Source organism: Conger conger, chromosome 7 (genome assembly GCF_963514075.1).
Source record: "Conger conger chromosome 7, fConCon1.1, whole genome shotgun sequence".
NCBI lineage: Eukaryota > Metazoa > Chordata > Actinopteri > Anguilliformes > Congridae > Conger > Conger conger.
Window position 1 is genome coordinate 6,095,023 of NC_083766.1, and position 71,170 is coordinate 6,166,192.

General features: G+C 43.6%; 3 protein-coding genes across 6 annotated transcripts in view; all 3 read left to right on the plus strand.

Annotated features, from left to right (window-relative positions):
* LOC133132714 (ras-related protein Rab-39A-like) overlaps positions 1-33 on the plus strand; it is a 2,920-nt gene extending 2,887 nt beyond the window's left edge. Inside the window, exon 2 of the mRNA XM_061248374.1 lies at positions 1-33. This exon is cut by the window's left edge and continues 1,892 nt beyond it. The gene's annotated coding sequence lies outside the window, so the exon portion shown is untranslated.
* Positions 34-1,828: 1,795 nt separating this feature from the next.
* Positions 1,829-17,238, plus strand: LOC133132713 (cullin-5). Of its 3 annotated transcripts, none has more exons than XM_061248370.1 (19): positions 1,829-1,928; positions 4,136-4,245; positions 4,904-5,003; positions 5,712-5,888; positions 6,310-6,451; positions 7,130-7,275; positions 7,412-7,492; positions 7,988-8,126; positions 9,191-9,321; positions 10,116-10,223; positions 10,487-10,551; positions 10,992-11,124; positions 11,357-11,488; positions 12,104-12,227; positions 12,377-12,552; positions 14,114-14,275; positions 15,183-15,301; positions 15,565-15,688; positions 16,174-17,238. In XM_061248370.1, exons 1-19 carry the CDS (start codon positions 1,905-1,907, stop codon positions 16,366-16,368), a joined length of 2,388 nt encoding a protein of 795 aa, XP_061104354.1. In that variant the 5' UTR covers positions 1,829-1,904; the 3' UTR covers positions 16,369-17,238. The 3 variants fall into 3 exon arrangements, with proteins under 3 accessions (XP_061104354.1, XP_061104357.1, XP_061104355.1); XM_061248373.1 differs by having other exon boundaries at positions 7,988-8,081; XM_061248371.1 differs by lacking the exon at positions 1,829-1,928 and adding an exon at positions 2,412-2,454.
* A 13,155-nt stretch (positions 17,239-30,393) lies between these two features.
* capn5b (calpain 5b) lies at positions 30,394-59,975 on the plus strand. 2 transcript variants are annotated; one of them, XM_061249313.1, is made up of 12 exons: positions 30,394-30,558; positions 41,429-41,560; positions 49,304-49,512; positions 50,098-50,290; positions 51,863-52,056; positions 53,889-53,966; positions 55,103-55,298; positions 55,815-55,937; positions 57,046-57,242; positions 58,033-58,154; positions 58,976-59,112; positions 59,793-59,975. In XM_061249313.1, the coding sequence occupies exons 1-12, from the start codon at positions 30,394-30,396 to the stop codon at positions 59,973-59,975; spliced, it is 1,929 nt and encodes a 642-aa protein (XP_061105297.1). The 2 variants fall into 2 exon arrangements, with proteins under 2 accessions (XP_061105297.1, XP_061105298.1); XM_061249314.1 differs by lacking the exon at positions 41,429-41,560.
* The last annotated feature ends 11,195 nt before the right edge of the window (positions 59,976-71,170 follow it).

The window sequence follows — 71,170 nt, forward strand, 5'->3', positions numbered from 1 at the left end:
CTTTCCTCAATAAATAATGTATTGAAAAACAAATTCGCTTTTACCTTATTTCAACGATACTGTGAAGCCTTTTGAGCCCCAGTTGATTTGGTTCCATTCGTTTGAAGAAAGACTGCATTTAAGAGCTTGGCCGTCACATACCAGACAAAACAAAACAGCTGTAATGCCAAGGTCATCGGACAAACTGTAACTATTAGATTTTGCAAGGGTACTTTGTTCACGTAGTTCCATGGTTATCACGTTGATTGTGAGGCGCAATATGCCATTTCTGGTTCCCACAAGTGTGCAGGCATAAATAAAGGCTATATTTGTTCAGTTGGCCACTGTATGAAAGGATGCAGCTAATTTTGACTTCTAATATTCACGGTGCCTTCAAGTGACTGTTAAGTGGCTGGAAAATGTAGAAATAACCATAAATTATCACAGAGACTATACACATTCACCAAATGTCGATTAATGTAATACCTATTATGTAAATGACTATAATAACACATTTCAAGCCAGACGAAAATTCTGTGGCTGCCTCACCACCCCACCCCACACCTCCTCCCAAATATTTACCACCTACAAGTAAGAAGCAGAAAGAGGGGTACTGGGAGAGGGATACGGTCAGTAAAGGAATTAGGAACTGAAACAGCAGGATCCCATCCCTTGACGTTTTACAAGGCAACAGTGTTATCCTCTGCACTGCCATGCTGCCACATAGTTATGCTGCAAACCTCTCAATAAAAAAAATCTTTATAAACAAATCTCATTAAACTGGGAAGACTAAAACATTTATTGGCCATGAATTCAAGATGCCATCAAGGTAGTTGACCCAATAGCTCAAAGCCCAGTAATACATTGAACTCCAATTCAAATACCAATTCAATCCTCACATACAGTAGAAATAGATGGAAATGTTTACACTGATATACGTTGATATTGCAATGCATTTGTCTAATTTTGCTGGTTGCAGTCTACGCCGTACTTATTTTAATATGTGGAAACCTACACCCAGTGGCCACTTTATTAGGTGGACCTGTACACTAGCTCATTAATGCAAATATCTAATCAGCCAATCATGTGGTTTCAGCTCAACGCATTAAAAGCATGCAGACATAGTCAAGAGGTTCAGTTGTTGTTCAGACTAGACATCAGAATGGGAAAAATGATCTAAGTGACTTTGACCATAGAATGATTGTTGGTGCCAGACGGAGTGGTCTGTTGATCTCTTGGGATTTTAATGCAAATCAGTCTCTAGAGTTTACATAGAATGGTGCAAAAATAATCCAGTGAGTCGCAGTTCTATGAGCGAAAATTCCTTGTTAATGAGAGAAGACAGAGGATAATGGCCAGACTGGTTCAAGCTGACAGGAAGGTGACACTAACTCAAATATGCACATGTTACAACAGTCGGATGCAGAAGAGCATCTCTGAACACATCAAACCTTTTAGTGGATGGGCTCCAACAGCAGAAGGTCAGTAAGGCTAAAAAAATAATAATCGCCTAAATACCCAATAAAGTGGTCACAGAGTGTATTGTCTAGTGTGGAGTGTAATCATTGTAGGCTTAATCTATTTTCTGTTTGCGGCATACCTTGGCATAAGGATAAAGATATGTAAATAGTCTACACCTCTTTGATCACATTCACAGGCCTACTTGATCTATTGGCTAAACGTGATTCAAGGGGATTAAACTAGCAGGTTGCAAGAATAACTAACCAAATACACATACTAACCAAGCATAACACACAATCACAAAACATGAAAAGTGGCTGACAGCCTTAACCGTACATGCTTTCGGAGATATTGTCGCCGCCCCCACCCTCTGTTCTATGCAAGTCAGGTCTTGCCCTGCTTGCCTGTACAAGTAAAGCCTAGTAAATCTCGCGAGACTCCGCGAGGGGATAAGTTGAGGGAACATGGCGACGTCTAATTTGTTAAAGGTAGGAGGCACTTCATTTATAAATCGGCAGTATTTCGTGTATTATTTTCGTCTGTCATTTTTTAGGCGATCAAGTTACTCTGGTGTATCTCTCACGAAAGCAAAATATTTATGGTTAAGAAGTGATGTCATATTTCGGATATGAAAGACAGTCAAACTGAATCTGTTTGTTGCTGTAGTAGCTACAAAATTACCAGTTTGTATTGGACATCATACAACTTGGCTAGCTAGCAGGCTAGGTAGCTAATAGGAGCTATTAATAATAGCTAGTTAGGTATTATATTGCGCATGGATAAAGCAAATTACATTCCAAGCTCGTTTTTTATTTAGCTGATCATGTGTCGTAGCTGTGTCCCATTTGAAGGGCTGATCTCTTGTTAGTTAGCTTGCAGCTAACTAGCTGATTGGCCAGATAGCTGACTGCATGAACCACATTCTGAGACCAAATTCTGAGTTGAAATTAAGAGTTGATGAGAGATTGTTAGCTAGTTAACTGCACCGAGTCTTAACTTGACTTAGATTGAATGGTAAGGATTGGTTCACTGCCTGGCTATCCAGATCAGATTTCTTTTTTAATTTAATGAGCAGTTAAAATGTTGCATTTTATAACCACGAAGTTCAAATATAAAATGCTTGTGATGGAAACATTGAGTAATTCAAATAACGTCAATAAAATTACTGTTTCTATTCACTTCGGCACCTGTAGTGCAATTTTTTTGCACGTGTCGTGCTTCAGAATTTACTTGGAAATTCTAGTTTTACATACGCATGACACTAGTTCTCGTAGTGCCATTCTGTCTGTATGCTATTGTGGTTTAAAAAAAAAAGTCGAGAGTTAATCATAGTGGCAATCATTTGATGAATGACGTGCAAATGGCAAAACGTGAAATACATTTGGAATTGGAACAACGAGATGGAGGGCACATTTCTGAATATTAATAGGACTGTTCCCTTATTTCAGAATCCCCTGGGTCTGTGTTTCAGCTATCGAGTGAACGATCTGTTGCGCAGATCTTCTTGCCAGTAACCTTAACGTTAATTTATACGATCCATTTTTTTAATTCATACTTTCCTCTGCAATGGTGACTCAGCGATGTCATTGACATGCCTATATAAACAAACATGTGTTTTGCGTTTTCATTTCTTCGTAATCCATGTCAGTTAGGAAACATTCCTCTTGAATTGAAGACACATGAAATTACACATGGCTAACTAAAACCGTAATGCCCATCTCAAGACGAACCATTCAGAGATATATTTATGCCAGTGAATTTGCTAGTAATGATTGTTTTAATGTGTTCCATTTCCCACTTCCTGTTTATTCAGTGACTCGCATCACACAAGAATCGGTGTGTCCGATCACTAGTTTAACAACAGCAGCAAACTATTACTGATTGATGGAATTATGCATGTAGGTGACAAACGTTATATCTTAAGGTTAGGAATGTCACAGATGCGTAGGCCAAAGTGCTTTAAACGGGCACATCTGGTGTATAGAGTTAGATTCTATTAGCTGTGCTCGGTTGTCCTTGGATATTGCTATGCCAGCTTGGTGTAGGTTTGAGTTTTTTTCTCCTTTTCCATCCCTCTACCTGTCCCCAAACATCCTTCAGAAAATAGGCCTAGAGGTGCACTATTCCTTGCCCTACCTTGTTGATTGTCCTTCTGGTGGGGGAAAAAAAGTAGGCTAAATGTTTGGCATTCTGTATTATTGCAGCAGCCAGCTGTAAAGTCGTCTTTTTGTCCAGCTAAAAAAGAAACCCCCAGATTGTGAAACAAGCAAATGATATAGGCTAGTCTTCTTGGTTTGAAACATCTCTTTATTTATTTATTTATTTATTTATTTATTTATTTATTTATTTATTTATTTATTTAGCTAATCAGATGGCCGTTCTAGCTCGAAGTTTAATTGTCCGGGGGATGTTTGTGCACCAATATCCCAGTACTCTTTCATGGACTAGGGTGGCCTGCAGTGTAGTGGTTGACTGGGACATGACTAGGACGTGCAAGGTTGGTGGTTCGATCCCCGGTGTAGCCACCATAAGATCCACACAGCCGTTGGGCCCTTGATCAAGGCCCTTAACCCCACATTGCCCCAGGGGTGGATTGTCCCCTGCTTAGTCTAATCGACTGTACGTCGGATAAGAGCGTCTGCCAAATGCCATTAATGTAATGTAATGTAACGTGTTTTTATGATTTACCCTCTAGAACAAAGGATCCCTCCAGTTTGAGGACAAATGGGATTTGATGCGCCCTATTGTTCTGAAGCTGCTTCGCCAGGAGTCCGTTACCAAACAGCAGTGGTTTGATTTGTTCTCGTGAGTACAGCATCTCTTCCACGCTCTGTTCGGCTTGTGTGTCAGCGGTGCAGCTCTGGATAAACGGGTTTTCAACCCTTAATCCGACTGCTATAATTTTAGCCTAATCCCGGGTTCCAGAGTCACGTTAACTATTTTAGACAGTTAGCTAAAATAAAGCCTGGAACACCGACAGAATGATGAATCATGTTCTATGTCCCATTCCCACTCATTATTTTGTGGGACGTTTGTTCACTGTTATTTTAACAGCTGCTGGGACTGTTTTAGTTTCTCAGTGGGGGGGTCCTGTTTCTCCACACCTGTGAAAAACAGGGTGAGAAACAACAGTGCTGCGAGCTGAAGACACTAGAATTGATGAGACCAAGCATGGTTTTTTTGTGGTAAATAGCCCAATGTTGAAAATTAGTTGGCTGTGTGCTTGTTGGCTTGTCTTGTTTATTGTTTGTCTTTGTGTATTGTTTGTTTGGGATGCATAAAGATTAATTGTTTGAGAAACTGCTTATGAAATCCCTTTTGGTAATGGTTATGTTTTGTTCACCTCTCACAGAGATGTTCATGCAATTTGTTTTGTTCGCCTCTCACAGAGATGTTCATGCAGTTTGTTTTGTTCGCCTCTCACAGAGATGTTCATGCAGTTTGTTTTGTTCGCCTCTCACAGAGATGTTCATGCAGTTTGTCTTTGGGATGATAAAGGTCCTGCAAAGATCCACCAGGCTCTCAAAGAAGATATTCTAGATTTCATCAAGCAAGCACAAGCGGTAAGTCAGGCTCTTACATGGTCATGCTGGAGGTGAGTGCCTGGGGAGATCACCCCTTATTGTGGTATCCCTCTAATACTAAGCATGTTGGCCAGTGCTGAGATCTCTCATTATCCCAAGGAGCCTGTTTGTGTACCCTTGTCGAACCGGGTGTGATCCCCATATTAGCTATTCCACAGGCAATCCAGGGGTCTAAATTAATTAGAGCCCATGTGCATTTTCAAGCAATGTATGTTGCCTGGGATTTAAATGATAAATGTTGTCAAATAAGAGACAAGTACATTTTAGTCCTATAGCCATTGGTGGTGAGGGAAGGGAAGTCGCACTCTGACTTCCTCTGTTTCAGTGACGCATTGCACAAGACAAGATAAACAAGATTGAGTGCAAGTATGTAAAAAATGATATTTTGAAAACTGAATTTATATCCACACAAACTGAATATACTCTCTGCAAATTGTTTTACGGATTAAGGATTGTCTTGTTCCAAACCAGCATCATACTGTAACTGTAGTGAACATGAATTCGCTGGGCCTGAATGTAGCATCGCTGAATCGACTGGACAAGTACTAAATATGAACGTAAATGTTTGTAATTAATTTTGTATATTTACTTGGCTCTGTCTGTGATAAGATATGTTATCTGTTTGGGACTATTAATCCCTGGATTTGGTGTGTGGGTGCTGACTGTTGCTCCATTTCTCCTACGCAGAGGGTGCTGAGTCACCAGGACGACACGGCCCTGCTCAAGGCCTACATCGTCGAGTGGAGGAAGTTCTTCACGCAGTGTGACATCCTCCCCAAGCCCTTCTGCCAGCTGGAGATCACGCTCATGGGAAAGCAAGGCAGCAACAAGAAGTCCAATGTGGAGGACAGCATTGTGAGGAAGGTAGGGAGGCTGAAGCAAAGATGATGCTTGGTACAGTATTACAGGCAAGGGGGTGAAAACTACTACATTACATTACATTACATTACAGGCATTTGGCACACGCTCTTATCCAGAGCGACGTACAGTTGATTAGACTAAGCAGGAGACAATCCTCCCCTGGAGCAATGCAGGGTTAGGGCTGTGCAGATCTTATTGTGGTTACCACTGTGGATTAGAACCACCGACCTTGCGTGTCCCAGTCATGTACCTTAACCACTAGGCTGCAGGCCTAAAGTTTGCATGCAGAATATGGGAGGTATAAATTCTGTAATTTTCCTGTTGAGCCAGTTGCCCACTTCTTAGCTGGTACAGACTGCATCCTCCATAGCACTGTGGAGCTGGAGCTCTTATGGCCAGTATACCCATCCTGTCCCGTCCACAGCTCATGCTGGACACGTGGAATGAGTCGATCTTCTCCAACATCAAGAACCGTCTGCAGGACAGCGCCATGAAGCTGGTTCACGCGGAGCGTCTCGGGGAGGCCTTTGACTCGCAACTGGTCATCGGGGTGCGGGAGTCGTACGGTGAGGGGAATGGAAAAAAAAGAGGTTTTTACAAATGTGATATTTCATGGCGGTGTGTCAGGAGCTTGTGATGTCAGAACACACTCTGGCTGTGGTGATCAAAACCTGTAGGCTTTGTAGAGTGAATCGCCAGTTTTGACCAGTTATACAAGTCAGCCCATTTGGACACGACATTGTATATCATGACAATGGGCTGCATTCAATCCACATCTGTCCTTGACTTGGACTTGCGGGTAAAGTTTAAAACAACCCTTATGCTTTTCCTTCACCGACCCTGTTTGCCAAGTCGGTTTTAGTGATTGCTTAACTCTCCAAACTGTGCTTTGGGAACAAAAAAGATTCTGCATTTAAATGATTACTTTTAATTATTTTAATTGTTTAATTGAGTCCCAGCCATTGTTTGCACCAAAAACCCCACCTGGGTCACATCAGTGTTTTTGTCACCACAGTCACTGTTTCTCTCTCTGGAAGGCGGATTGGGTAAAGTGGTGTTTTTCTTCTCAATCATGACAATTAAAGGATGACTGCCACATGCAGAATATTCTCCCATATCGCCTGATGCTCATAAACCAGGGATAATACCCATCCCAGTTATCCTCCGTACTTACTCACAGGCTGGTTTTCCGCTGTTTGTGGTGGTTGAGGTGTATCTTAATTCTAACCGTTACTTTCCTCCAGTCAATCTGTGCTCCAATCCTGAGGACAAGCTGCAGATATACAGAGATAATTTTGAGAAGGCATATCTGGACTCCACCGAGAGGTTTTACAGAACACAAGCACCTTCGTACCTGCAGCAGAATGGAGTCCAGAACTATATGAAATATGTAAGTAGTCTGCCCCTCCTTGTCTCAGTGGAAATAGAATGGATGCTTTTTCAGGTGGAACGGATAAAGAGCCTGACTGTGTGTATTTGTTGCTAGTCTTCGCATACTGACTCACCGGTGTGTGGTTTTTTTGCAGGCAGATGCTAAGTTAAGGGAAGAAGAGAAACGTGCACTACGTTATTTAGAGACGAGACGTGAATGTAATTCTGTACAAGCAGTGAGTATCTGAGCAACGTGAAATATTAACACAATATTTCAAGGTACAATAGGTAATTTTGGACTCCTAACCGTCAAGAGAGGAATAGCAGCAACAAGCACTTTCAAACCACAACACTGTTTATCCCTCCCCCGTCTCTGTAAACGTGCTGACGTTGAAACGTCATTGACTGTGGCAATTGGAACCAATTATTGTACAGTTATACTATTTTAGTACAGAGTGTCGGGCCATCAACTGAATATTTTGAAACCCGAATGTAAGGACTACAAACACAGGCAGAGGGCGAGTCAACATGTCAGTGAGCCTTTTTAAATGACAGGAAGGGATTTACAATGGTCGTGTAGCAATGCTTTAACACAAAAATCTCACCTATTGTACCTTTTAAGTTATTTTTTTTCAAGCTGAAAATTCACAAATGTCACGCAACGGGGGTGCGAGGACAAGACGTGAGCCCCAGTTGTTCGCAATTCATCTGTGCCTTGTTGTCTCTTCCAGCTTATGGAGTGTTGTGTGAATGCACTCGTAACCTCGTTCAAAGAGACCATCCTGGCGGAGTGCCCAGGCATGATCAGGCAAAACGAGACTGAGAGTGAGTACAGCAGGAGCGGCAGTGCTGCTGACTCAGTGAGCTCAGGTTCGAACAGAAACACTCAAGATCACTATTTATTTTTTGTTTTTGTGTCATTGTGGGTTTCATTGTCAGTTGAGTTCTGAGCCTGGGGGGAAAGCAGTTCCGGTTTCCATTGTCAGGGGGTATGGTTCTGGTTATTGTTCTTGTTCAGTCAATAACTTTCTTTTTTCTTTTTTTTTTTTACCTACCCAGGAAATATCATAACACAAGCTTACGCCACAATTGCATAGCTTAGATTACATAATTTGTTATCAGACATATTTGATATAAAGGGATACCAATTATTATGTTTCAGTAAGCTTGATATTTGTTGAAGTATTTTTAGACCAGATCCCACATTAATATGCCCAAGTTGAATTTGAACGTTTTGTTACAAGAGGAAACGAGCAGTTTCCCCCGGCTGCAATGATCAAGAACTGCTTACCCTCACTCAAAACCTCTGTTACTGTTGTAGCCATGACATTCTGGACCATTCATATTTCGTGTAAGGATACTTTTCTGAAGTGATGCGAGTCGCAGGCTTATCATCATTATTGTGGAATGTGACATATTAGGACACTACATACCAATTTTGAGAATTATAATGGGAGATGAATCCCAAAATGAAAGTGCACTCTGCTTGCATGCAGATAGCTGCCCTAAGCATCGGTGCCCCAACCATAATTTGGATGAATAGTTGAAACATTCCAAGGGCTGAGTCTCTGGGCACTTAATCCAGTTGCTTTTGTCCAGCTGACCTTACTTTGCCCTTAAGTTTATTTTCTTTAGCAGAACACACAAGATCAATTTAATGCTCATTAGGCTAATGGCAAACTCACGGCAAGCTCCTAAGGCCTCTGCTGGAGTCGTCATGCGCCAAAGCCACTGTCCTTTCACTGCAGCAGTGCTCTTGAGCATGAAATGTGAATCGTTACCTGAATGTGGAGTGTGTTACCAGCTGCATGTGTCATTTTTTCTTTTGATATCCTGTGTTTTTTTTTTGTTTTTTTTCTTCTTCTTCTTCTTAGACTCTTGCTGTATCCACGTTTGATGTTAACTGAGTATGGTTGGGTTCCTCTCCTCTACAGAGTTGCACCTTATGTTCTCACTTATGGACAAAGTTCCCAGTGGCATTGAGCCCATGTTAAAGGACCTGGAGGACCACATCATGAACGCAGGCCTGGCAGATATGGTGGCAGCAGCTGAAACCATCACTACTGTAAGTACCATGTGTGGTTAAGGGGAAGTCATGGCGTAGAAACCTGCATACCTAGACTTGGAACACAGATGCCTGCTAGTGGTACATCAATGACTAATTGTTTTTGAACTGAACTGCATTGCCTCCGTGGAAAGATTCACTCATTTGGTTCTTCTCACTCTTATTTGCCTGTGCCTGCTAGCGGCTGGGTTTCCTTTAAACATAGCTGATGAGGGTAAGGGGCAGTGGGGTGTGGAGGGGGAGGGTACAGAGTGCTTGGGCAAAAGCAGGTGGGAATTGTGAGAATCGTGGGTTATGGAGGGCGACATGGCTCAGGCAGTAAGAACAGTCGTCTGGCAGTTGGAGGGTTGCCAGTTTGATTCCCCGCCCGGGCTGTGTCGAAGTGTCCCTGAGCAAGACACCTGGCCCCCATTTGCTCCTGACGAGCTGGTTGGTGCCTTACATGGCAGCCAATCGCCGTTGGTGTGTGAGTGTGTGTATGAATGGGTGAATGAGAAGCATCAATTGTACAGCGCTTTGGATAAAGGCGCTATATAAATGCCAACCGTTCACCGTTTACCATTTCCCATGGAGAGGGGAAAAGCAGCCCGGAACCGGTGAGGGAATGCGGGATCTTTTCCATGAGAGCATAACAATCTGTACGAGATGTACAAGTCACGTGTGTCCCTTAATCGCTGTAAAAATTGGTTTATGAGATGTCTTGAGATGTTTGTGGCGTCGTAGTAACTGTGCGATCGATGATGGCAGTCCAGTGGATTCTGCTCAAGCCGTCTGTGCTTTGTTGGTGTCTACAGGATTCAGAAAAGTATGTCGAGCAACTCCTCACACTCTTCAACCGCTTCAGTAAGCTGGTGAAAGAGGCCTTTCAGGATGACCCACGCTTCCTGACAGCCAGAGACAAGGTGAGTCACTTTTAACAAATGCACAACGTTACTCCCATTATTTCCCTAGGCCTTCATATATTATTTAAGTGAATGTTGGTAGGCCACTTTTTTTTTAAATGTTGTCTATTTGCATAAAATCCAGTCGTACCATTTCAGCTGATCAGTCTCTCGGGAGACAGGGCTAGCTCTTTGTACCGTTGACATAATGACAGTTTGTTTGAACGTGGTCTGCTGTGAAGCAGTGCAGTGAATATTGATGCAGTGAATCTCTGAATTTCCAGGCTTACAAAGCTGTCGTGAATGACGCCACGATATTCAAACTGGAGCTGCCACTGAAACAAAAGGGGTGAGAATGGCTGCTTCAGCCTTGTGCTTTTGTTAAAAAATAAAAAAACACTGCCTTTTTGTCAGAAATGAAGAAAATAATTATATGATATCAGGCTGCTCTTCTGGATTGGATTTAGCCCTACTTGGTAGAGAGAAGGGTTAGGGTTTACTGAATTACTTAATAGGAGTTATTAATTAGATGTGTGTCACCCAACCGAATCTCCTAAACTTCAAGGACGTGTGCAACTCTAGGAGCAGGAGAGTCCATCAGTGGTGCGAGTGTGTGGTGTGTGGTGTGTGTGTAGTGTGTGTAGTGTGTGTAGTGTGTGTAGTGTGTGTAGTGTGTGTAGTGTGTGTAGTGTGTGTAGTGTGTGTAGTGTGTGTAGTGTGTGTAGTGTGTGTGGTGTGTGTGGTGGTGTGCGGTGGTGGTTACTGATCGAGTTTACCCCCTCCACCCAGTGTGGGACTGAAGACTCAGCCTGAGTCCAAGTGTCCAGAACTGCTGGCCAACTATTGCGACATGCTGCTGAGGAAGACTCCGCTGAGTAAGAAACTCACCTCAGAGGAGATCGAGGCAAAGCTGAAAGAAGTGGTACGCGCATGCACTGGTTTCTCTGCTCTCTTTTAGTTTTTTAGAATCACACTTACTAATCATCCGTTTTAAGGGTTAATTATATTCAATTATATGTATAGTTATATTTTTGTGGTTAATGTTATTATAACATAACTTGGTCCAAGACAACCGTTTTTTTTTTTCTAGGTTTTTTTTGTTTAGATGTTTATGTACTTGTACAGCAGTATGAGATGCCTGTTGATCTCCTCAGTTGTTGGTGCTGAAGTACGTGCAGAATAAAGACGTCTTCATGCGATACCACAAAGCACACCTCACCCGCCGCCTGATCCTGGACATCTCGGCAGACAGCGAGATCGAAGAGAACATGGTGGAGTGGCTCAGGGTATGAACTCAGAGTTTACAGTTTGTCGCCTTGAGCTGTTGCTGCTCCATGTATGAAATGCCCCCCAGTTATCCACGGATAAGATCTTTAAGTGACTGCATTGTAGTGTTACATGTTCCAAGTTCTGACTTGTCTCATATATAAAGTTGGATGCAGCCAGCCTCAGTAGTGGTATGACACCTAGGATCTGACCCCCAACTGTAGTATTCTCTTAGTTTAGTCAAACACTCTATTATACCACTTGTGTATCATGGACCAAATGATAATATTGTATAACTACTCATTTTATATTACAATACATTACAAGGCATTTGGCAGACGCTCTTATCCAGAGCGACTTACAACAAAGTGCGTATAGTTTTTCACAAATCACTTTATGAACTCTTTTATCACAAATTTACTCTATTATATTACCATAGATGGACTGTAGTCTTTGTTGAAGTTATGACCCATTTTACTGGAGGGAATGGTATGAAGAACCAGCTGCTCGTGGTATTTTGTAGCGCCCTGCTCCACTGACTCACTTAGAGAGCTGCTTGCTGTCGGGTCCTATTGCCCTTTCAGACGTCTCAAGAGAAAGTGACAGGCATTTAGGGCGCTGCTTTCTCTGTGCAGGAAGTCGGCATGCCAGCAGACTATGTGAACAAGCTGGCCAGGATGTTCCAGGATATCAAAGTGTCTGAGGACCTGAATCAGGTCTTCAAGGAAATGCATAAACACAACAAGCTGGCTTTACCAGGTAACGTTTATTACCTTGCTAGATTAGTTCAGGTTTTAATGAACACCATAGCGATTTTTAACGTTCCAGATTATCCACTATGCACAATGATATTCCCCTTCTCCTGACGTGTGGGGTTTGTGCGTTTGTTTGCCTGTGCCACCCTGCAGCTGATTCGGTCAACATCAAGATCCTGAATGCCGGTGCCTGGTCCCGCAGCTCCGAGAAGGTGTTTGTGTCGTTGCCGACCGAGCTGGAGGACCTCATTCCCGAGGTGGAGGAGTTCTACAAGAAGAACCACAGCGGCAGGAAGCTGCACTGGCACCACCTCATGTCCAATGGCATTGTGAGTGCTGCCCCCTGCTGGCACGGCCCGGAGTAACGCTCAAATATTATACATCATCATCATCATCATCATCATCATCATCATCATCATCATCATCGGCATTTGGCAGACGCTCTTATCCAGAGCGACGTACAGTTGATCAGACTAAGCAGGAGACAATCCTCCCCTGGAGCAATGCGGGGTTAAGGGCCTTGCTCCAGGGCCCGACGGCTGTGCGGATCTTATTGTGGCTACGCCGGGGATGGAACCACCGACCTTGCGTGTTCCAGTCATGTACCTTAACCACTACGCTACAGGTCGCCCCATACAAATTCGGAAATATCAATTGTGCTGCTTCCATGTGGTATTATGTTGTGGTGCCATTATGGCTTCTGAAAAAACGCACACACAAAAATATGCCGATTGCATTAACAGCGTGCGCCAGTAGCGGTGTGCCATACTTGTTCAGTCACATTATTTTGAAATTCTCAACTGCCACCAATATGTATGGCAGGCGTTTTACACCAGAACGCTGACCAACAAAACGGCTGTGGAAGAGAGGGGTGATGTACGTAAAGCTTTCCTCTCAGAAACTCGTGGAACTCTGCTGTGTTCTGGGCCCTGTTTTATATACGTCGCTTGAACAATGTAGGATAATTTGATGCGTCTCGTGTCAAGATTATCTGATGAATTAAATTTGGCCTTTTTGTCCATTTCATAAACGTAATCTGTGATTTTATTATTGAATCTAGCATTGGATGATCTGGGATAACTATGTGCTCCCACTCTGCTATAAAGGGCGTACGAATCGCATGCCAAAACTGGATCATAATCCTTATATCGACAAAGGGATGCAGGCCTCTGCCCACATGAAAAGTTACTCAAGTAGGCTACGACAGAGCCCACAAAATCCCAAAAAGTTTTTTTATCTTTGGCACTCAAGAAAAATATAACTTTGTGGGCTTGTACAATGCAATATATTTATAATTCTCGTATTGTAACCCGTGCTGTTTTTGCTCGCCAAAATGAGAGAGAGGACCTGGCAGGTATTTGCAGATAAATTAGATTCTTAATAAAGACTCTGATAATGACTTCCCATGCACTGGGAAGATGAAAAAATAATATAATTCAATGTCTTCTTATCAGTAAAATACATTCCTTACCAATAACTTGTGCACCGTAATGGACAAGTTGTTAACCTCACAGGACATTTGGGAACGCTATGGAAATATGAAATATTTTCGGCGTGGCAAAGTGCATGTAAGTGTGCCTATGGGAGAGTGCTATACAGTACCTGTAGGGTTCACTTCACTTCTATTAAACCTGGGGCTGTGCAGGTTTGTGCTTAAGACACTGTTGTCCCTGCAACAAACCTGTCTAAATTGTGAAGTCCCTTTTTTAAACCGAATGTCCTGACTTTTTCCCAAAACATCGACAATCTAATTGGGCTAACCAAGTTAGCAACGTATATGAAGTAGGGCCCTGGTACCCTGTAGCAGGCAGTATTGGGCACACAGTTTGGTCCCATGAGTGTCTGTATTGCCGGTTATCCAGCAAAACCTTTTCTCCTTCCTCTCCACAGATTACATTCAAGAACGAAGTGGGGCAGTATGACCTGGAGGTCACAACCTTCCAGCTAGCCGTCCTGTTCGCTTGGAACCAAAGACCCAGAGAAAGGATTAGTTTTGAAAATTTAAAGTTAGCCACAGAGCTCCCAGATGCTGAACTGAGGCGGACACTCTGGGTAAGGATGGATGGTGTCAGGAGGGCAGAGTTCAGAGGTCAGGGGTGGCAGTGTGCTGATGAAGCTTCACTGTAACAAAATTGCATATTTTTTGGTAAAAAATAATTGACATTACATACATACATTACATATTCACTTGGGTCATACCCTTATTCTTACTGGTAGGTGTAAATGTAGCTGGTTCATTGAAATAAAAATGAATCTGGTTTCTCAGATGTGGAATTGACATGCAAGTATATCTACTGCGCTGGAATCCACACCTTCCAATCCTTCATTTCAGGCCCAACTGCTTAAAGAACACTAAGCCACCAAGATAATGTATTTCAGGATGTCCAATACCTTAAAATGTAGGAGTTCTTCAATCAATGACATAACATTGTGTGAAGGACAGAGTGCTCCCATAACTTATTATTCTGATATTTCAAATGTCACAGATTTCAGCCTCCCTCTAATAAGTGTTTTTACTTTTTAAATTTTTGTCAGTATTTCAATCTCAAGGATAAAGCCAATTATTTTCTTCCTTTGACATAGACATAGTGATTTTCTTCGCCTTCTGTCCTGTAATATTGCTCCGAAAAATAAAATAGGAGTGCAATTCCTTGTGGGGTTAGTAAAACACTTTCCTAATTGCTGTGTGAGTAGTTACCAAACCACAGAACTTCTGAACTTTGCGTGGCACATTGCGAACAAAAATGTTTTATAATATTGAAAAAAAAAAAAAAAAGTCAATAATTTTTATCATACAATATTCATTTTGCTGTCCCGAATGCATTTGCAGTCCAGACCCTAATAATGGCGTACAGTCGTGCAGTGTTGTGTACCCAGCGAGTGCCGAACGGTACTTGTCAGCAGTATTCCTTCATGATCTGTCCGTGGATGTTTGATTTTCTCCCGCTCTCTCGCACAGTCTCTCGTAGCCTTCCCTAAACTCAAGCGACAGGTGCTTTCATACGAACCTCAAGTCAGCTCTCCCAAAGACTTCGCCGAGGGCACGCTGTTCTACGTCAATCAGGAGTTTTCTTTGATGTAAGCAACATTGTTTTCTCTGACGTAAAATGCAGTAAAAAAAAAAAAAAAACTGCCATTGAACCAACTTCTATAATTTAGTGTAAATAAGATTTAGTTAATAAAGTTGAGCAGATTATAGGAAGATGAACTGAATTGAAGTGATTTTTTTATTTATTATTGCCCCTATTGAACACATAGTACATTTTCCATCCAGTGTTTGTTTTTCAAGACCCAACCTCCCGTGTCATTTCATGTGAAGAACCTGAAACGCTGTTTTTCAGTAAAAACTCAAAGGTCCAGAAGAGGGGGAAGATCAACCTGATTGGCCGGCTTCAGTTAACCACAGAGCGAATGAGAGAGGAGGAGAACGAGGGCATCGTTCAGCTGAGGATATTGAGAACGCAGGTACGCCCGTGTGTGATCCGCACCAGTCCCTGATTCCTGTACCTCTCTCCATGTTAGGGGGTGCCTGGACGCAATCAGTGGCTGAATATAAAAAGCACATACAATACAAAGATGGCCCCCCAAGGCTTATTAATTCTTGCGTTATTACATTACATTACATTATTGGCATTTGGCAGACACTCTTATCCAGAGTGGCATACAGTTGATTAGGCTAAGCAGGCCACAATCCTCCCCTGGAGCAATGCAGGGCTAAGGGCCTTGCTCAAGGGCCCAACGGCTGTGTGGATCTACACCGGAATTAGAACGACCGACTTTGCGGGTCCCAGTCATGTACCTTAACCACTACGCTACAGGCCGCCGTTATTCACTCTAACCTTTCCATAGCTTGGTCTACCATGCGGCTCATTCGGTGCCCTTGGAAAGGTGATGTCGATGGCTTCTTCCACACAATGTTTAATGCTGTGTATACTCCCATCTCTTTGCAGGAGGCCATTATCCAGATCATGAAGATGCGGAAGAAGATCACAAACGCACAGCTCCAGACCGAGCTGGTGGAGATCCTGAAGAACATGTTTTTACCACAAAAGAAAATGATCAAAGAACAGATCGAATGGCTGATCGAGCACAAATACATCAAGAGGGACGAAACGGACATTAACACCTTCATCTACATGGCGTAGCACAGAAACGGGGCCGGACCGTAGCCGTTGGGAAGACTGTGAGAAGGTGGAGGATGGCTGGTGGACAGTTGTTTACTGCGTTGGCTAGAGCGTGCCTCAACAGCGAATAGACTTGTGTCAGAGGCAAACTTGGATTCATGACGATTCAGTAACGGAAATATTAAAATCCCTGCCTTACCGTACAAGAATAAGAAAAAAAAAAAAGAAAAAAAAAAAATGAATAAAAATTCAAAAAAAGAAAAGGAAGGACTATATTTTGCCAGTTTGTAGGCAGTGTGCATGGTGGCATTGGCTTTGGTGTTTCTGTATCCGAGCAGCATGCTGTTCTCTGGAGCGCACCTAGCGTCCTCAGAACATTGTGTGTTAAAGTGTGTCCAGACGCCGTTCCTTCACCTCACCTCCCTCGCCATTGGTCGGCTGGAGCGCAGAGACTTGCCCGCGGTAGACAGGCCACGCCCCCTCCCGCTGAGACCGCAGAGGGAGTGGGGGGAGGGCTGTGGGGACAGCCTTCTGTTTGAACATAAAGAATTGTGACTGTACAACGAGACCATTTGCACTCTATACATTTTAATCTGTCTGCATAGATCTGCCAGCACTCCTTAGGTTTGAACATACAGAAATATCCTGCCCATGCGCACTTCACGTGAACTCACTTCGGTTATAATGAAAAAAGGAATTAAATCAATGATCTTCGGCATAATCCATTTATATGAATTAGCCTAACTTCTTTGTTTTAATAACCGCAGTTCTTTAATGTAGCAGGTGAACAGGCGATACTACAACATTAGATACACTTTTTTTACTAAATTGTATCTGCTGATGTGTGTTCTTTATTAAAACTTGTTGCAGAGGTTCAGGGCCATTATTACGGTAAGTCTCCTGTCTCCATAGCCATGCAGAACACTTGGGATGCAGTAGTGTGTTCATGATGAATTCACTTTGACTTGAGCCTTAATTATGATAAAATATTGAATTATTATGGTGTGTATATTTTTTAACCTCGGAGTGTGTACTGGGTTACTTTTGTCAGAAGTTACAGTTGCAGTTCAAACTTTACACCAGCAGGCCAATGAATAGATAAAATGCCATTTACTCAGGTAATTAATCACGTTTTAAAGTGTATTTAAAATGGTCTTTTTTCCATACTTATTTTGATAATAAATGTGTTAATTGTACTTCAGTATACATGGTAAAAGTATAGTAGTTCAATACGGAATTTTTGAGTATATTTTGGCATTTGCTTGGTTTACTTTGATTTAGTTTAGGTTTATGCTGATTTAGTTTCATGAGATTTTTCTTTCAAATAGTTTTTTTTTTTCATATGGACCTGAAATGAATGATTGATTAAGCCGGTATATGCTGAAGAGCTCCGATTCACAGCCTCACCCCCCAACCTGCCTTTGCCCCCGTGCGTTACCCTGCTCTTCAAGGCTCAGGAACACTGAAGACTTCTGGCCCTCTGCATTATTGATATTTTTGCCCCGCACTGCTAAATTAGTGCCCTGTGCTAATGCTCATCACTTCCCTTTGTAATGGTGTATATAGGGTGGTCTGTAGTGTAGTGGTTAAGGTACATCCCTGGGACCCGCAGGGTCGGTGGTTCAATCCTCTGTGTAGCCACAATAAGATCCGCACAGCCGTTGGGCTGAGCAAGCTCCAGGGGAGGATTGTTTCCTGCTTAGTCTAATCAACTGTATGTCACTCTGGATGAGAGCGTCTGCCAAATACCAATAATGTAATGTAATGTAATGTAATGTAATGTAGTAAAATCTTATCAGAAGGCCTTCAGGGGAACACTTATGGTATTGATTAGGGCATGCTACCCCAGTGTGGAAATGTATTCTGTCTGCAGCTTTGTGTTAGGGGCTTGTGAACGACTGGGTCTCCTGGTTGAGTTGTGTCAATTTATTTGACAACTGAATAAGCTTTTGCTGTTGTGGGAGAAGAGAATTGAATTTCAACCAGAAAATGCCAATCTGGTGTACTTTAATATGAACAATGAAAGCTGAGGTCAAATAAGATTTTTGTACGGGAAATTAACAAAAGTATAAGAAGTCCAGGCAAGAAGTGTTCTCATTTCACTGCTATTTTTCCTACCTGCAATTTTTAATTCCTCGCATTTATATAGAGCCTTTCTCACCAGCCAGTGCTTTGCAGTGATGAGGGGGAAGTTCACCTCAACCACGACCGACGTGTAGCATGCACTGTGGGGTGACATGGCTCAAGCAGTAAGAGCAGTCGTCTGGCAGTCGGAGGGCTGCTGGTTCGATCCCCCGCCCAGACTGTGTCGAAGTGTCCCTGAGCAAGACGCCAAACCCCCAAATGCTCCTGACGGGCTGGTCGGCGCCTTGCATGGCAGCCACTCGCCATTGGTGTGTGAGTGTGTGTATGAATGGGTGAATGAGAAGCATCAATTGTACAGCGCTTTTGATAAAGGCGCTATATAAATGCCAACCATTTACCTGACTGATGCGCGGCAGCCATTTTGTGCCCGAGGCTCACCACTCATCGGGTGTGTGCCAATAGTTGAAAAATACATCCTCCTTAGCTCCCCTGCCACCTCGTCTTCTATCCAGAAGTATTGGGGGAGATGAGTGGGGCAAAGGAGGATGCTTTTTTTAAAATAGTGTTGGGACACACCCTTAAGCTGAAATGGAGAGGGACAGAACGATCATTAGCCAATCGAGATGATTAAGTGGCAGGTTAAGACCCTTCTGGATGTGATGCTCTGTTCTGTGTGGGGAGGGGGTGGAGAGGGCTTCAGCAGAGTGTTTGTCGTTCACTTGCTCCTGCAGTCGTGGAGGCAGGGAACCACACAGGCAAGCAGTGCTCGCTCAAAAATCAGTCAATTTTGGAAACGCTTTTTGGAGATTATCCAAATAAAAACAGCATAAAAACAGATAAAAAAATATATTAAGATGGAGGTGAGTGGGTGGGGTTAAGGATGGAGGAGGAGACTAATTTGGTTGTAAACACAGGACCACAGCCAGGCTAATAATCCCACATGGTATGTCCTTTATTGATTGGTCACATTTTAATATTTATTTTTTTTAATTCAAAATGTTTTAATTCCCCCTGATAGACAATTGAATTCAACACATTCCCTGAAGGTTTGGTAATAAGTAAAGCCCACTAAAAGTCTGTAACACAGAAGCATATTCGTGCAAGTGACAAAAGTGCAGTGCTGGTGCCCTGTGCACCCTGTGTTTTAATAGAATATTGTTTTCATTTATATGTGAAATAAAAAATAAAGGTCAAATAACCACAGGCAGAATCTGTCTAAAGTTTGCAACAGATGGTATTGCCCTCTGGAATTTTTTTTTTTTTTGTGAGATGGTGTTTAATTTCCAATGTCAGATACTGGGATTTATTTGCCTAGGAGGTTTGGTATGCCCTATAAGTTGTGTAATGTGGCATTGTGAATGTCGCATCGAAATGTGTGAGGAATGCTTTATACCAGGGGTCTCCAATCTTATCCTAAAAGGGCCGGCGTGGGTGCAGGTTTTTGTTTTAACCCAGCAGTAACACACCTGATTATACTAATGAACTAATCGTGGTCTTTAATCAAGACCTAGATGAGTAGAATCAGCTGTCTTAGTCCTGTGCTAAAACAACAACCTGCACACACACCGGCCCTTTCTGGATAAGATTGGAGACCCCTGCTTTATACCAACCGGCTAGAATGAACGTAATAACACAGGTAAATGTGTTATTCTGTAGTCTGTAGACCATGATAACACAGTTGAATGCTCTTATGTGCTGCATATATACCGCGTGCACACTGCTTAAACAGTGCTTGACTGCACTGAGTCTGAATGACCTTTTTTGGACTTTTTAAAAACCAACCACTGAGGAACCAAACATTTACCCAATTGGCAGTTTTGGTCCTAAAATGGAATAATATGCATAGAAAATGTTATTTTTGTAATCCAACAATTCACATATGATTGAACTACAGATTTACAGCATTTAGAGAGTATAATTTTATACATTTTGGTTTTATGTAGAAATAACAGCACTCTGTGTACATAGTGTCCCATTTCATGGTGCCATAATATTTGGAACACAGGTGTTTCTGATGAGTCTGGTGTATCAAATCAATTCATTAGTGCAGGTATAAGAGAGCCTTCAGTATCTAGTCTTCATTCTAGACTTTTGATTGCATTTCACTGCTCACTGTATCCAGCTATAAGGCACCAAAGGTGAAAGTTTAGAAAACTTTCTTATAGACATTGTATGTAATCGAGAGTTAGAGACTTGAAGGTGTGTTAGCGTGCAGTGTGGCTCATTGAACAGCTTTGAGTCTATTTGAGTCTGCAGACACTTACTGATAAATGGGCTGGCAATGTCTTGTGTGGCAGGTGATCATACTGTACTGTATTGTTGTTTAAGGGACTCTTTTATCAGCTCTTGTCTGGACTTCTTATACTATTTGAATTTCAACAAGTAAATGCCAATCTGGTGTACTTCAATATGAACAATGAAAGCTGATTTCATTGTTCATATTGACGTACACCAGATTGGCATTCACTTGTTGAAATTCATTTTTCCCCTTGAGTAGGATGCACCCCAACCCCCCTACAATGTTCTGGGCTTAGCACCCAATATCTTAAAATCCTAGCAAAACCCCTGGCTTTCATATAACGTAACTGGATCTGATTCTGCTGATTCCATATTGTTAATTCATCGTGAGAAATACTGCCACACAGTGAAACAGACGAGATTTAAATGTTGTGATTCTAAACATATGATGCATAGACTTATACTTACGATGCATAGACTTGCACCTGTTAGCCACAAGTGGGAGACATTTTTCTGCAAATCGAGTTGGTGTAGATATTAGCGTTGTATTGTATTTATAGGTCATCGCGACACAATGTACTTTTCTCCATTTTCATAACTAGAATAATAGGAAAGTATTGCAAAATTGCACACAATTCTAAATCATAAGAATATATTTAAGCAGAGAGAGATTGAAGCTGTTCTCCTTCCCCATATCTTCTGTTTGTATTTTTGCACACTACACTCACTACATATAATTACACACTGTGTAAACTACATTTAAGCATGACCTAAACTGTTCCCCTAATATAAGGATGACACAGCTAGTACAACAGGTTCATGCATTATTTTAAAGAGAAAGAAAATGCCCAAAATATGCTAAATTAAAATGTGGTAATGAGCCCTGAGAACTTTTTGAAGGCTCAAAAAGAAAAAGTTAAAAAAGCTATAATGGTTATATTTAGTCCATACTTATAACTAATATATCACTAATATATTCCAAGCTTTTACTCTCTTCTATTCTTGGATATATTTTTAATAAGCAGTGCACCGCACATTTGCTATGTTCACCTTCATTGCATTATTCCCACTGCAAATTTCAGAGACCTTTCAGTTGATCAGTAATTATGAAGGCTTTCTTTTCTATGTATATCAATTTTGAACAAACTTAATATGTAATTGTATTGTGTGGCATTTTTATGGTCTGTCAAATACAACAGTTGTAGGTATGATGACAATTAATTTATATGTAACAATGAAGTCAACATTACAATAATCTTTCTCAGTGAGAAGCACAGCATTTCCAAAAAAATTTGCAGAACTTGTTGAGTTTCTATGCGGATTTTGTTGTATATCTCTGTGTGATTTTCTATGCTGGTTGGCCATCAGTGAAGTTTAGACACATCTAACAAATAATCGATTCTAAAAATGTGCTTGTCTTATGCGTTCAATCTTTCCTGCTGATATGCACATTTTGTACCCATAATTTTGCTGCTATAGTTACACTGCTGCCATCATTCCACTTGAGTGTGGGCCAAATTATGGTGTTGTAAATCTATCATACATATCCCTCCAATCAATAACTTTACAGAATAATGGAGCCTGTTTCTTCTCTTTCGTCCTTTCTGACAGATTCCCCCCTCTGTGAGATGCCTTCATGACTACACACCCACACCCACAACAAAATCTATTTTACTCTTGATCTACCCAAGGACACTGAACCCCTGGTCAGTGCAGAGTGACCTGGTGAACACTGTAAAATTCTCTCATTCCCCTAATGTTGTAATTAGGCTATTGATTTTTTTTTAAAGTATATTATTTGCCAACATTCTCAATAGCTCATTTATATTTAGAATATTAATGTAATATTCGAAATATAGTGACAAACATAATATCTGTGTTTGCCAGTAATGTACCTAGAACACTGCACTAGATACTGCATGGTGTAGGTTACATGTGTAATATATTAACATATGCAAGATGTTAATGTTTGAACAATCGATCGATGTATGGATTGTCTATTAAAGAGAAAATAAGTAAATAGGTTCGTGAATTATTATTTTTTTTTACAAGGGCGCTATGTGCCATCACAACTAGAGTGACCTAATTCGCTTATAGCAGAACTGACCTATGCACATGGACAATCTATATTACATATTCTGCTGTTTCATCAGAAATGTTTAATAATAAAAAGCATTATTGTTCGGCAAACCTAAGTGGCTACAAGTACCCGAACCGCATTGTGTCCTGTTTCAAAAGATTACAGTCTGCATTTAGATCGCCGTAATATGGCTCGAGTGGAGTTTGCGGTTGCACATGCTCAGTTGAAGTTGATGCGCTGCTCCGTAGCTCCTCCCAAGCGTGCGCGAGTAAGAAAATTGCAAACAGAGCAAAAGGATCCGAGCATCACGGAGCAAGAGTCACAGCAGCCCCGGGACTGTAAGACGGCCGCTGGAACCCCGGAGGACCGGAGAAAATACGTCACCGAGGAAGAGGAACTCAGCTCAGGTAAAGGGAAAAAAAACGTTGCAGGTGTTTCTGCATATATGTTTATCAAAAAATGAAAAGGGTGCAAAAGGTGTTGTGGGGTTGCAACATCGGATTGAAAGGGAAACTGGGGACGAATGCAGGCTACTTGCATGGGAAAGCGCGAGCCATGGTACCATAATTTGATTTATGGCTCCAACCCAGCCTTCTTTATGGATGACTCGAGGGGTAGCCCCTGACAACTGACGGTTTGCGTGCTCTCTACCGCGCGGGAGAAGAGAAAGATGTTGATACTATCTGCGCCCTAAGAAAACGCTTGAACATGTTCTCATGTGTTTAGGTTCGAGGAAGATTTTTTTTTTGTCACGCCAGCAATTAAATGCTGTAATTAAATGTCTCAGTGTGGTTTTTTGGTAGCCGTTGTCTAAAAGCAGCTTTACATTTCATTAATTCAGTCACATAATAGTTGCTGCAGTGATACCGCCGTTTACTAGCGACCGTGTTATTTAGACATACTTGTCAGTTTATGTGCCGCAGACAGTATTAATTAGGTTGTGATACCCAGGATTCCCTTCACCTTGTTCCTTGTTTCAGTATTATTACCCATGCCGTCAGCATGACCTGAACATAAATGTCCTACACTAAAAATATTTTGATCAAATGGTGTTTGATCACTGTCATATATTATTCCGTTGCTATTCTACTTGTATGATATCTTCCAGTTTAAGAGGGAAGCTGACTGAATAGTATCTATGTGTACTGTATGGCTGTCTTGTCTCCGCACATATACCCGTGTGTTTATAAAGTGCATTGCAAAGGTGAGGTGATGGGAATATTACAATTTAAAAAAAAATTCCAACTTCAGAAGCTTAGAGAACTAGCTTGTGAATTAAAGAGAGAACCCAGTGATTACAAATATATATCTCGTTCTCCCTCTCTCTGTAGAGGACAGATCGAGCAGCTCTCGCAACTGCAGAGGGGCTGCTGCCTAATGTTAATGTAAACACAATCTGACCCCTTATGATGACCTACGGGGTTGCTGGTCTGAATAAAGTGTTCTTCTTATGGGATGACTTTTTTTTGTCACAATTAGGTGAATTGATGTATTTGTCATGATCTGCGACGGTAACTTACACGGCATGAATCAGATGACACTGATGTAACATTTGCATAATTTTGGTGACAGGACTATCAAATATTGTGACTTTCTAATGGCACCTCCGGCTTGACATGACTGGTGACGGGACAGTGACTCTTGGGCGACACGATTATGGCACAGCGGTGATTTTGGTGACACATTTGCGTTGATATGACTTTGCCGCCATGGCTACCCTAACATAACCTCTGGCATGATCAATGTTATGTCATACGATTATTGTGGTGACCTGTCTTGTCCTGACATGATTCTGGTGACTCAAGCATGGTGTCATTATTGTCGTGTGATAGGCAACTGGTAGCTTTACCGTGGTGGCTCTACTAAGATTCTCCGGTCAGAGTGCCTTGGGTTTCACCATACCTGTCCTTGTGCATTGGTGTCGGACTGTTCTTGAAACGCAGGCATTTTCTACATCTGAAGTATTTGCCCCCTTCCAAGTTTTCTCTCTTCTAGCATATTTGTCACACAGAATGGTTTTAGGTCTTTAAACAAAATGTAGTACTAGACAAAGGGAACTTGAGTAAACAGTAAACAGATTTTTTTTTTTAAATTGCTATTTCATTCATTTAATGAAAGAAGTTATCAAACACGCAAAACGCAATTGCCCTCTTGAACTTAGCTAGTGGCCGGTTGCACCGCTTTTAGCAGCAATAATTGCAACCAAGCACTTCCTTTAATGTCTTTCACATTGCTGTGGAAGAATTGTAGCCCACTCTTATTTGCAGAACTGCTTTATTGCAGTTTAAATGTTGACTTGCCTTTGTGTTTGGGATCATTGTCTTGCAACATAACCCAATTATTCTTCAGCCGGAATTTCTTGGTACCGAGCAGAATTCATGGTTCCTTCAATAATGAGAAGTCGTTTGACTGATGGTATGATGATGGTATGATGTTCTCACTGTGTAATATTATATTTGCTTCCCACCAGGCATAATGGGACCTGTGTCATCTAAAAATGCTCCACTTTTGACACATCTGTCCATAGAACAGTATTTCAAAAGGTGTGCGGATCATCCAGGTGTTTTTGTCCAAAAGTAAGATGAGCATTGATATTTCTCTTGGTTAGCAGTGGGTTTTTTCGTTCCCAATCTCTTTCTTATTGTGGAGTCAATGAACGCTGACCTTTCTGTGTCTTTCTGAGTCTTTTGTGACTTCCTGGTCGAGTACACTTGGCGGAATTCTGGCAGGCTGGCCACTCCTGGGAAGATTCAACACCGTGTTCTCCATTTGGGGATAATGGCTCACGCTGTGGATCTGGCCAGTCATAGAGCCTTTGATGAAGTGGCTTTGATGAAGAGGTGCCCATCCCAATAGAGATCCTGTGGCAGAACATGAAATGAGCAATTGGTAAAAACCTGCCAATTTATCTGAATGAAAGCAGTTCTCCACAGCAACATCAAATTATGCTAAGGATTTTGTTGCAAGTATTGGGGCTAAACCTGGTGCAACCGGTTCTTAAGTTTAACGGGACAGTTACTTTTTCACAGGGCTGATTTGGGTGTTTGATAACTTTTTTTCGTTACTTAATTGAATTAAGCTTTGTAGTTTTGTGTTATGTGTTTACTCAGGTTCTGTTGGTATAATATTATTATTTTGTCTAAAGATAGGAAACCAGTCAGTGTGACAAATACGCAATGATAGAGGAAATCAGGATGGGGGCAAATACTTTTTCAGGGCACTGTATCCAGCCTCATTTCCACACATCCTTTATGGAGGAGGTATTTTGTTAAAATATGACATCATCAACAGATTCCATCTAAGATCCCATTTTCTTGCAGTCAGTTAAGATTGACTTGTTCAATCCTCGATCAATTAAAACGTGTTTAATGTGTACCATAATTTTTTCCTTGAAGGTATTTTAACGCCATGCCAGTTTAACCATACATAGTTTCAGGGCCCAGGTGGCCCCGTTCTGCAGTTACCAAATTGGGACTGTACCAATTTCACCTGTCAGTCTGTCATCAGTTTCAAAGTGTTATCTCTTTCTAAATGAGCCATTTGCCATGAATTCCATTAGAAAAATGAGATGAGTAGTTGAGGGAGAACTGATCAGGCTGTCCTGGGATGTGAATATAGAACGTTTATTCTTCGTGGTATTGCATTGCTATTTCTGACATAATATGGCCTTAAGAGGGAAAATGTAGGGGTTGAAAATCAGCATACGCAGCGGAAGCCGGGACCATGTTTGAGAGCCCCTGCTGTAAAGAATATATTTCTGCATATGAGATACTTTTTAATACTCTTGTGTCTCTGTGCAATGTTGTCGTGATAGTTAAAAAGTGCTGAATGGGCCTTGTATTTCTTGTAATAAACCATTATTTGATTATTATTTACACTGTATCAAGATAATATTAATTTACATACTCACTGTTGTACCCATAATTCAGATTATACACATACAATTTTGTATTTTAGATTTTGTGAATCAGTGGATTTTGCAATGTATGCAATGAATTGCAGTATTTTACACATCTAATATCTGAAACCATTTCATTTTTAACAAAGTCCTCTACTGAGTATCCTGGAAATCCCTAGTTTGCTGAGGTCCTCCTCAATCACAGAGAACATTGTGCAGGCACTGCTGATCCCCTGTTTGTGGCTCATGTGTAACCATACAGTCCTGCTGTGCCAGTCTAGTGCTCATCCCCATATTGATGTCATAGGTACAACGGGTTCCATCTAGACCCCTTAATGGGCTTTCTCACCTTCGTGTGAGATAGTGATTTTACATACAGTGCAGTCTGTAAGTATTTGGCTCTGTAGTCCAGCACATTAGATTTGAAATGAGACAATGAATAACAGAGTAACAGAAATTGTCCTGCTGTCCACATACTTACTGACTGCACTCTCGCCTATGTAGACCATTTGTCAGTTTTGTTCATTTGTCATTTGTTCATTACCATAAAAAAAATGCATGCAAAGTATTTTTAATAGTTTGTTGCAACAGGATACCCCAAGCATCCTGTGTTTGGTCTGTAGTTGAAACTGGCTGTATTTTTTTCTCAGGCTGTAATGATATAGTTTCAGCATTTGATAGAAGAAACATTTGTGAATTGGATGTGTGTAGAGGTCTGTCTGCCTGAAATAGCATGATTCAAGATATCGCTCCATCTCAAACAAGTGTTGTTCTGGTAAGGTACCATTCTTATGTCAATCACCAGAGTTCTACTCCACCTCTGAACGCTAACAAGATTACAGGGCCGTCTGCTTTATCCCACAAATGAATCTCCCTGGCAACCTGGCCCTTTTACTTCCTAACAACCCCCACCCCAGGCCATCCACCTCTGCACATTCTCAGCAAGGACCACTGTCTGGATCAATGCTTACAGAGAAACAACTATTACTTTTCACTCAAATGATCTTAGGGGTGAGATTTAGGCTAAGTCTTGTTGGAAATTAACTAAGCAGGCCATTTTAAAATCAAGGAAATTCTTAAGATGCTCACTCAATCATACTATTATGAATTTTGTCTTTTTTTTTCCCCCACTCAGTTTATCCATTTCTGAAATAACTGGATGTTTTCAAAGCAGTTTCGGAGCAGTCAACCAGGATAATGGGATGTGAAATATATATTTTTTTGGAGATGCTTTTCTGTCCTTTAATTGGCCGGCATAAGTTTTTTTGGCCTCTGGTCTTCCGCAGTACAAAAAATAGAGAATATGCACACTCTTCAATGCTGAATACATAATACAGTGTATTTCCTTTACAGTAAGCCTCATCTGCATGCATCATTATATCCCATGCAGTTATTTATTTATGAAGTGTGCGTTATGGCTGTGCAGCTAATGACTGCATATTAATATACCAACCAAAAACACAAGGCGAATGATCAATGGACTTTACGAGCAGTGTGGACTGTGGCGTCGTTTTAAAGTGTAATCCATCGCTGATGGACTTGCTTGTGTTGCCGAGCGTTTATGACCTGAGGAAATGTACGGCAAGCCTGTGCTTTTGCAAAGTTAGGCAAACTGAGACGGGCGGGCAGAGTGTGGCACCAGTGCTCCCACCCTCGATATTCTTCAGTCTGCTTGAAAGAGAGGTTTCAGTGCTGCTATTATTGATGTTCTACCAAATCTGTCTGGTTGGGGTGTCAGTGCTGCTATTATTGATGTTCTACCAAATCTGTCTGGTTGGGGTGTCAGTGCTGCTATTATTGATGTTCTACCAAATCTGTCTGGTTGGGGTGTCAGTGCTGCTATTATTGATGTTCTACCAAATCTGTCTGGTTGGGGTGTCAGTGCTGCTATGATGGGGAGTGTTGATGTCTCTCTGGTGGGGAGTGTTGATGTCTTTTCCTGGCTCTCCTCCTGAGCCTCTCTGACCGGGGGGGGGGTTTGCTTGAAGGGAAGGCACCAGTTCTCCAGGCATCTGCCTTTAAGAGAGATGTCAAGATGCTGAATCTGCCTTTAAGAGAGATGTCAGGGTACTGAATCTGCCTTTAAGAGAGATGTCAAGATGCTGAATCTGCCTTTAAGAGAGATGTCAAGGTGCTGAATCTGCCTTTAAGAGAGATGTCAGAGTACTGAATCTGCCTTTAATAGAGATGTCAGAGTACTGAATCTGCCTTTAAGAGAGATGTCAAGATGCTGAATCTGCCTTTAAGAGAGATGTCAGCATACTGACAGCGTACAGGGGGTGAGATTCTACAGCTGGGGAGGGGTCCACTGCTGCATATACACTGCACCGGTCACAGGTCTTTAACCTATGTTCTCCGATACTGTTTCCTAGGATACAGCCTACCAGCATGCACACCGTTAAACCCAATGGGGCGAGGTGAGCCGTGTTGTGTCAGTTGCCTTTGTCATTCTGTTGTGCGAATGTGTTTTCCACCAGCGCTTGTCTATTTAACTGCAAATCATTTTTTAAAGAGCATCAGAACATAAAAATGCACGACAATAAGAACTGGCTGTTCCACCCGCCTAGGATCACAGTTTATTATTACAAACCTTTATGACTCAAATTTTCATTTTATCGCGGTGTGCATCTTTATACCTTAAGGAATAATATCATGATCTGAGAGCTGTTATGGGTGCAATCTCAGGATTTTAAATGATATAAAGATATAGCTTGGCTAGGAACAAGGGAGAATGGGCCAAGTGATGCATTATTTTAATAGGTTTTTCCCATGACAGTGTTGTTCTTCATAGAAACATTTTTATTTCCACAGTGCTGTTGCTAGAACTGGAAACACATTCTAAAGCTTCGTCTGTCTAGTCTATTATGTGTATTTCTGTCTTGTGTAATTAATTTATAGTTAAACTGCAAACGGAGAGATTAATGGCTGATGTCAGTGACTCAAGAAGAATACATTAAACAATTAAAGGAAAGCTAAACAGCCCCCACCACCACCACCCCCATAAAAATAAACATGTCTCCGTCTTTCAGAGGGGAGAAAAGGACGCCAGTGCCGTAATTACTCACTGGTTGAAATGGATGCGGTTATTGAGACTTATTCCTGTCATTTATCTGGAATGTATTTTCCACACTTTTCACAGATGATTATGGAAACCTTGCGGTAATTCAATGTGCAATAATGTGTATCGACGTTTCTTGTCTTGGAAATGCATATTGAGGTAATTTGTTGGCACTAATTCGCCATAGGTCTTTTACTTGACCTCCGAGCAGAACCTGGGTGGAGGCAGGGGGGCGGCAGCATTGTTCAGGTAAACAGCGTGAGTTTTCCGTGGCTAATTTTGAAGTGTAGCTCCACGCCGGGTTCAGTCCACTGGGGAGGGACACCTTGTCTCTGCAGCCCGCCAGCCTCATGCCCGCCTCCCCCCCGAAGGGCTGTTATCACGGGCTTACGGTGCGATGTGCTTGAACCTGCGGCGAAATGAGAAACGAGGGAGCAGGTGTCATCTTAAGAGCAAACTGCATGCTGTGCTGCAGCTTGTCCTGAGAGTCCAGCCACTTCCAGCCGGGTAATGGGATGAGGGCGTAAAGCAGGTTTGACCCAGTTGTTGATCTCAGATGCAGCTCAGCTTCCTTGGATGAACCCTCTCTCTCTCTCTCTCTCTCCCTCTCTCTCCCTCTCTCTCCCTCCCTCTCTTGTCTCCCGCAGCGCCCCCTGTGTGTCGTGCACTGTAACCACAGGCTAAAGCATGTTCTCCTCAGTGAAAGCTTATGAGGGCCAGCACTACGCCTCACTGAAGAAACAGTGTCTGCAGAGCGGGCTGCTGTTTGAGGACCCCCGCTTCCCCGCCGTGGATGAGTCCCTCTTCTACCTGGGCAACAGGATCGGACGGGTGGTCTGGAAGAGGCCGAGGGTGAGAGTCCTTTCAACAGCCGGTCGATGAAATCAATAATCAGTCCATCAGTTTGTTTTAGTGATTAGAATCATGTATGTAGTGCCTGTGTCTATTTACATGCATAGTCTATGGCCCATGTAGAAATATGGAGGGAGGACATCTGATCCTGGAGATGCTCTATGAATGTGGGCCTATGAGCAGTTAGCTCATAGTATTCCAGTATTGTACATCATGGTGCTTTGAAGCTTGTTCAGGGTTTAACAGTTAAGATGAATATGTCTGCCACACATGCCCATTATCATTCTGTGCCAGTAACACCATCGACCATGACCTGAGATGTTACATAATGCAGGCAGTTCAAATAGAATTTTGTATTACCCCTGATAATTCATCATTTTCGTGTAACATGACTGAGAGATTGCAGCAACATGACGCAAGCTTCAGAAAAGCTGTGCGGTCATTTTCTTGTGCTCAGAGACATTGGGCTGTTTTTCGGCCAGCGTCTGCAGTGTTGGGTGCTGTTGATTTCGCATTTTCTGGACGATCTGGATGCCTTTTCTGGACGATCTAGCATTCACTGTTTTTGTTCTTCTTTATAATTTTAATTCCCGTATTTATTTCAGTTTTTAATTGTAGATTTATAGCTATTCTCGTTGTAGACTGTGATCGGGTACGGTATTTTGTTGTTTTCCTTACCCCGGTCTGTAATGAGGAGAATTGGTTTACGCAAGTTTTCATTTTGATTAGGCCTAGTTAAAATGAGAGGTACTGTAGCGCTTACTGGGACAAATGAAGGATAGATTAATCCAATATTCTACAACAATTTCTCTCTTGGCATAATAAGTAATATATAATAAATGTAATATGATCATTACACCTACCATGATGTGGTTACTTCCAACATTACTGAGCAGTCGGTCTTGCAGTTAAGAGAACTCAACAGCACTGTGTTCACAATTCAAGTATTTCGGTCAAGTTCTAGTTCAAATAATCAAGGAGAACGTAGCGACTATGGAAATCGCCAATCCAACCTTCTTAAAGGAAATGGTAATGAAAAGAGTTAATGTCAGGCACCAGAACAACAAACCCAATAGCGAGACCACAAAAGTTCAAGTTAAGGTCTTTATTAACTTTATCGTAGATCAGACAGGCAGGGCTCAAGAACCGGAATGGTGCAGAATGGGCAATTCCTAATCAATAGTCCAGGCAAAGGTTTGGTATCCAGCCAAACGGTAACAACACAGGTATTACCTTGTCACTGTATGCTGAAATGGATCGCTTATGTGACTGTGTTTTTATGAAAACAGAGGGAATTATACCTGCACACAAGAACCAAAGCTTGGTTATTAGTCATGAAAGTCGCACTGTTCGGAACACGGTGAGCCGTTCCCAGCACACCGTGCAGCTCGCCCGACTGCGCCAATGAGCCGTGCGAAGTTCCTTCCAGAAAGTATGGCCCATAGTGAGAGTAAGCACTTGCCATGGTGCTATGCCTTAAAAATGTACTTCTTTTTTTTCCAAGTTTAATAAAGAAACCCTTAAGTCTGCTTAAGTCCTAAACTGAATTGATTATTTTAGAATGTTGAATGCCCTTTTAGAATTTAGTGGCCTAAAATAAAAAATTCCCAAAAATTCGACTTTGTTGACACGCATATTAACCGTGTTTCTCTGACAGCTGCTGTCATGGCAACAATAAATCCTGGTTCACATTTAGTGCTGAATGGTCCCCGAATGCCGGGCCCACTGTGACCCCAGGCAGACGGAGCAGCGGGATTACGTGAGCCACTTATCCCGACTTTCCTGGCCTGCTCTCCGCGGTGTGTCTCCCGATCCTGAGGCGGCGCGGACCGCTATTACGGGGCCCCAGACGCGGCGCCATCAATAAAGCGCCAGAGCCGGGCTGAAGCTACGCGCCGCTCTGTGTGTTACGGCGCCTGTGTGATTTATTCTCATAATAACACAGCCAGGCAAGTTCTGTCGGGACGCGGCAATGTCAAAAGACCTGTTATTGTTTGGTTGTCTTTTACTTGTTGTGCTCACTCAGGGAAATGGCATCCCTGTAAGGAGAGCTGTTTGTCAGCGCATTTGAACATGACAGGTGCGTGCATGTGTGTGGATGTGTGAGTGTTTGTGTGTGTGTGTGTCTGTGTGTCCGTGTGTGTGTGTGTGTGTGTGTGTGTGTGTCCGGGTGTGCATGTGTGCGTGTGTGTGTGTTCGTGTGTGTGTGCATGGGTTTTGTGTGTGTGTGTGTGCATGTGTGTGGATGTGTGAGTGTGTGTGTGTGTGTGTGTGTGTGTGTGTGTGTGCATGGGGTTTGTGTGTGTGTGGGTGTGTGTGTGTCCCTGTGTGTGTGTGTGTCCGTGTGTGTGTGTGTGTGTGTGTGTGTGTGTGTGTGTGTGTGTGTGTGTTTTAGTTCATGGTCTCTTGATGACTTGATTGCCTGAAGGGGGCGAGGGGAGACTGCTCATTCAGTCTGCAGGTATGGTCCAGCCTGAGAAACACCTGCACATGGTGTCATTAAGTGCTCTCTAAAATCCATGAACCCTCTTAGTATTTTCACTTTTCTACTTGATTTGTTTACAAGGCAATGGTTTGCCCAACTGTGGGTTGCCAGGTAACAGAGGAATTGATCATGTTGTTTTAATGTGACCATAACTTTACAGGGATGTAAATCGTCTGCGGCATCTCATATGAAGGCACTTTATGACCAGGTCTGCCTCCGAGTTATGAGAATTAATTATAGCTCTTCATGAAATCTCTTGTGAAATCTCTCTATCTTTCTCACTCTCTCTCTTTCTCTCTCTCTCACTTTCTCTTCTGCGCTCTTGCGCCGGCTTGCATTACATTTAGTAATGTACATTTAGTAATTCGTTACATTAGTAATGTTGAGATATGGATCGTTATGCCTCCCTGTGTGTTTCTGGGTTCACGGCACATCTGAACTGGGCCGAGAGATGGCTGAGGAAGTACGGGTCAACATCAGCGATTTACATTCTGCGTGTCAGCCCCTGGAGAGTTACTGCCCGTTTTCTAATCCTCATCGGCTCGGGGTTTGGGCCTAGCCCCTACAGTCCCATTATTATATTACTGTACAAAGCCTACGACGATAACTGTATTACCCCTTTTCATCTTTTTCCTTTGAACCCACTCCAGCGTTGGAAATAACTGTTTCCTTTTGTGATTTGTCTTTTATATTATATCTTCATCGTAGCTGCATTGATGTTGTGACCATGTTCACAAAAGATACAAAGAATATTCAAGTAAGAGTTGTTGGGGCAGCCTGTAGCGGCCTGTAGCGTAGTGGTTAAGGTACATGACTGGGACACGCGACGTCTGTGGTTCTAATCCTGGTGTCGCCACAATAACATCCGCACAGCCGTTGGGCCCTTGAGCAAGGCCCTTAACCCTGCATTGCTCCAGGGGAGGATTGTCTCCTGCTTAGTCTAATCAAATGTATGTCGCTCTGGGTAAGAGCGTCTGCCAAATGCTATTAATGTAATGTAGTGTAAATGATTAACCACTGGGAGCAGTTTGTTTTGGAAATATGTGTTGAACTGAGCCACACCTTTAACTATGAACGCCCTGCCTGTAACTTGCAGCGAGGAATTCATCGGTCCTCAGTAACAGAAACAGAGAGCATTCTGGGAGAATGTCAGACCTTGAGGGGGAGGGGGAGCCACTGTAGCGATCGCACTGCCTCGGGGGCTGTGATTAAAAGTTGCATTCCCGCCGAGAGATTTCAGCTGAGTTTGCACATCGCTGACCTCTCGTGTGGCCAGATCCAATCAAGCCCATTCGCCCACAATGTATGCAGGGCAGGTTGCCGGAAAGTCAGCGGGCACGGAAAATCCCCCCCGGGGGCCACTTACAATCCCACGAAGGTCCCCAATGTCACGGCCTCTCCCTTACAATACACATCAGGGCCCCACCTCCTCACAGCAGACATGAACTGGCCAAAGGTGTAGGATCAATATATTATATTATCACTGAGCACTTTATTAAGAACACCTGCTTATTCATGTGACAATCTGATCAGCCAATTGTGTGGCAGCAGTACGATGCATAAACTCATGCGGGGGTGAGGAGCTTCAGTTAATCCACTAACAGAATGGGGGAAAAAATGTGGACTTTGACCATGGTATGGAATGGTAGTTGGCGCCAGACAGGGTGGTTTGAGTATCTCAGAAACTGCTGATCTCCTGCGATTTTCATGCACAGCAGTCTCTAGAGTTTGCAGAGAATGGTGTGAAAAACAAAAAAACATCCAGTGAGCAGCAGTTTTGAGGGCAAAAACGTCTTGTTAATGAGAGAGGTCAGAGGAGAAGGGCCAAACTGGTCAAAGCTGACAGGGAGGTGAGAGTAACGCAAATAAGCACACATTATAACAGTGGTGTGCAGAAGAGCATCTCTGAACACGCAACGCATCAAACCTCTTAAGTTGATAGGCTACAGCAGCAGAAGACTTAATAAGTCTAATAAAATGGGTCTAATAAATACCTAATAAAGTGCTCACTGAGTGCATATTATCACCAGTATAGTTGAGCAACTGAAGCCACCGAGCTTACTGGAGAAATGTCTTCCCGCTTGCGTCCACCACTGTTTTTATGGTATATTTGTGCTCTATTCCTTCTGCAACAGTAAAGATGATGGGAGTTTCCGGGGCAGTGTCGACTGGGGCAGTGGTTGGGTTCAAAGTTTGGGATTAAATGCTTGCTTTCGTTTTCGGCTGCTGTGCCACTAACGGAGACATTTAACTATAGTTATTAAAAAGGGTCATTTGTAAAAGGTATGTAATCGTTGAAAAGAATACAGGCACCTCTCTTGCCAAAATGTCAATGATTTTAGTTAACAAACAAGTCGTTTATCAGTGCTCCGTGACACTTGACTCCTGCAGTGACTGAACGTTGAAAGCCGTGCGCTTTATTCGACACGAAATTAACAAATTTGTCTTCTCCTTCAACACATTGTCAAATAGATCTTTTGAAGTCAAATAGCGCAAGCACCGTATACTGTAGGCAGGGACATTACACGCATTCTGCGTGAGTAATCCGCTCCAGGGATTGATTTTTGCCCTATGCACAGGGTTGTCAGGAACGTTGTGGAGGTGGACCAAGAATGATGGAGGGAGGTTATGGTCTCGGGGGGTGGGGTGGAACCTGGATTTAATCTCTACACAAATATTCTGCAGTGCAGAGCTGGCCTTCCTATAGCATCTCTCCAGACATGTTGGGCTTTACTTGTTAGTAATTACAGGGCTGGGATACAGTATTCTCGGTTCCCCAGCTCAGCCGACACTCGACAGGAGAGTGCACATTATTTTCATTTGCAGTTGGCACTGTCCTGTGAACATTTGGTGTTAGCTTGGTGGAACAGATTGGAAGCATATGACCTTTCTGTCTGGTTGCCTCAAAAGGCATGCGGAATAGAATAGAATTTACTTTCTAGATCTGCAGTGATGAAATTAATTGTACCACCAGTAGCACGCATAAAAAAAAAAAATCTATTTTTTTTAAATAAAATAAAATGAAATGAAAAGCTAAATTTAATCTGCAGTGAGTATGTACAGCACAAAAATATTTTTCTTTTCATTTCTGTCCATCTTTCCTTGTGTGTGGCTTTACTGATTTTCTTATATGTCAGTCTTCTACACGCAGAATGATCTATTGAAAATATATAAATATTCATGGAAAATATCTGCTAATGCTTTCTCGCCTTTCAGGTCCTTTATCCAATGAAAACAGTATGAGCCAAGTGTCTATTTGAAAAAGGAAAATTGAGTAGACAGCATCAAGAAAAACAAATACATCAGAGATATCACTGTTGAAGGGATTTTTATGATGCTTGGTTCAAATTTTGGAGAATCGATAAAACTGAGCTGAGGCCCTGGATGGCATTTCTCTCATAAAGACTGCCGACGGTACCTTTTATTCACCGCCTGTTCAATCTGAATGTCCTGCTTATGAAGGCAAACACACATAAACACACAAAATATTTTATTTCGATATAACGTTAAAAAAAAAATAACTTGGGGTTGTCAGTCTTTTGCGATAACTTTCCCACTTTGGCTGTCCCCAGGACAGATAATCAACATAAATATATTTATATATAAAACTATCCATTATCCATCCATAATCTTCTCCACTAGGCGGCACGGATGGTGCAATGGGTAGCACTGCCGCCTCACAGCAAGGAGGTCCTGAGTTTGAATCCCCGTCAGCCGGGGCCTCTCTGTGCGGAGTTTGCATGTTCTCCCCGTGTTTGCGTGGGTTTCCTCTGGGAACTCCGGTTTCCTCCCACAGTCCAAAGACATGCAGGTTAGGCATGCAGGAGAGTCTAAATTGCCTGTAGGTATGAGTGTGTGAGTGAATGGTATGTGTGCCCTGTGATTGACTGGCGACCTGTCCAGGGTGTATTCCTGCCTTTTGCCAAATGTATGCTGGGATAGGCTCCAGCCCCCCTGCAACCCTATTCAGGATAAGCGGGTTAGGATAATGAATGAATGAATGAATCTTCTCCACACATGCCCATGAATTTGACGACAGAGTCTGAAGTCTGGAGGCAGCGCATTCATTAGTTATGCGTTCGCTTTGGCAAGATAATGAATTGGTATCACGGACAATAGATTGAATCCAGATTTGGCTGTATTAGGACAGAACTTCTGAAAGGCACCTTGCGTAGAGGGTTAGATGGCTTCCTCTCAGAAAAGAGTGTCCTCTTCAGAAGATCACATCTGAAACAGAATGCCTGTTCTGGAGTGATGGGAAAAAAGATCCATTTGTTCTTTGCTGTTGTTAGAGTTTCTGTGGTAGTGGTGACTGTACTTTCACTCTCCTCTGACCTTCTGTTCCTCTACCCTGGAACATGACTGATCAATGCCTCATAATATCTCCACATCCTCTGCTTAATGACATACAGTACATTACAGTGTTTCAATAGGAAAATGGCATTTCAAATAAGGTTTTCTATTTTCTATTACGAATTCCGGCATAAAGGTCGATACAGTTTTTTTATGGATATGTAAAGGCCTTGGTAATGTATTCATGTAGAAATAAAGGATTTTTTGTTTTCCTTCGGATGGTGCAGTGGGTAGCACTGCCGCCTCACAGCAAGGAGGTCCTGGGTTCGAATCCCCGTCAGCCGGGGCCTCTCTGTGTGGAGTTTGTATGTTCTCCCCATGTTCGCGGGGGTTTCCTCCGGGTACTCCGGTTTCCTCCCTTAGTCCAAAGACATGCAGGTTAGGCTGATTGGAGAGTCTAAATTGCCCGTGGGTATGAGTGTGTGAGTGAATGGTGTGAATGCCCTGTGATGGACTGGCAACCTGTCCAGGGTGTATTCCTGCCTTTCACCCAATGTATGCTGGGATAGGCTCCAGCCCCCCTGCAACCCTGTTCAGGATAAGCGGGTTAAGATAATGGATGGATGAATGTAAAATGATATGTTGCTAATCAGAACTGGTGACAGCATGTGGATGTGATTACATGTGTAGGGTCCTTTTTTTTTGTAGTCATTGTGTGACCACATTTCTGAATTACATTTCTGAAATAGCATTGCGTATTGAAACAGAATTAGGGATTGAAAAATAAATTATTTGACAAAATTAAAAATGTAATTAGTGAAATTTCATGCCACGGTAATGGGAATTCTGCAGGGAACGCCATTAAATAAGTTGAAGGGGATTCGGATGTGTTGATATTTAGCTGCGTACGTATGCTGACCCTGTTCTAGTTTATTTAGTTTTAGACACTTCCCATGATGCCTGTGTTGAACGTCTGATGTACCATGGGAATCACACAAGTAAATACTTCCTGAGCGCCAGGAGTGGATCAGTTTTAAATTATTCAGCAACACTCATCCTTCAGAAAGAAGCACTGATTATATTTGATTGTTTATGATAACCGTAGGAATGATCTTTACTGAAAATACGACAAAATGCCTGACAAGCTAATATAATAAAATGTACTGTCATTGTACATGATTAAAAAAGAATCAGTACCGGCGATATTTGTGTTGCGTTGAATAATAACGTTAGCCTCTGAACTTCTGACGTTCTGTTTTCTGAAGATGAGACCTCCAGCACCTGAAATGTGTGAACAGACAGGGTAATTGCAAGCGGTTTCTGAGACGAGGGGTGATGGAGGAGAAGGCCTGGAGAGAGGGATGGGGGACAAATGGCGGGCAGAGGGAGGAGAATTGTTGCAGGCGGTTGTAACGGTCGTAACAGACATATAACAGAGTAACAGGGTGCTGTGAGATGGAGGGGCTCAGGGAAAGAGGTAATGCAGGGATGGTTGTAACGGTCGTAACAGACATATAGTAGAGTAACAGGGTGCTGTGAGATGGAGGGGCTCAGGGAAAGGTAATGCAGGGATGGTTGTAACGGTCGTAACAGACATATAACAGAGTAACAGGGTGCTGTGAGATGGAGGGGCTCGGGGAAAGAGGTAATGCAGGGATGGTTGTAACGGTCGTAACAGACATATAGCACAGTAACAGGGTGCTGTGAGATGGAGGGGCGCAGGGAAAGAGCTAATGCAGGGATGGTTGTAACGGTCGTAACAGACATATAGCAGAGTAAGAGGGTGCTGTGAGATGGAGGGGCTCAGGGAAAGAGGTAATGCAGGGATGGTTGTAACGGTCGTAACAGACATATAGTAGAGTAACAGGGTGCTGTGAGATGGAGGGGCTCAGGGAAAGGTAATGCAGGGATGGTTGTAACGGTCGTAACAGACATATAACAGAGTAACAGGGTGCTGTGAGATGGAGGGGCTCGGGGAAAGAGGTAATGCAGGGATGGTTGTAACGGTCGTAACAGACATATAGCACAGTAACAGGGTGCTGTGAGATGGAGGGGTGCAGGGAAAGAGGTAATGCAGGGATGGTTGTAACGGTCGTAACAGACATATAGCAGAGTAACAGGGTGCTGTAAGATGGAGGGGGGCAGGGAAAGAGGTAATGCAGGGATGGAGAGTTATGGGGTGATAGGAGACGGGGGAAATGAGAAAGGGAGACAGAGATAGTGATCAGTCGCCATCTGTCTCAGATTAAATGAGAGTAATGATGGTGAATGGCCACTGTGCAGAGGCAGGGCAGCCAGGAGTGCTAGAAAGGGCAGGGTGCTTGTTTGGCAGGCAGACTGTACTCTGTTAGTGGTGTGTGTGTGTGTGCGTGTGTGTGTGTGTGTGTGTGTGTGTGTGTGTACAGTCACTGGGACTGGTTTGATAGTCTTCTCGTTTGGTTTGGCAGGGTGGTTGCGTTTAGCGTTGACAGGACCTACATAGTGGTATGCCAGCGGCTACTGTGCTAACACTGCTAATAGTCACTGTACCAGGAAGTCACTGAGTCCTTGGTGCTATTTTCTCTGTTTTAAGATGTCCATTCTGTTCCGAGTTCGACGGAATTACACTCAGTGACCACTTTATCAGGTATTTATTAGACTTATTTTTTAACTTATTGGGCTTCTGCTGCTGTAACCTATCCATTTAGAGGTTTGACACATTGTATCTTCTGTATGCTACCGTTGTAATGTGTGGTTTGTTTGCGTTACTGTCACTTTCCTGTCAGCCTCGACCAGTCTGGCCATTCTCCTCTGACCTCTCTCATTAACAATACGTTTTTTCTCGCAGAACTGCTGCTCACTAGATGTCTTTTGTTTCTCGCACCATTTTCTGAAAACTGACAACTCTGACTGCTGTGCTTGAAAATCCCGGGTGATCGGCAATTTCTGAGATACCCAAATCACAACCATTCCAGGGTCAAAGTCACTTAGATCACATTTCTTCCCTATTCTGACATTTGGTCTGAAACACAGCTGAACGTCTTGACCACGTCTGCATGCTTTTATGCATTTAGGTGCTGCCACATTATTTGGCTGATTAAATATTTGCATTTACAAGCTGGGGGTGCAGGTCTACCTAATAAAGTGCTCAGTGAGTGTATAATGCAGCGACCCTGACTGAAGCCCTGAGGTCCTCCTATCAGTGTTCATTAATTGCCCCTGTATCAGAGTGTCTGGCTCTTATCTGTTCTGTGGCGAAGTACAAGCTTTTCTTCTCGGAATCTCTCCCTCCTGTGACAGCGCGCCAGGCCAGGTCAGCCACCGCAAGACCTCAGAAGGCTTCCTGATTTACTGTGCGTCCCTGCAGTGGCACACGCTGTACATTTGGGACGAATACTGCTGTAGTTAATGAGTCTTTAAGAGTCTCTGGCAATGACGCTCTCCCATTCATCTTAGTCTTGGGCACATTCCCTCTACGTCCTTTCTCTCCGGAAGAGTCTCTTCTTTTACGTATGTTGCATGTTATTCTCAACTGCTCTCCGTTTACGTCTCTCAATGGTTTCTTACTCCTTTCCACTTCCGTGTGCCTTTTTTGGCATTGTGAACGTGTAATATGAGGGCGACATAGGGGCGAAATAGGGGCGACATAGGGGAGACATAGGGGCGACATTGGCTCAGGTGGTAAGAGCAGTCGTCTGGCAGTCGGAGGGTTGCCGGTTTGATCCCCCGCCCGGGCAGTGTCGAAGTGTCCCTGAGCAAGACACCTAACTCCTAAATGCTCCTGACGAGCTGGTTGGTGCCTTGCATGGCAGACAATTGCCGTTGGTGTGTGAGTGCGTGTATGAATGGGTGAATCAGAAGCATTAATAGTACAGCACTTGGATAAAGGCGCTATATAAATGCCAACCATTTACCATTTAATATCTATATGTCAGGCCATTATTCCAGCGTCATGGCCTGCTCATGTGTGATGTCAGGATCACACTTTGGTCAATCCTCCCCTGAGTGACAAAGTCCTTCTCTGTCAACTAATTTGCCATTTTGCTTATGTACTCCCTCTCTGTATCTGCTCCTTTCTTCCTGTCTTATTCCCCCTGTCTCTGTGTACCACAGGAGCTGTGTGATGACCCTCACCTGTTTGTGGACGGAATCAGTGCCCATGACCTGCACCAGGGACAGCTGGGAAACTGCTGGTTTGTGGCAGCCTGCTCCAGTCTAGCCTCTAGAGAGTCTCTTTGGCAAAAAGTAAGTCACTGCGTTTGTTCCTGTGTGTGTGTGTGTGTGTGTGTGCGTTGGCGCGCGCGCGTGTGTGTGTGCGTGCGTGCATGTGTGAGTGCTCTCAAAGGATGAGATATGGTATTAAAAATGTTTTGAGAGTCCATCCATCCATCCATTATCTGAACCCGCTTATCCTGAACAGGGTCGCAGGGGGGCTGGAGCCTATCCCAGCATACATTGGGCGAAAGGCAGGAATACACCCTGGACAGGTCGCCAGTCCATCGCAGGGCACACACACCATTCACTCACACACTCATACATACGGGCAATTTAGACTCTCCAATCAGCCTAACCTGCATGTATTTGGACTGTGGGAGGAAACCAGAGTACCCGGAGGAAACCCACGCAGACACGGGGAGAACATGCAAACTCCGCACAGAGAGGCCCCGGCCGACGGGGATTCGAACCCAGGACCTCCTTGCTGTGAGGCGGCAGTGCAGAAGGAGTGAAGAGTGAAGAAGGAAAGCTTTTTGGCTGGCATATGTGTATCATTGTAGAGTGTGCTTATAGTGTATGGGGTATGTGTGTTCATTTCCATTTGAGGCAGTTCTTTCCGTATTCATCAAAGAATCCTGCCAGTGAAAACAGACGCCACGCAGAAGTCTGCTTACCCAGGCTGAGCTCGGTCGTACTCAGCAGATCCATTTGTTTAGATGTGTTTGTTCACTACTCCCACACTCAATGCCAAATCATAAAAAGCTTTGCCAGTTGGCAGCCCTCAGCCGGATTCATCATTGGGATACTCCATCTTAGGCTAACAAGGAATAGCGGTGTGAGATTTTCATCATCCAGAGGTACACGAGGAAGTCGGCTTGGGCATCATCCACAGCCCCACTTAATTCACATTCAGTTTAAAACAAATCTCCAGTCTACAGTAGCAGCAATCAATACAACTTAACCACGCCTGCCTCTCGAAAGAGAAGAGGCATATGTCATAATTGTCTATAATATAATGAGTGCGTACAAGGAAGGCTTTTCCCTTGGTTGTGTGTGTGTGTGTGTGTGTGTGTGTGTGTGTTTATGTTTGAGCTCTTTTTTCAGTTATTTTTTGTATGAGAGGGAGTATTTTTGTATTTTGTTGAAGAGTTTCATTCTTGATTTTTTTTTCCACTACAGAGTGTGTGTTCCTGTTACTCTCAAGTAACAATGATGGTTTTGTTATGGAAAATCCTATTATCGCTGCACAGAGACATATCATTGTCTCTGTAGACTAGTTAAAACATTGTCTGTGATTCCAATAAAGATTATTCTCAAGAAGGGTGACTTTGAAGCAGTGATGCACTTTCTAGAGATTCCGATGAGCTTTTGAGGCAGAAGTTAGTTTCTCCTCCTCCTCTGTTCCTCTGTGCAGGGGAATCACCATGACAACCGGAGTCAGATAGCAGACACAGCCACGTAAGGGCTGTAAGTCGTCACATAAGGGCTTGAGGTCTCTAGCTTTGTTCTCTGAAACAATTTTTCATGATAGGATTTCGATTTAAACGTATTCAGTGTGTTAACACATCAACTTTGTCCTGGAGAATAGCCCCGAATGGCATACTATCTTGTGTTGACCGCTGTTGGTCTTATATTTTTGAAGAGGTGGGCCTGCCATTTTCACCCTCTCTAGATTTGAGTGTTAACAATTTTGCCAGCTGCCCAGGCGAAGAAGAGGACATTGGCTGTTACAGTTAGCGCAGGTGGAAACTGTGATGGTGTGAATAAGTCAAGTATTGAAAAGAACATGGTGTACAGGTAGTTGTGAACATGTACATGCACCTTGTTCATACGTAGTCAGTCTGGCTGATGTGTTCATTATGCTAATGTCTGCTACTGTAAAGAAATTTTTTCGAGGCCTGCTGTTAGGCATGGATGAAAGAGCTCATTGTTTACAGTATCTTTACCGTCAGCATATACAGTGGCTTCAGAAAGTATTCAGACCCCTTCACGTTTTCCACCCTTTATTGTGTTGTAGATTTCATTTTAAATGGATAAAATTGCCATTTTGGACCCATACCCATAAGTGAAAGCATGCTTTTAGAAATTTTTGCAAATGTATTAAAAATCTAAATCTCTCATTTACATAAGTATTCAGACCCTTTGCTGTGGCACTCCAAATTGTGGTCAGGTGCATCCTGTTTGGTTTAGTTATCCTTGACATGTGTCTAGATCCACCTGTGACAAATTGAATCGATTGGACATCGGATAGAAAGGCACATGTCTGTGTATGCAAGGCCTCAGAATTCATGCTGCACGTCAGGACAAAAACAACGTCCACGGAAATTCTCTGTAGACCGCTGTGATAAAATTATGGAGATACATAGATTAGGGCAAGGGACCACAAGGACTCTTCCTAGAGTGGTAGGGAAGCCTCTCTTGAGTAGAAGGCATGTGAAAGCCTGCTTGGAGTTTGCTGAAGGGCATTTAAAAGACTCTGAGAGCATGAGGAAAAAGATTCTCTGGTCTGATCAGACAAAAATGTCTATTTTTGGCAGAACACAAAGCACTATGTCTGGTGAACACCAGGCACTGCTCATCACCTGGCTAATGCCATCCCTACGGTGAAGCATGGTGGTGGCAGCATCATGCTGTGGGGGTGCTTCTCAGCAGCAGGGACAGGGAGACTGGTCAGAATTGAGGGAAGGATGAATGCAGCCAAATACAGTGTGGTCCTTAAAGAAAACCTGCTCCAGAGTAAACGCAACCTCAGACTGGGGCGACAGTTCACCTTTCATCGCGACAATGACTCAAGGCATATATCGAACACAACATGTGACTTCGGAACATCTCAGACTGTCCTTGAGTAGCCCCGACAAAGCCCAGTCTTAAACCCCATAGAACATCTGTGGAGACACATGAAGATGTTCCTAGACGCTTCCCAACCAGTCAGATGGAGCTTGAGAGGATCTGCCAGGAAGAATGGGATAAACTGCCCAAATCCAGGTGTGCAAAGTTTATAGAGACTTACCCAAGATGACTCAAAGCTGTAATTGCTGCCAAAGGGGCTTCTACAAAGTACTGAATTGAGGATCTGAAATTAAGGTTGAAGGTTGCAAAGATCAAAATGGTAAATGGCTGTCATTTTTATAGCGCCTTTATCCAAAGCGTTGTACAATCGATGTTTCTCATTCACTCATTCACCCATTCACACACCGACGGCGATTGGCTTCCATGCAAGGTGCCGACCAGCTCGTCAGGAGCATTTGGGGGTTAGGTGTCTTGCTCAGGGACACTTCAACACAGCCTGGGTGGGGGATTGAACCGGCGACCCTCCGACTGCCAGACGACTGCTCTTACTGCCTGAGCCAATGTGGCCCAAAAGTGCTGTAGTTCCCTAGTGGGGGGAAAACATAGTGTCTCTGTCCCAAGAGAGACAATAACTGTAAAAAAACGGCTTAACAACTTGTCAACATTACAGTCTGCACGCACATGGGCTTTAATGGCTATGTCTTACTTCCCATGTACGCATCAGTGGTTGTAAGTGTAGGCCTGTACGGGCAGGTATGTGTTGTGTTTTCTGTTAGTGACACGAACATAGGAAATCCCGCTAAACCGAGATGCAGCAGATTGGTGTGGGTGTGGCACTGTGTCCTCTCTGCATGGACCGTATCCAGTAACTGATATAACAGATGTTATTGTTCCCTAGTGGGCAGGTGCCCAGCCCTTCAATATTACTGGTCAAGAGGTCCCAGTGAACAAATAGGTCACGTGACCAAATGGTGACCAAAAGGCTTCTCTTGCGGGTGGGTTGTATGACTTCTGAAAGGGGACATATTTGACTTTGGCATACTGTGGCAAGCCTGTTCAAAACAGAACATAAATACTATGTCTGGGGGTGTCTATGGCTGCTTTGTTTAAACTGTGATATCGACAATTTATCTTTAGTTATCTGCCCTTGAGTCCCACACTGCTCACCAATGAATCAGCAGGGGGCAGGACTGTATACTATAGGCCGTAACATTTTGGCTCTTGTCAAAGTTACGCAGGTCTTTACGCCCTGCCCATTTCTCCCGCATCCAACACGTTGAGTACAAGAACCAACTGTTCACTTACCATTGAATATATATCAGACTTTGACATGCTCCGTTGTTCTGAGATAATCAACGTTATTTTCTTCAACTGTGAGTGGTCATAGTGCATTCGGGTAAGCCAGGTTAAACAAATTTGTAGCAATATATTTACTGATTTTGAATTTCTAAAACTATGTTGTAATTAGGTTTACTTTCTGTGTATACTGTAAGAAGTCTTCCTGTATACTTTTTCAGGTTGTTGCATGTTATTTCAGCGGAAGTTCATCAGGCATCTGAAAGTCCATTATTAGCCATTGTTTTTGGACCTAGAAATCTGAATATTTTGACTTTGTTTCTACATTTTTCTACTTATACCCAGACCTGCCAGTTTCATTGGGGTCCTTTGTGAAAACCCGCCCTGTTAAACAAAGAGCTCACTTTAAATGTAATGACTTATCTTGGTGGCGGCATGGATGGTGCAGTGGGTAGCACTGCCGCCTCACAGCAAGGATATCCTGGGTTTGAGTCCCTGTCGGCCGGGGCCTCTCTGTGTGGAGTTTGTATGTTCTCCCCGTGTCTGCGTGGGTTTCCTCCCACAGTCCAAAGACATGCAGGTTAGGCTGACTGGAGAGTCTAAATTGCCCATAGGTATGAGTGTATGGTGTGTGTGCCCTGCGATGGACTGGCAACCTGTCTAGGGTGTATTCCTGCCTTTCACCCAATGTATGCTGGGAGAGGCTCCAGCCCCCCTGCGACCCTGATCAGGATAAGCGAGTTAGGCTAATGAATGAATGAATGAATGAACTTATCATGGTATCCCGAAGGTAGCCCCAGAACTAGTTTATCATTTTATCATGAAAAACAAAATCAAAGCTATTCCTTGTTATGTTGTTTTGTATTCTTTGTATTCTTACAGAGGATGAGCTTTTAATAGCAATATAATATAGAAATATGGAATATTTTGCAGTTAGATATCCGTAATAGGTAATTCAGTATTTTGCCACTAATTCCACAAATTATGGCAAATTACATATATGTAATATAATTTGCTCCTTATTATTTACTAAGTGTATATGATTACTGTAATTGCTATGTATCTTCCGGAAATTTGGGAATACAATTTCTTAAGTGTTGGACTTGCAGCTTTACTGCAGTAACTATGCGGTTATTTTATCCTTTATATTACTTAGTCTATTGCACAGCGGCCAGTCTGTGTTCTTGGGAATTTAATGCAGGTTTGCGTTCTATTGTTTCACTAATTACACACAGGCTGAGTGACACTATCTATGTATTACTGGAATGAACAATGAAAGGTTTACCACTTTGGACAGCCAGTCCTTCTATGGCAGAGGCTAGGATTGCATCTTGTCATTTAGATATATGTCTTGGGCTTAATGGTCCTCTAAAAATTATAATTACAAGTCAAAGGTAAAATGAGTAAGCAGTAAGGAATGATTTCAAGCCTACAGTGAGCTAAGGTGAAGGGCCATGCTTTTTATATCACAGTTCCACCCTTGTCCGCTTGGCATGTTCTTCACTGCATTAATCCTCCCTTATATGGATTTTAAACCAGCCTGGGTATGTAGAGAAATAAATAAATAAACATATGTGAAGGATTGGTTCCGTGGCATTTTAAATTATGATTTTCACTTATTCTTATTCTTGCTTAGTTCAGTTATTGTTGTATCCTATGTATTTGTGTGTGTTTGTATGGATCATGCTCCTGTCATATGGCTGAAACTAAGCACGTGCAGGCTTGTTTAGTATGTGAATGGGAGGCCTCCTGGGAAAAGCAAGTTGTTGCTGGAAGTGGTGTTTGTGAGCCAGTAGGGGGCAATCGTCCCTTTGGTGAAATAAACCTCAATGCCCCAGTGCACTGATGGGGACGCTGTGTTTTAAGAGATGCTGTTATTCGGATGAGATATTAAACCAAGATCATTAAAGATCCCATGACATTTACGGCAAAGAGCAGGACGTTCTCTTGTGTCCTGGCTTTCACAACTTGTCACCTAATCTCCCCGGTTAATTGGCAAAGTAATCGTTCTCTAATGCTCGGTGAGCAATTTGGTGCAAAATGGCTGCCGTGCATCAGGGAAAATCAGGGAATCTGTTGAATGGAATTTTAACAGCTGTATCCTATTAGTGGTGGTTGAAGCCGGTGAGACTGCCTCGTGGTATGGGCACAGATAGGGCGGTTGATGATGGACGGGGTTTGTCGATCCAGAACAGGGCAAGTGCTGTCCCTGCAGTGGTGTGACAGGCAGCTGGTTCTCCTCGGAGACCTCATTAGCACCGCTGCGAACATCCTATTCCCGGTCCTCTGACCTAGACACGGAGCACCCCCCGGTGGCCCCGTTCCCACGGAAACAACTACGGCCTTCCCCGCAGGTGCATCTTGGGATCTCGGCTGTGTCGGGCCTCGGAACCTGATGTAACCGGTTCTCAGGCAAGTGGAGCGAATCAGAGGATGTGCCATTGGGCAACGTGTTCAGGAGCATTATATTTGCCCCCAATGGGGAAACCCAGCACCCCTCTAACACACATTCATTCATTCATTCATTCATTATCTTAACCCGCTTATCCTGAACAGGGTCACAGGGGGGCTGGAGCCTATCCCAGCATACATTGGGCGAAAGGCAGGAATACACCCTGGACACACACTCATACCTACAGGCAATTTAGACTCTCCAATCAGCCTAACCTGCATGTCTTTGGACTGAGGGAGGAAACCGGGTTACCTGGAGGAAACCCACACAGACACGGGGAGGACATGCAAACTCCGCACAGAGAGGCCCCAGCCGACAGGGATTCGAACCCAGGACCTCCTTACTGTGAGGCGGCAGTGCTACCCACTGCACCATCCATGCTGCCTCCTCTAACACACAGTCCGTTCCAATTCTGTGTGTTGCGTAGGCTCGGCCTGTTCACATGAAAGGGAAGTCACCAAACCCTGATCACTTCCATTTTTCTTCGGACCTTGGCTGAAGCTCAAAAAGCAGCTAATGATCTTAATGATCTCCGTCATAAAAGTGATTCACGTTTCACAGTCGGAGCAAACGGCTAATAGAGATATGGAAAAAATATACACTTTGATGAACTCAGTACGGCCTGACTGTGGAACTTGCTTGCAGTAAATGACCAGCACGTTTCGGCATGCTTACTGTGGCAAGTGTAGCACCGGATTTGATAAAAAAAAAAAGAAAAGAAAGGATTGGCAAAATGGGCCAATGGCCCTCTTTTATGCACCCCTGTGGGAGCAGAGATTAAATCAAGGAACCTGAAAAAGTTCCAGACTGAAAATATACTTTAACTCAGTTCAAATTGTAAAAATAACCACAAAGGCTGTGGAGAGATGGACCATTTCACATCCACGTAGGCGGTTCTGTTATAGCAGGCTTCAAGAAAGGGACAAACAACAGCTTTTTTTATTGGCTTTGTGTGCCTCCGTCCGTGGTCCCGAAGGCCTCCCAAGCTTCTTATGGTAGCCCCACCTCTCTGGCCTTGAGACTGACATATTAAGCTCTCTTCTAGTCTCTGACGTTTTGGAAGATAAACGCATCCCCTAATTCAGAATTCACCCCCCAGAATTATTGCGTGGGCGTGGGAGAAGATTATGGGCCTTCATTGAAACCGTTTAGCCTTTAGCCGTGTGCTGACGGAGAGACCCACAGCGGAGGTGTTGACATGCGTGTGCGTGTCTGTGCGTTCGTGTACTCTGCAGGTCATTCCGGACTGGAGGGAGCAGGAGTGGGATGTCGAGAAGCCGGATTCCTACGCCGGGATCTTTCACTTCCGGTTCTGGCGCTTCGGGGACTGGGTGGACGTCGTCATCGACGACCGGCTGCCTACGGTGGACAGCCAGCTGGTGTACTGCCATTCCAACGACAGCAACGAGTTCTGGAGCGCTCTGGTGGAGAAGGCCTATGCCAAGCAAGTACAGCCAATAGCAGCTTGTGGAGCCAGTGGCAGCCAATAGCAGCCTGCGGAGCCAGTGGCAGCCAATAGCAGCCTGTGGAGCCAGTGGCAGCCAATAGCAGCCTGCGGAGCTAATGGCAGCCAATAGCAGCCAATAGCAGCAAGGCTTTTGAAATCCTATTGTAGCGCAGAGAAACTGATTAGACAATAAACACAGCTTTGAGGAGATTATGGTTGTCTTTTTGGACAAGGATAAAAAATGCTTAGTTTTTCTGGGACTTTTTTATTTTATTTCAACCTTAATGAATCTTATTTTGCCAAAACAATTTTTGTTAAACCCCTTTAACTGTGTAACTATAGCACACATTTCTATAGATAGTAAATACAGTTTGACAAGTTAACTTTGTTCTGTTTTAACTGTTAACTGTTTTCATTGACGTTCACGGTAATCACACGGTAATTTTTTCCAATTAGCATTATTTATTCGGACTCCCATTATATAGTTTTTGATAATATGAGTTAATCTGTAACCTCTGCTAAGGGCCAGTGAGGGTGGAGGTGAGGAGGGCTGGGTGATAACGGCCCTCGTGTCACCCGCAGGGTGTACGGTTGCTATGAGGCCCTGGACGGGGGAAACACCGCAGACGCGCTGGTAGATTTCACCGGGGGCGTGTCGGAGCCCATGGACCTGCTGGAGGGCCAGTTCGCCCAGGACGAGGCCGCCCGGAACCAGCTGTTCGAGAGGGTTCTGAAGGTCCACAATCGGGACGGGCTGATCAGCTGCTCCATTAGGGTACCCAACAACAAGCCCAGCAGTCCCCACTTATCGTTCTGCCTTTTCCCCTCTGCACAGACATCCACTGTCCTTTCTCCTCTAGATGGGCTTCCACTTAAGTGGGCAGTTATTGTCAAATAATGCAGGACCTCTATTTCCTTTCTTAAGGTGTTTACTTTATTAGGAGCATCCTTTTCATGTTGTAGTGTGGACGGGCACTAAAGGGGTGAGGGTGATTCAGCCACAGAGCTTAACAGTCCTTACCCATACTTATTTTATATAACTTAAACCCATTAAACACTTCAGAGATTGTGCAGAAATTTCTGATTCCTCCTCTGCGATGACCTGGCGTCACCCTGATAGCTGGGTGGGTTGGTCTCATGTCCTCCCACAGCTTGCATGTCACGTTCTCACCAGGCTTCTGACGGTTTTTCTGGGCGGGCTGGCAATGCTCCAAGGCTGACTGTCTTCTGGAGGAGTGTATTTCCATTAGCCTGTGTGCTCCTCGTATGAAAGAACGTGTCAGCTTATACAATCCAATTACCGTCAAGCGAATTTCTCTGCATTCACATCCACTTCAGGCTCTCTGTACTGTACTTAATGCAACCCAACAGCACACTGAAGGGCTTTATGAGGGTAAAAGCAGTTTCATGCCCATGCACATCTTTTTAAATCAGAAACTGAATACACAAATATTGTATGTATTCCAAAAAAATTTCTTAAAATTGTTATTAATTTAATGGAATGGTAAAAAAAAATTGTACCTTTGCTACATCTGAAGGTTTGAGTTTGAATAGGCATTCAATCATTCAGTCAATGATTCTCAGATTAAATTAAGACATTATTAACAATATTTATATTACAATTCCTAAATATGTGCAATATAAATAAGACCAAGGGCCTATAAGACCTAGAATTGTCATAACAGCCTTTGTGAAGATATAATTTTTTCCTTTATTTTATGATAATTTCACATTTCATCTGAATCAATCCATAATGACAGACAGACAAAACAAAAACAAAGGTTACATAATCTCTTCACCGCCTAGTCATAGTGGACGTAATTCATTTGAATAATGAAAGGTCCACCAAACCTGGAATCCGGGCAACTCTCCAGCACTGGGGAACTCATTGTTTTCCCAGAGCATGTGTTTGTACATCACAGCACAGCCGAACTTAGGCAAATTGAGAAAACTGTTTTATATTCATGAATTTTCAAGGATCCATTTAAACAGAGGAGCAGCCAGACAAAGCGAAACGAAATATCCTAAAGAGAAGTGAAACTCTGGCACCTCCATGGTCTGTTTCAGACCCCGTATTCTCAATGTATTATTGCAGTGGACTTGTTTCTTCATTCAGGGAAGAAGTCTGGCTTAGAACCGCAATGCAGTCTCTTTAAAACGGCACCCATTCCACTCCCTGGATTCAAACTATAATTCGATTTTTTCTTCTTCGCACCTGCAGTACAAATCAAAATCTACTTCCATTTTTAAAAAGAACCTGTTTTGTACCAAAATGGCGGAACTCTGCTGTGTTTGTAGTACGTCGCTGGTTGTGAACTCGGGTCGCGGTTGCTGTTTTGCTGCCTAGGCGACCACCGTGGAGGACATAGAGGCACGGCTCGACTGCGGCCTGGTGAAAGGCCACGCCTACGCGGTGACTGATGTCAGGAAGGTTCGGCTGGGCCACGGGCTGCTGGCCTTCTTCAAGTCCGAGAAGCTCACCATGATCCGCATGCGCAACCCCTGGGGGGAGAAGGAGTGGAGCGGACCCTGGAGTGACAGGTAACGCCGCCCTCTACTGGTGTGGAGGTCTGAAAAATTATTTTGTACAACAATGAAGAATTATTTTGTACGTCAAGGCCACAGCTGTAAATGGTAAATGGTAAATGGCTGGAATTTATATCGCGCCTTTATCCAAAGCGCTGTACAATTGATGCTTCTCATTCACCCATTCATACACTCACTCGCACACCGACGGCGATTGGCTGCCATGCAAGGCATCGACCAGCTCGCCGGGGGCTCACTTAGACACACCCCGGGCGGGATTCGACTGCCAGACGACTGTGAGAATGTTGGTCACCGGTTTGAATCTCTGTTGGGAGATTGTACTTCATTGTACTATTTCAGCGGTATAAATGGGTAGGTGAATGTTCAACAGTTTAAAGCTGCAGGAACAGCTGCAGGATGTGATGTCTAAGCTGCTTGAAATGTCTGCCCACCGTGAAGCTCTAAAAACAGCCAGGATGCATAGCCAAGAGTATTGAGTATGAATCTAGAAGTTATGGTCACCGTTTACAATGCCCTTGTCAGACCACAAGTAGAGTATTGTGTGCATTTCTGGGGACCGTACTAAAAGAAAGATGTAGTGGCATTGGAAAAGGTTCAAAGAAGGGCAACCCGGTATAAAAGATAAAAGTTACAAAGAAAGACTTAAGATGCTTAATCTCTTCAAATTTAGTAAAAGGAGACATCGGGGAGATTTGATTGAGGCTTTTGAATTCATTAAAGGGATTAACAAGGTGAACTACAAGAGATTCTTCAAGTTGAGTTGAGTTTGTTTATTTTTAGAATTGCTCTCGCTCTCCCTCCCTTCCCTGATCTGCATGCTGTAATAAAATCTGGACTTTCCATGTCTTCTATCCCCCCCCCCGGGGTCTTTTTACAATTAATGAATATCAGTGAATGATTTCAATTCATTTCCTGAATTGGCTAAGTTGAAATGCAGTTCACCCCAGTACTACTTCTGCAAAAAATCCACAATTCAGTCTCCTGTTATACTCCACAGATGGAGATCGATCACGCATTCTGCTGGGCCGTACTCTGCCCTGAATTATTCAAAAGATAGGAAGCCTGATTAAGCAAAGGAATTTTCTGATAACTCCTGAAATGAATTAAATATTGGGAGTTTAATAAAAAATAAATATGGTGCTTGGATTCTATTTCGATACATTATCTGTCAGCAAGTGCCCTTTTTCTTTGAAATGGAAGGTTGTATATCCTATTAACAGAAACCAGATAGCTCCGGGATTTTCTGCAGTTTCTGTGTTTTCCTTATTTTAGAGTTATAAAGCTCCTCTGTATGGTGTAGTATTCTGCACACTCCCATTTCAGCTGTTGGGGTTCATGTCTGTGGCAGCTGAAAGCCAAGCACATACCTACCCATGCAACTTATGTTGTTCTCATACATGTAATGCTGCTGCAGTGTTGTAGCAACCTTTCGGAAACCTTTAGGATGTCCTGTAGCGTACTGGGACCCATAAGGTCGGTGGTTCGATCCCCAGTGTAGCCACAATAAGATCCGCACAGCCATTGGGCCCTTGAGCAAGGCCCTTAACCCTGCATTGCTGCAGGAGCAGATTGTCTCCTGCTGAGTCTAATCAACTGTAAGTCGCTTTGGATTAAAGCGTCAGCCAAATTACATGTCATGTAATGTAAAAAGGAAACATGAGCATTATGTGGCCTGAATCAGACTCAGTTCACCCTTGCTTTCCAGGAGTGTTGAACTCAAAGTGCTTGACAAGGATTTCAGAGGTTAAAGTTTAGGTTTAAACCTGTTTATTTTTGTGCAGACCCGCGTTTGAAACGTCTCCCTCCTTTGTGTGTTTCTGCCGCAGCTCCGAGGAGTGGAAGAAGGTCAGCAAGAGCGAGAGAGAGAAGCTGGGGGTCACGGTCCAGGACGATGGAGAGTTCTGGTGAGAAAATCCTTCACCCGTTATAACCCCCAACCCCACCCCTGTTCCAATGCGGAGACCTGATTATCTGGGAGACACCTTTACTTTCCACACACACGGCTACAGGTACAGACCTATACAGGCTTGCAGTGTTCACCCCTGTCCTCTTAAGTCCAGTAAAGCAGGGTGTATGCTTGAAACAAAGGTGAACTCGGCCAAAATCGGTACAGGTCGGCCTGCAGCGCCCTGTAGCGGCCTGTAGTGGTTAAGATAAATGACTGGGACACACAAGGTCGGTGGTTCAATCCCCGGTGTAGCCACAATAAGATCCGCACAGCCATTGGGCCCTTGACCAAGGCCCTTAACCCTGCATTGCTCCAGGGGAGGGCTGTCTCCTGAGCGTCTGGAAAATGCCATTAATGTAATGTAATGTAATGTAATGTAATGCAATGCAATGTAATGTAATGTAATGTGATGTAATGTAATGTAATGTAGTGTAATGTAATGTAATGTAATGTAGTGTAGTGACACTGCAGCAAACACAGAACACTACACTAGAAGGCTGCGGTGAAGGAGCAGTAACCTCAGCAGATGGAAGTGGATGATTTAGAAGTCGGTTTAGTGTTTTTGGTGGAGAGAAAATGGTACAGGATGTTCGTCCTCTTGATCAGATGAGAAGATGAGAGGAGAGTGTACTATTTCATGAGACAGAGGAGATGTGTTTTCCCACACGGCAATGAGGCCACCCGTGTGATATTCTCGACAAATTGCAGGTGATCTCCGTGTTTACATCTGTCTGCAAACATCTTGGCTAGTTCGGCCAGGAAAAGTGCACAGACTGTGTTGTAGTTGAAGGCAACGCAGAGGTTCACTTTCTCTGCAAAAAAGGCGACATTTAGGTTGTTTGGTTCAAGCAAACTAGCTGAAGTTAATTATCGCAGCAAGTACACGCCCAGCTTCATTGCTTTGTGACCAGTTGTGAGAATATTTTGTATCAGGTGGAAGCCTCCTACTGTTCTTCCCTCTGTTTGAGGTCTTCACCCGACCCCCCTGTTCCCCCCATCCCCCTGTTCTTCACCCATCCCTCTGTTCCTCACTCCTCCATCTGGTTCTGTCCCTCTCCCTCTGTTCCTGGGGGGCGTGACCTTTGGCACCAGGATGACCTTCGAAGATTTTTGCCAGTACTTCACGGACCTGATCCTGTGCCGGCTGATCAACACCTCCTACCTGAGCATCCACAAGACCTGGGAGGAGGCGGTGATGCGGGGGTCCTGGGTGCATCGGGACGACCCGCTCAGGAACCGCTCCGGAGGCTGCATCAACCACAAGGCCACCTTCCTCCAGAACCCGCAGGTACGGTCCCCCAGAACAGGTGGGGTGCTCTTGGCTCTGTGGACCCAGAGGTGCACAACATCAGGGAACTCCTCAGTCCTGGTCCTAAGGAGCTACATTCCAATTTGATTTATAGCCGTCATTGCACTGCTTACACTGAGACAGAGAGTGCTAAAGCTTGTTCACTTAAACAGAGTGTAAGAAAAGTAGAAAGGAATTCACTGTAAATGCTTGTGGATATGCTTTGAAAGTTAGGTACAGGTGGTACTGGACACTAATCCAAAAAAAAAGTGTTGCCTGCACACGGCTATAAATATATTTAGCCTAGTTGTGTTGTGAATATGTTGTGAATTTTTTCTTGCAGAAAAACAAATTTGTATTTCTACAAAACTTTGCATTTCTGCAAGAATAAATGAGGACATTTATAGTTTGCTTTTGGCCTGTTTCTTAAGCTGTGTACAGACAGAATGATTTGCTCTTGACTAGAAAGAGAGTGTAATGGTCACCTTTGTTGTGTATGATGCTCTGTGCTTGCAGTACGTGTTTGACGTGCGGAAACCGGAGGACGAGGTTCTGATCTGCCTGCAGCAGAAAGAACAGCGGGCTCGACCCAAAGAGGGCAAAGTGGACAACCTGGCCATTGGGTTCGACATCCACCGTGTGAGTACAGGGACAGGGACAGGCATTAAGGAGTTGAGCAGGGATGGGTTGGAGCAGTTAGGAGTGGGAGAAGCCACTCAGGGAATTAGGGGAAAATAGGATGACAGCCACAAGGCAGTGTCCATGAGTATACAGGAGGGCCAGACAACAGAAGGAGGGGATGGCTATGCTCGAGGATATCTCTCACATCTTCACTAATGAGTCGAGGTCTGCTGTGTTTCTTTCAACAGTTACTTGTCCACCTAATCTATCCTGTCTAGAACTGTATTCTGGTGACATAGCATGAATTGATGGTGCTCAGAACTTTTAATCAGAGTGTTTCTTCATCCAAAGGGGACGGGCATTTCTGAGGATAAACCACTTTTGCTTCTTAAAATTGAGAGTTAAGAATCAAGTTCCGGTTACTTCCGTTCAATGTAGAACGGTTCCAGTGAAAGCAGGTGTTTATGAATATTCATTGATACTCATGCTTGCATCATACTGATTCTAATCACCATTAATATCTATAGTGTATTTTTGACTGCCAATCACTCAAATCAAAATTTGATGGCACACCTACCACCTGCTTGTGAATATTCATGAGTTCAGAGTATCTTCATCAGTGCCCAGCTGCAGAGTGGTTTCCCCAAATGGCTACAGGTTACCAATTGCCATCAGTGAGGGACACAACTCTCCTGTTATGAGTGCCGGCTTTGTCCTGCACACTTAGAAGAAAGGGTTCCAAAATGTTCCTCTGTGTCTCTAGTTCAAGGGTTCTTTATAGTCAGGTCAAATAGTTCAATCTGGGAGCCTTCACTCTTTTCACACCTATCATAGAGGCTTCCAGAAATAAGTTGTCTTCCCCTATGAAGACAAGCCAAAGTCTTTTTTTTAAAGAGTGTAGTCTTAGTTCCCCAGTCTCTCTGTACTCTGTTTGACTTGCATTATGTAAAATAGTAAGTCACACATGGGGAATTTACTGCCGTAGGGTTTTTCCTGAATGCCTGCGTGGCAAAGTGTGACGTGAGACCACAGTGTAAAAAAAAGGAGACAAACGGGAAAGTGAATCTCAGCGTGGACTGGAACGGAAGAGAATGAGGAAATGAAAAGGGTATTCTCTCTTCCCCAGGTGGAGCTGAACAGGAAGTTCCGCATGCACTCGGCTCAGCAGAAGGTGGCAGGTTCGATCTACATCAACTCGCGCTGCGTTTTCCTGAGGAAGGAGCTGAAGGAGGGCCGCTATGTCATCATCCCCACGACCTTCGACCCCAGCCAGCAGGGCGAATTCCTGCTTCGAGTCTTCACTGATGTGCCTTCAGACTGCAAGTAATCCAGCCAGGCCTTCCTCCGCACCCATCCCTCTCGTGTCCTGCGTCTGAGTCCCCCCCCCTCTCGTGTCCTGCGTCTGAGTCCCCCCCCCCTCTCGTGTCCTGCGTCTGAGTCCCCCCCCCCCCCCGCTCTTGTCTGGCTGTAACCCCAGCCTACTGATCTGGGGTCAGCAAACCCCAGCCTACATCCTAGCTACAATACATTGAAGGCAGAACAATGGACTCATTCAGATTTAGTGTTACACAATCACATTCTTCACTTTTTTTTTTCTTCTACTTCTGTTTCCACCATCACCTTTTCGATTATAAGAACAGTCTCATTACTGTCCTTTCCCTGACCTCCGTTTGCCTCACAAACTGACAAAGTGTCACAGGGATTGATATTACAAGCAAGACATAACAGTAGTCTTTACATGAAGAATGCCAGCGCTCATCACAGATAAAAACAAGTTTGTTTTGGCTTGCAAAATGGGATTATGTTCAGACAGCATCCCCTTTCCTTTTAAAATGTTTATTGACCCACAAAATGCTAACGTGTTTCGGTGGACGCTCTGAAGAAGATCTCCGAAAGGTGTCAACCTCTTACGGTTCAATAAATATTTGAAAAGGGAATTGCTGTCAGAACCTTCTTTTTGCTACGCAGCGATAGCCTTTCTCACATGATCTTTCTTCCACAACCCCAGGTACCCACTTCCTGTCTCCCACAACCCCCTTTGTCGTGTCACTTCCTGTTTCACCACCTGGCCTTTTCCGCCTCCTTTCTGCATGTTCTCTGTCTGGCTCTGCAGAGAGCTGACCCTGGATGAGCCAGCTCAGACCTGCTGGACCGGGATGTGTGGCTACCCCCAGCTGGTGACGCAGGTGCACGTGCTTGGAGCAGAGGGACTACAGGGGCAGGACACCAACGGAGGTACGCCCCCGTGTGGATGGGAGGGGTGCACCACGGACGCACGCAGGACTTCTGTCTTACACAAAAAGCGGGCACATAACTGACTTGACCTCATAAACTGTTGGAATTTGACAGGTGTTTTAGCCTTGTCTGCGAGGAACCATGGACACACGCAGGACTTCTGTCTTACACAGAAAAAAAAAACTGATGCTGGCACATAACTGACTTGACCTCATAAACTGTTGGAATTTGACAGGTGTTTTAGCCTTGTCTGCGAGGAACGCTGAAAAGCGGAGTGTAAATCCCACGACAGTTGCTGGTCGGCTGCGCATTGAGGCCTGGAGTCAGGGGTTTTGTAGCAACGCGCTGGCTAAAACGAGTCACTTAGGAATCTCTTCTGGTCACATGCAGAACTCCAGTGTCTGAATCCCCAGAAGAAGAGACACAGCATGATGACAGGAGGTACCTGAGCACCACCTAGTGGCCAGTAGCTGTCACCTTAGGATGATGTAGGTGTTAGTTGTCAAAGATACTATTGACAAGATTTGTCCAAGTCCCACTGGCACAAGATAATATGACCTGAAAATCAGATCTGATTCTACTTTGCTTTGCAAACTGATTTTGACACCGTAAAGCATTTTTAATGCATTTGGAATCTTGCCAATAGTTTCTTTGTTTCTTAAGAGCATTGATATCGATTCTTCAAGAATCCCTCTTTCAATTTAAAGAGATGTATACAATTAGGTTTAAAAAAAAAAAAAGACATTTTGAGTGTCTGCTATGTCTATAAATGTTCACGCTGCAGTATGGAGACTGATTGACAGGTGTCGCTCTGGTTTCAGCCTCGGACCCGTACGTGATAATCTCCTGTGAAGGGGAGAAAGTGCGCTCTCCGGTCCACAAAGACACGTGCAGCCCGGACTTCGACATCAAAGGCCTTTTCTACAGGAAGAGACCCAAGGAGGGCGTTCACATCGAGGTGGGTGAGACTAGGACAGAGCCTGAGCGGCTGTGAGGCCTCTGTAATTACACCAACTGACAAAAACAAATCAGTCCGGCTGGAATCTCGCATCCAGCATGAATGGCGTCTTATCTCAACTGTCAGCTTTGAAGCAGGCCTGTGATTGAACCTGCAGTCTTTTATGAGAGACCTGACTGCTTAAGCAACAGCACATGTTCTGCTCTTCAGCTCTCTTCTCCCTTCCTGTCCGTCTCATTATTCTTTTTTCTTTGGCTACCCCCCTCTCTCTCTCTGTCTCTCTCTCTCCCCCTCCCCTCCCTCTCTCTCTCTGTCTCTCTCTCTCCCCCTCCCTCTCTCTCTCTCCCCCCTCTCTCTCTCTGTCTCTCTCTCCCCCTCCCCCTCTCTCTCTCCCCCCCCCTCTCCCCCCCTCTCTCTCTCTTTCTCTCTCTGTCCTTCTCTCTCTCCCCCTCCCCCTCTCTCTCTGTCCCTCTCTCTCCCCCTCTCTCTCTCACTCTGTCCCTCTCTCTCCCCTCCCCCTCTCCCTCTCTCTCACTCTGCCCCTCTCTCTCTCACTCTGCCTCTCTCTCTCCCCCTCCCCTTCTCTCTCTCTGTCCCTCTCTCTCTCTCCCCTCCCCCTCTCCCTCTCTCCCTCTCTCTCTCTCTCTCCCGACCCTGCGAACGGCGTCTGCGACGGGCAGATCTACAATAAGAATGTGATCGTGGACACCTTCCTGGGCCAGGTGACCCTGTTCAGCGAGCCGACTGACCGGCAGGAGCAGCACACGGTCCACCTGCGGGACAAGGGCAACCAGCAGAGCAGCGACCTGCCCGGCACGCTGACCGTGCGGCTGATCACCTGCAGCGTGCTGACCAACATCTGAGCCCCGCGCCGCGCCCCGACGCAGCCTTAAATACCCCCTCCCTCCCGACACAGCGGTTCCCTCCTCCGACACGGACGTGCGTGTAGCCCGTACTCTCTGTATCCAAGGGCTACGATTCGTCCCGGGGGGGGCGGGGGTGGGCGGAGCACCTCCATGTTTATAAACCTACACTCTGCATGTTGACTCCCTTTTGGATGTGTCATTGACCCCCCCCCCCCCTCGGTTATGGTCCGCCCCAGCCTGGTTTTAGACAGGACTCTCCCTCTCTAGTCCTCTCCCCCCGATAACCCGCTCTGCAATGCTGTGCCCCTTTTTTCCCTCAGCCAATTTTCAGAGCTTCGTACATGAAGACACTTCTCTCCTTCAGCCCTGTTTGGGGTTAGGGCAGTCTTACTGTTAGCCTATGAAAGCGCTTTTTTGCAGGGTGCCATTAACTGACAGCGCATCGCATACTGTACTGTGCTCTGCTACACGGTAGGGACTCGGCCTACAGACATCTCATCAGTGCGTTTTTTCCGGATGGGTATCTCATAGCCTGTGGGCGTACCATTTCTTTCGTTTTGCCAAGGTGGCCATGTTGTTCCGTCTGCCTGTCATGCCATCAAGTACCTTTTCTGGGACCAAAGGCAGCCATGCCACGCCCTCGCTTTCTGCCACGTTCCCCTTTCGATTGTGTTCGCCTCCAACCTCCGCTGATCGCCGAGGAGACAACGTGCAACAGCGGTGAGAGGGCTGCGCGTTTGACGCTCACCGTATACCCCAGGGATCGCAGTTTCCGCTGCGAATGTGCAACTACTGTAGTCCTCCATTTACTAAACACTGAAATAAGTTCATATGTTTTTGCTACGTGACGGACGAACAGATCGCTTTTCCTCGTCGGCGGCAGACGTCCGTGGCGATGAAAGGCGGTGGAAATCACAGGCGGGCAGGATATTAGTGCGGTGCCGCGGGAGTGAAGCAGCACATCTCCAAAGATTCTCTACGGTACTGTAAAGATATACATATCAAGTCATGCGTGCTTCACCTTGAACATCTCCAGCCCACGCCGCGAGCGCTCCATCACCGGAACTCCTTAACACCAGACCTCCTTAAGCCCTCAACGGTGTAAACATGGTCCAGGCCCAGCGCTTCGGACTCGAGCCAGGAAGTAGCACAGAGAGAATATTCTCCCCACGTCGTCACCTCGCTCCGATGACTTCCACGTTTGTTTGCGGGCCTCCAGTATTCATCCTGCGCAGTTTACTCCGCCCTCCTGTTGGTCCGCGCCATTGTGTCTGGCGTCTTGTGTTCTTCTCCACTGTTGGCTGGTAGGCCTGTGTATTACAGACTCTTCACCAGATTACGCTTGAGACGACCTCTCATGAACCAGCGCTCAGCAACACCACCACTTAGTGTACCAGCAAACAAATCTAGGCCCGTCAGACGCCTGGACAATGAAGTAAAAGCACTAAAAAGGTGAATGCTTGGTGAACATTTCCACTTCATGCCCTGGCCTATGTTGTTAGAGATACATACACTGAGAGGTATAAATGAGATGAATACCCTGAAAGTGTTTGATTGTTGATACTGTATTGCGTTGTATTATACAAGTATACTATATTATGTATCCTAAGTATATTTACATTGTTTTACTGTAATTTATAGAAGGAAAGTAGTATTTACAGTATTCTATCAGGTTATGATAACCCTCATTTATCATTTAGAATAACAGAAAAGTCTATTTCCATTTAAGAAAAAAAAAAAATGTTGAATGATGTTTTTGACTTTGTGTAAATAGGGTGGTGCATGGCATATACCTCAGCTAGCTGTGACAGGGCAGTCACGTGTGGGGAGTATGTGAGGAGTTTGAGGTAATGTATACTAGCTGCACTGAGAAACAGCGATTCAGCTGCTAGCATCATACTTGAAATCACGCGGTCATACGTGATGCACAGTCTGCTTGTCACCTGGCAGCGTGACCTACCGTTTGGAACATCTGCACGCACTGTGATGAAGTCTGATGAGTTTGTAGCAGTGACGGCACTCATAATAACAGCAGCGATACTGGTCGTTCAGATAACCGTTATTTTACCATTTCATCTCCGGTGTGTATCAGAATGTGGATATCCTGTGATAGATTTTTATCCTCTGACCTACTGTCTCTTTGAATGGACAGGCGATATTTCAAACAATAATAAGTTTTGTCGAGTGCCCCCGCTAATTTATGAAATGATCAGCAGCCATTTTAGTTGGGGTTCTCTTTTGAAGTTTGATGTACAATTTCAGAATATTTCTACCCAGAATCTAGGGATTTTTTAGTTTATTAGGAAGCTATGTCTCTGTCACGGATCAGTCACACAGCAGTATAGTTGATACATCAGCTACGTGCTACAGGCACTGGATCATTCCTGTGAAGACACGTCTTTTGGTTATTGTAGTGAGGATTGACAGAATCATATAAAGGCTATCACACTGATTCTTATCTTCTATTGCTACTGCTTTACTGTACATTTACTGTAAAATATGCCCCTCTGCATATTTTTCTGGGCATGGGATTAATAGAATACGTCATAATTACATGTTATAATCATCCACTGTGTGGGCAGAGATGTGTGGAACTTTTTATTTGTTCATCAGTATTTTTCTGATGAACTTGTTTACAGCTGTGAATAATGGCCAGTTTATTAAGAAGAATACTCCACCTCTTCTGGAGTTAGTTGTATGCGTGGTATCAGAGTGTGTGCTTGAATGTACATGTATGTATGGAATGGGGTTGATAAGTATTTGATTGTTTTTTGGGGTTTATTTTGCTGTCAACTTGAATATACCTTTATTACCTTCATTTTTCATTATGAATCAGCACAAGTATAATGAAAGGGGTTAGATTACGTTGGTAAAAACCCTATGCCAAACAGATTACTGTGGGTTGTTACAACAGTCGAAACACCAGTGCCAAACACATTAGCTGGGCTGGAATCTTTCTTAGCAGGGGAATAACTGTGAGTTTGTTCAGATTTGCTGGGGAGAAACTCTTGTCAGCGAATGCTAGTGTTTCCTTCTTAGATGAAAGGTTTTTGAAAAACTAATTCTCAAAGGACACATTCAGTCACCTGTTATCTTACAGTAGCTAAGACTTGTGTCTTGAAATTTTGTGCAGCTTTATGGTTCCTTGTGCGATTGCAGCAGAAGATTGTTTGCGCACGGTCACATACAGGTTACACAAGCATCACAGCCGCAGTTGAGCAGAGGATATTAACCCCTCGAAGCGGGCCACTCAGCCAATCTCAGAATGACTCAGCCAATCTCAGAATGTGAGTGCCCCACGGAATACTGTGGACGAAGTAACCCGGCTTCACGGAGGTTTTCTCTGAAGCCTCTACAAGGGTTATAATCTACTGAAGCAAATTGTTTGCACTATGTAACATGTTATTTTCAAAACATCTGTGAGTTTTATTTGATGAACTTACTTGAAAGTTCAAACTGAAAAATGCTTGATGGAGGCCCAAGGTTTTTTGTAAATCTGCATTAAGGGAGTTATAATGGCTCTTGGACACCCAAAAGCCATTATAACAACATGACACTGTACCTTTAACTATAATCAAGGCTGTGCACCTGTATGTATATGATTGTGTGCATACAGTATGTTCCTATTTATGCATAAAATACATATGTATACACATATGTCTGTAAGCATTTGGACAGTGACATTTTTTTTTATTGCTTTGGCTCTCCTGCACACTGGATAATTTCATATGAAACCATGAATTGGAGGTTAAAGGGCAAACTCAGCTTTAATTAGAGGGTATTTACAATGAATCCTTATCAGGTGATCCATGTAGGAAATACAGCCTTATATATACATAGTCCCCCCATTTCAGGGGATGATTATGAATGTAAATGGAGTACTGACTGCTCAGCTGTTTCTTGGCCAGCTGTTTGCCATTGCAACTGTAGTTCAATCATTTTTGTCCCAACATGAACACCAGTGAAGTTTTCCATTTGAAATATGGTGGAGTATGGAGCTAAAACTGCTAAAATTGTGCCACTGTCCAAGTACTTACAGACTGCACTGTATGGATCAGAGGTGGTCAATGAGGGCCGTATCTGTTTCTGCTTTTCACGTCAAACTCTGGCCTTAATTACTTAATTGGCTCTAGCATTTACACCATCTGACATGTTTGCTAAATTTCTTGATTAATGCATTAATGACTGTCAAAGACTGTTCTTGTGGTTTAACTGTGATCTAATCTGAGTGCACTAGTGTTGGTGTATACGGCCAATTAGCTCATTTAGCCAGAGTAATTGGTGGAAACAAAAACCTGCACACACCCCGGCCCCCCAGGACTGGAATTGCCCACCCCTGGTCTAGATAATTTAATAATATATAACATTATATTGAATACGATTCTTATTAAACTTTTTTTTTTTTGTTTTGACCACACATGGATGGCACAGGACCGCAGTTCAGAACCTCTATATGATGTGACTGTTCTCTACTGCCTTTAGTTGGAGAGGGATTCCTGCTGCTCTCTCCAGTGCTAGAATACCTCCTACCTGATCACATACTTGCCTGTGCTGAAAGAAGCATAAGGTTCTTAAATATCTGTAGATATTTAAAATATTGAAATACTTAAATATCTGTTAAATATGCCAAGATATGGATTGGAAAAGAATGAAGGTGACTTGTGTAACAGTATGCTGTATACTGTATGTTGAGTTGTTTTTATCTTATAAGTGTCTCTCATGTCAAATCTTTTCATTTGTTTAGTAAATATCTTCTGAATTAATAAGGCACATTTATTCAATTAGATATTGAGCCAAAACAATTATGAATGATGCTATATCCAAGATTATGTTCCCTGACGTCCACTTGACCTGAGTTAGGTTGTCTGTTGAACTATTTGTGTGCACAGATTTCGTAATGTTGCACACCATATGAAGTTCTTCGACTTCTTACTCTGCATAAAGTTTAAGGAAGTTCACAGAAGAATGGTAGTTTACCATTATCCAATAACTTAAGGTGATGTTGGCCAGGTAATGTAATGTATTCATAAGTAGGAAGACCATTAAGACTGGAAAGACTGCAAAAGAAAGTGCTCTCAGAATCTGATAGTATCTCTTCTTCTCTTGTGTCATTTGTGAATTTCTTTTGTGAATAAGATCAGCTATATTCAGAGAGTGAGCCAAAACTCTCATTAGTTTTCTCTTCTGATGTTAGACCTGAACAATATTCTGCATGACAACATTCAATATATTAATGGATATTAATGTCTTTTTAATGCGCCTCTTTTGTCAGTATTTTGTACTTCTTTTGTTGAATCTTCTATATCTGTTGAATTTTGGGTTCAATATACATGTATGTTTTCTGTCAATGACATGACAGTCATTGACAGATGTCTGAAAGCTGTATCTATAATTGCACTTATTTTATTTAAATTATTTGTTCAGTATTTTTTAGGGTCACACTGTGGTTATTTTATATTTATTGATTTCTTTTTTATTTATTATTATTTTTTTGTATTTTGTCAATTGGTGGCATGAATTTGAAATAAAAGTGAAAATCCTAATGCGATTGTTTTTAAAGAATGTTATTTTATGAACATATAAATATGGACCATATTTTCAATTTTTGCAAATTCTTTCAGTAAAATAACCCATGCACAAAGTAGATTTCATGTTTAATTATTACTTTTTTTATACCTCAGACAACCCTATTAGTGTTTCTGACTGTGATACAATAACATTGTTTAGCATAACCCATTGATAGCTCTGTCACAACAGTGACACGTAGTTTGTTGTCAACAATCAACTGTTCAAACTAGGTGGCAATGTTGTGAAATTTAATTAATTGTACACTTTTCACCAAGTTTTGTTTTCTATGGAACCGCACAAACACAGATTAAGTTGAAAGACATGTGCCCTGTGCCTTTATGTTTAACCCAAGTAGGATGCTAGGTTTCCCCATCACACAGAACACTCGCAGGATTCCATTACTGGAATTTTGGCAGACGCTCTTACCCAGAGCGACATACAGTTGATTAGACCAAGCAGGAGACAATCCTCCCCTGGAGCAATGCAGGGTTAAGGGCCTTGCTCAAGGGCCCAACGGCTGTGCGGATTTTATTGTGGCTACACCGGGATTAGAACCACCGACCATGCCTGTCCCAGTCGTTTACCTTAACCACTACACTACATGCCGCCAATAACCAGGTTTCCATAACCTTTTGTTTTTTGCAGAGGTCATGTTGTTTCTTTTGAACACAGTACAGAATTTCTGCTCATTTGTCAGTGTGGGAGAAAACAGCATGGATGTTGATTGGCTAAGCCCGCTCTGATTGAATGTCCTTTTGTGACATGACTGCAGATTGCCATCAAGTGCACCCACTGCCTCTTCTGACCCTTCTGCTGGATCCTGGCTGGAATCCAGTGTTCGCGCTTTGCAGTGCGGCCTTGATCTGGAGGAATCCACCGAGGGAAATGCACCCAAGGTCTTTCATTTATTCATTTATTTCAGCATGAAGTAGAAAAAAAAAAACCTGTAAAAAATGCTGGAGTGAATGAAAGTGTCCTTTCATTTGTGAGTTGTCAAAACGTGCCTGGCGTTATTCACCTTGGAGCTGAGGTGAGTAATACTGTACATAAGAGAACAGTGTCATTCTCTTGTGTTCATACTGGCATACAATCTGGCAAATCATGTGCAACTGTATTGGTAGCTCCCGTAGTGACCCTGCAAGGGTCATATTTATATTCAAATATCAAATTTGGCTTGGTATGTGTGCTTATGAATCTTTTACACACAGGGACAACAAGGAGGAGACTTCAGAACGAGAACATTTTTATTTATGATTCGTATTTTTTCTTTAATGGTATGTTATTTATCACACTGAGTTATATTGTCTGATATTTGCTATATTGTGTCTTGTATGAATCATTTTTAAGGTACCATCTCAATCATCCTCCTGTTCTGGGAACTGCAGGTGCAAATGAGCTCTTACGGTGAACCCTGGCACATTGGTTGCGATATTGATGTTGATTAACGTGCCCTGTCCCTGATTAAAAAGTAAAATAAAAAATACCAAAAATAAAGCCCCGCCATCCCCTCCCCCCCCCCTCGCCCGCTGCCTCCCGCCCGCCCGCCCGTGGCGTAACCCCTCCCACCTTTAAGAGCGATCAGTGAATGAGCGAGCCGCCGTGTCAGTCCAGCTCCTCCACGGGACCAGGCCACCGGGAGCGACAGGTGCTTCGGCTGCCCCCCTCCGCCACAGAGAGACGCGCTGACGCCGAGACCCGCCGGATGAGAGAGGGAGCGGAGAAAGCGAGAGGAAGCCGAGAAGAACACGGAGTGAGAGAAGGATGTACAAGAGACTAGAACGCTCACAGAGACGAAAATAGAAAAGCGCGGGGGGAGCTTTGGCCTGGTTTCTCCCCTGTTCTACAGTCCCCGTGCTCACCTGTCCGTTCCTTCACCTCGGACTGTCCCAGGGGGACCCACGCACACGCACGCGTACACACACACACACACACACACACGCACACACTGATATCCAGCAGGGAAACAGCGAGAGAAGAGAGGCTGCACTGAATTGCTGAGAGGTGAGTGAGTGAACCGCCTGGAGACTTAGTCCCCAGGCACGGTGCTTCCCTAAGCCCTTGGGCTAAAGCTTCTTATAGCTCACATATTTCACCCCAGTGTGGTTCATGCCAAGCTTTAAACTGGGACATTTGTGTAAGTTTAAAGAGACAGCATCTGAGTTTTTGTCCTAGAGTGAGATGGCTTGGGTTTTGCCTTTGTTATGAGAAGCACGAAGAGGTGAAAGCTGTGGGGTTAAGCTCGACGGTCTGCTATCAAATATCATTTGCCCCCTATTCAGAAATTAAATTGACCTGGGCACTTGACAACAATCATTGTTTATAATGTTCGGTTATACCACCTGTTACATGGAATGCAATATGTTGTATGTGTTTTAACAGCGACTTATTGAATAGCTTAGACTGAACTGCTTGCCCAGAGCTGGATTTGTTGTGGTGTAAACAAGCGCCCTGCTCATGGGATACAACGCTGAGGTCACAAGGGCAGCTCCCCTGCTGCCTTATTGATGACTCCACACTGTTTGTCTGACTAGAATGTATTGGTGCTATAAACATTTTCTTGCCCTCCTGATTTACGGGGTCTGAAATCTAACCTTGACCCTGAATCAGAATCGGCCAGTCATGATGCTAGTAATTCTTCCTCACGTGTTTATTACAGTATTTTGCCGTTTGTGTAATTTCAGTAATTATTTCACATACAAATTCATTCCTTGAACGGGTGTGGTGTCTTGCGGATTCTTTCTACTGGGTGTTGAGCATATGTAATATGCCTTAATTAAGAGACTATTTGCAGACAACTGCTGTCAAACAATTGCCCTGCTGTTTCTGAGCGAAAGGAGCATTACTGTATGTAATCACCGCACACATTGGGATTATCTCCTTAGAGTCCTTAGGAGGCCTTTTGGCATTTAAGAGTGGGGTGGAATGGGGGCTAGGGGCTGCAGTAGGTACAGTACAACAGACAGGAAGTGTGATGGGAGGGCTGAGATCAGGGAGAAACGTGTGACAATGACGGTGGCAATGACATGAGAATTCCCAGCCTTTGACCTTTGACCTAAGCTCACATGTTTTCCTTCCACGGGTGAAAGCCCCCCTGAACAGTGTCGTGCATTGGTGGTCAAGGTACTAGGTGAAGCCTGGGTGGCTTACATTAACCTAACATCTTTAACTACAGTAAGCCCCCCAAAATGAATGGAAGCCTTTTGGAATTGTTTGACAAGCCCATAATTCATGGTTTGCATAACTGAAGAGATTATCCAGGGAATCAGAGTAGGTCCATGTCCAATAATCGCATAATTCAACACCAGAGCATGTATTTAACCGCATCTACTGTATTTAAATGCATGGCAGACAAAACAGGAGAGCATCAGAAAAGTCTGTTAGTTTCCATATGGTGCACATATAGAGGAAACCTGTAAGGGAAGGCATGGACATTGAGGCTGTGTGGCGAAACCTGAAAGCTTATTTCTCAGTCTAAGAAAGTAAAGCAGTGCTTTCTATAATAGCCGATTCTACCTGTATGTATTGTCACAGAACAATCTTTACAGTTCCACTAACCCATACTTATAACAAAGCACAGAAAACAGTTATTTTAAACTAATCTTAAATCCAGAACAGGAATCAATTAAAGGCCCTATCAAATCAAATTAAATTAGAGGTTACTGAAATGAGAACCAGCACAGTATCTGCCCTCAGAGACAGTGGTAAATAGTTTAATCTAATCTGTAATTAAATTATACATATTTCACTTCTGAGGTTTCTAGTTCTTCTTAAACGATTGGGCATAAGAACCCTGACTAAATCAGTGATGGCTGCATCAGAGATGGCTTCGTAACACATCTGCCTGGATGTCTCTGTGTCTGTTTCTGGTGTGGACACCACGGTCGGACACATTAAAAACGTGTCTTAAACCCCTGGAGTTTAGTTGTAATGGAGTTACGGTAGACTTATCCTTGTTTGGGTTCCAAGGTCATTATAACAAGAAGCAGGGCATTAACACATTTACGGAGCACCTCACACACCTCAGATATGGGCAGACGTGTGTTGGGGTGTCTCCCACTGCAAGTACAATCCTGTACAAGAGGGCACTGATATGATTGCCAGACTGTTCTCTTGTATTCCTCCTGTTAATGCCCAGGGGGTGTGTTTACAACCGAGAGCCGGGGTGGTGGATGAATGTGAATGAAGAGATGGCCGTATAATCTCAAAGCTTTAAATAAAGACTAACCATGGCTGCCTCTCTGCTGGAGGCTAATTAGATTGAGCTATTGCTGTGGATTACCATGGAGACCTGTCATGTGGCAGAGATCGAAGGAGGGAGGGAGACAGAGAGAGAGAAAGAGAGAGAGAGAAAGAGAACTCTGGATTACAACTGCACTCCTGTCCAGTTTTGCTCTCACAGCTGTATTTATTAGCTGAGTGATTTGTGTACTTATCTGCTGAGCGCAATTCTTTTTTGTGTATGGTTTACATTACCTGCACTTTATTGGGTATTTATTTGACTTTTATTTGACTGTTGCTGTAGCCTATCCGCTTAGAGGCCTTGTGGTTCAGAGATGCTCTTCTGCATACCACTGTTGTAATGTGTCATTATTTGCGTTACTGTCAGCTTTGGCCTGTCTGGTCCTTCTCCTCTGACCTGTCTCATTAACAACGAATTTTTGCGCACAGAACTGCTGCTCACTGGATGTTTTTTGTTTTTTGTACTGTAGAGACTGTTGTGTGTGAAAATCCCAGGAGATCAACGGGTTCAGAGATACTCAAACCACCCTGTCTGGCACCAATAGTCATTCCACAGGCAAAGTCACCAGTCTGACATTTGATCTGAAAAACAGCTGAACCTCTTGACCATGTCTGCATGCTTGTATGCATTTAGTTGTTGCCATGATGGGATGATGTTTTCATGTTGGTATGTGGTGCCCTTTTTACGGTATACAGACTGTAGTGCTGCATGTTCTTCCTGTCATTAGCCATGGGTTCACATACTTTTTCCAACTTATACTGTGAATGTTTGAATGATGGGATTCAATATGGAAACAAACAATCATTTCTGTGCTATTAGTTAAAACAGATTGTGTTTGTTCAGTATTGTAACTTAGTTGAAGATCAGACCATATTTTAAGACAAATGTATACATACAATCCCCTCCAAAAGTATTGGAACAGCGTAAATTCCTTTGTTTTTACTATACACTGAAGACAATTGAGTCTGAGGTCAAAATATTTACATGAGATAACAGATCAGAATTTTTCATTTTATTTCCTGGTATTTTTATCTTGATTTGTTAAACAACACGCATCACCTTTTGTAACAGACTATTGGCTCAGGTGGTAAGGTCAGTTGTCTGGCAGTCGGAGGGTTGCCGGTTCATTGTGTATCAAAGTGTCCCTGAGCAAGACACCTAACACCTAAATGCTCCTGAAAAGCTGGTTGGTGCCTTGCATGGCAGCCAGTTGCTGTTGATGTATGAATGGGTGAAAGAGAAGCATCAGTTGTACAGCGGTTTGGATGAAAACACTATATAAATGCCACCCATTTACCATTTAAATCAATCACCAGACCCAGTAGTTTACCACATCTTGGTGTAAATACCAGGAAATAAAAGCTGAAATTATTGTCTTATATCC

Coding starts and splice junctions, on each gene's coding strand:
- LOC133132713 (XM_061248370.1), top strand. CDS start 1,905: ATGGCGACGTCTAATTTGTTAAAG. Junction 7,493..7,987: donor AATGTAATTCTGTACAAGCA/GTGAGTATCTGA, acceptor TGTCTCTTCCAG/CTTATGGAGTGTTGTGTGAA. Junction 10,224..10,486: donor TCCTGACAGCCAGAGACAAG/GTGAGTCACTTT, acceptor CTGAATTTCCAG/GCTTACAAAGCTGTCGTGAA.
- capn5b (XM_061249313.1), top strand. CDS start 30,394: ATGTTCTCCTCAGTGAAAGCTTATGAGGGCCAGCACTACGCCTCACTG. Junction 57,243..58,032: donor GATGTGCCTTCAGACTGCAA/GTAATCCAGCCA, acceptor CTGGCTCTGCAG/AGAGCTGACCCTGGATGAGC. Junction 58,155..58,975: donor GGGGCAGGACACCAACGGAG/GTACGCCCCCGT, acceptor CTCTGGTTTCAG/CCTCGGACCCGTACGTGATA.